Source organism: Gopherus flavomarginatus, chromosome 7 (assembly GCF_025201925.1).
Source record: "Gopherus flavomarginatus isolate rGopFla2 chromosome 7, rGopFla2.mat.asm, whole genome shotgun sequence".
Taxonomy (NCBI): domain Eukaryota; kingdom Metazoa; phylum Chordata; order Testudines; family Testudinidae; genus Gopherus; species Gopherus flavomarginatus.
Genome location: NC_066623.1, coordinates 87,526,537 through 87,577,821, shown reverse-complemented (window position 1 = coordinate 87,577,821; position 51,285 = coordinate 87,526,537). Strand labels below are relative to the sequence as shown.

At 44.2% G+C, this 51,285-nt stretch overlaps 1 protein-coding gene across 2 annotated transcripts; it reads right to left on the bottom strand.

Annotated features, from left to right (window-relative positions):
- Positions 1–14,226: 14,226 nt before the first annotated feature.
- On the bottom strand, positions 14,227–50,876 carry LPAR3 (lysophosphatidic acid receptor 3). Of its 2 annotated transcripts, XM_050962216.1 has the most exons (4): positions 50,803–50,876; positions 34,607–34,652; positions 33,896–34,042; positions 14,227–15,418 (listed from the first exon to the last, which is right to left on the bottom strand). In XM_050962216.1, the coding sequence occupies exons 2-4, from the start codon at positions 34,629–34,631 to the stop codon at positions 15,087–15,089; spliced, it is 504 nt and encodes a 167-aa protein (XP_050818173.1). In that variant the 5' UTR covers positions 34,632–34,652; positions 50,803–50,876; the 3' UTR covers positions 14,227–15,086. The 2 variants fall into 2 exon arrangements, with proteins under 2 accessions (XP_050818173.1, XP_050818172.1); XM_050962215.1 differs by having other exon boundaries at positions 33,896–34,652.
- Between the last annotated feature and the right edge of the window lie 409 nt (positions 50,877–51,285).

Sequence of the window (51,285 nt, the reverse complement as noted above, 5' to 3'; positions counted from 1 at the left end):
GGTTGAATTTAGGTAAATTCCTCTCACCAATAATGTTCATAATGGGTTTAAAGCAGGGGCAGGTAACCTATGGCATGCGTGCCAAAGGCGGCACACGAGCAGATTTTCAGTGACACTCACACTGCCCAGGTCCCGGCCACTGGTCCGGGGGGCTCTGCATTTTAATTTAATTTTAAATGAAGCTTCTTAAACATTTTAAAAACCTTATTTACTTTACATACAACAATAGTTCAGTTATATATTATACACTTATAGAAAGAGACCTTCAAAAACATTAAATGTATTACCGGCACGCGAAACCTTAAATCAGAGTGAATAAATGAAGACTCAGTACACCACTTCTGAAAGGTTGCCGACCCTTGGTTTAAAGGATAATATGTGCCAAGCCTATGCAATCAGCCTGAAACTGAGCTGGAAGGAGTTAGTGAAGTTATATCAATAATATACTCCCTAGAAATGCACAGTACATCTGTGCACTGTATCTCTTCATTTGTTCTGTAATGTCATACTAAACCTAAAATGATCACTAGTGAAATACAATTCATTAAATAACTATCTTTATTAATTAAACATCCAGCCCCAAGAAAAATTTCATAATGACCCAATTAGTATAAACAGGGTTTTATTTAATTTTCTCATTTCAATGTGTAATAGTAGTAGTATAATTAAGAAATGATAGTTTTTGCCATAAAATTACTACAAACAATGCTGTGAGCATTTCCTGGTTCATTAGTTATACTTACCATTTAATTTTTGAAAAAATATACAGTTTCACCAAAGTTCTGAAGGTTTTTATTACATATATATTGTTCGCAGAATCTAAGAAACCAGAAATAACCAATTATGAATATAAGATTATGACATTATACATAAATAATTTATCTGCTATTACTATAAAATGTACGGAGACTGGGTTATATTTGTCCTGGGTGTAATTCTACTAAAGGCAAAGGAGTTATATCAAGGATGGATTTGGCACAATGTGTACTTTTTATTCCTTATGAAACAGGCCCTTCATAGGTGATGCATTTGCTGAGATTTGGACAAAAATCTCAGGCCAGATTTACACAGAGAATATATATATATATATATATTTGGGCTTTGTGCCTAAACAAGAGCTATGCTACTGTTTATATGAGGAGTGAGCAAATCACTGAATTTACAAACACAGAAGTGCATACTGTTTCCTTATTCTCCAGCAGTAAAAATACACAGTTTGGCATGAACAGCAGCATTCTTCTGTTTGTATCCAAAGAAAGTTTTATTGTAACAAAAGCTTTCCTTATCTTTATTGGTATCAGGTTTTATAACTTTGAATGTTTTCTATAGTCAGACGAAGTTAGACTCATTTCACACCTGTTACTGCTATCAGTCAGTGACGTTATTTGTTGCGGGAACCATAGTATTTAGTGGATGGAAAAATGTATTAATCAGCCAGTATAGCTGAATGTAATACAGTATTCACAATTAACATTTTGTAAGTTGCAGTCTTGGTCTTTAAATCAAATTGGACTGACATAAGCACAGTTGTGTCAATCCAACTTACCCAGTTACTAACAGCCACTGCTTTCCCTTGACAACTTCTACAATGCACTTGGACATTGTCAGTACAAAAATCTGAAGCACATTGAAAATAGACAGTGCAAAATAAATTTAATTTTTATAAATAAACAGCACAGGGGCTACTTCACTGATTGCACTATTTATTTTAACATTTTAAACCCCACATTTTGAGATGCAAATGAAGCTGCTGCTGAATTTTCAGTCTGCCATAGATGTATAACAGGGGAGTTGGTACAGTTAGAAATTATATGTGAATAATGATAGAGCACCACTGAAATCTAATCCACCTGAGACCTTCGCAATGCCATTTTTATAATTGTTTTTCACAACAGACCTGAATTTAAGGATTCTTCAATCTATGATATGTACGTGACCCCCATCAATGCAGTATCTGAGCACTGCTGTAATGGATTTAGCCTCGCAACCCCCCTGTAAGATGGGAAGTGCTATTCTCTCTATTCATTTTACAATGGAAAAGGGGGGTTCACAGAGAATGACTTGCCCTAGGTCATGCAGGAAGGCTGGGGTTGAGCATGGAATTGAAGCTGCATCTTCCAAGTTCCTTACTAGCCCCCTAAACCATTGCACTCTCCTTCCTATTTGCTAGTGCAGCTGTACTTAGTCACAGTACGAGTGCACACTCACGATGAAATGAAAAAGATCTCTTCCAACTCGTTTACTGGGATGTATCATTCCATCAGATGAAACATTTTCCTGCAGAAGTCCAATCACATGGCAAAACAATTGAAATATATCCCTCTCGAAGGCATTTTTCTCAATGGCCTGTTGAAAAATCCTTGAGGTTTTCAAGTAACAAGGCATGTGTGACAGAAATTGAATTTAAAAATACTTTTGATGTTGAAGACAATCGTTTGCACCTCCTGAAGTCTGCATCCCCCCATGTGAACTAAGACAACCTGAAAGAAGTTAGTAAGATAAGGTTTACAGCAGTAGGGAGGAAAACAACATACCACAATCCAATAACTTGCCTGCTGCTATATTCCATGAGTACACAAAACTGAAGATCTGGGTGCTTAAATAATGCATAATATAGCCAAAATATACACTTTTAGAAATACTGCGTGTGATCACTAACCACAGCAAAAGCATTTAAAGGAATCAGATAAATAAAGATTGGCCAATATCTATAGTATGTAGTATGGAAAGAAATGTGGAGTGGACATATAGCCCAGGCTTATCTAATAGCCCTGGTAATTTAGTCTTTATATTGCAATATGATAAGTTAACTCATAGTTCAGCAGGTACATTCAGTTGCTCTAGATTCTAGGTCAGATTTTGCAATTTTTAGGCTGACAAATTTCCTGAGATTTCACTGGCATCTCACATATAATGTGTTTGAAGATTACACCATTTTGCTACATTGTTTCACCTCGCCCTCTTCAGGCTAACTGAAGTTGACAGATAAATGCACACCCATGTCCACTTATTCCACCTCTTCTTGTGGGGTGTTTTTTGAGTTTACCATTCAATATTAGCCAGAGAACAAATAACAAGAAAAGTGTTTTCTTCCAGCTAAATGCAAAGATCACATAACCTGAATCACTTATTGAATTAGCATTGCTTGTGTCATTTTTTAGCATGTTGATACAAATGCATGCTGGATCCTGTCTGCCTTTTAAAATAACAGCACATTCAATCTTCTTTGTGAAACTAATGAATCAACAGGCCTTCAGGGCAATTCCTGATTCAGACTACTGCTGCCAATTGTACCAAATCAATGGACAGCAGCCCACACAAAATTATTCTAGCAAATCATAGTAATACTAACCATGAATGCTGAGGAGAATGACTGACTGTTCACATAGAACACAGTGTTGTGTCTTCTGTGACATCCTCTTCTAGTCAAAAAAACAGTTTTCCTCTTCCCCAACCCTTTTTGCTACACTTGTCTTGTTTGCCGGAAATTGCTTTCATGTTAGAATATGAAGTGCAAGTTGACAGGAGGGAAGATGGTCCAGTGGTTAGGGTGCTGGAGATTGGGGTTCAATTTCCTGTTCTGCTACAGACTTTCTGTGTGGCCTTGGCTGAGTCACATAGTCTGTCTGACTCACTTCCCCCATCAGATTAAAAAAATTGAGAGATCACTATTTCCCTACCTCGCAGCAAGGCTTAATTTGTGCCAGGGCTTGCCAGAGCTGAGCCCCAGCACCTCTACGCTTTGCAGTTCATAGCCCTGACACCTCTGGGCTTGCAGTATCAGTTATGAAAGTAAAAAATATTGTTTGATTCCTGGCACCTCTTTCATTACAAATTAAGCACTGCCTCACAGGGGCATTGTGCAGATTGTGAGGCACTCAGATACTGCAATAATAGGGGGTCACAGAAGCATGTTATATAGATGTTCATCTTAATACAGGTATTTATCTAGCTATCTGTCTTAAAGATTTCTATTGCACCCATCACCATAGTATCCAAGCATTTTTATTAAAAAACTTGCATTTAATTGAAGTGGCACTGCTGTTTCTAAGCCCAGCAATTGAAAGCATCCACGACCAAGAGGTTTGAATGCCCAATTCCCATTAAAATTAAGTGGGTTTAAAAATCAAGCCATCATTCATACAATAAACGTAATAGCAAAATGTGCTTGAAAGGCAAATATAGTCAGAATGTAACAAAAGTAACACAATGAATCTAAAACCTGTTCTGTGATTCATTACGTCTTTGAAGAGTTTGTTCATCTTAGCCAAATCACCACCCTCCGCTTATTCAAATCCCTTCTGCTACGTCACATCACCTATAAGTGAGTTAACAGGCATGTGCACGCACACACACGAGTTCCTAGGAACACATACACAACCCCCTTGCCCAAGATGTGCATAAACCTACAAGCCACCACATGAGCTTATTTTCATAACCCTTGTCCTGCTTAACCCATTCTTTCCCCTTTGGTTTTTTGGTTGCACTCAATCATCGTAGCAGAGCTAAACTTAGATCATGAGTTCTGACACTTGCCTTCTGTTTGTTCTGTAAAGAGCCTAATGCCCTTTTAAGCACCACCAAATAATAATAATAATATGATGATGATGATGTTCACATGAAAGCAAACAGAAGTAACTGAAGGATAAAGCTCAACCTCTTGGATTCTTTTTTAAATTCTATTTGCAATAATGTGAGATGAACATGGATGTTACTAAGACACTGGTATTTCTCTTTTCCTCTCCATTCAGGCCATATGCAGAGGGAAAGAGTTAGAGTACAGGGATCGAAGATGACCCAAGCTTGGAGACAGTTTTCTCTCCTTTTCCATGAAGTCCTTGCCTACTCTGGTAGCACTTAAAAAACCAAAACCAAAAACGAAAAAACACCCAACATAAATTATTTATATAGGCTGAACCTGAAACCTTTTTTGAACATTCTGAGGCCCTGGACCTACAGTTTGACTGCACAGATCAATTTGCAGGATCGGAGGCCTATATTTTGAAAAGAACTAAAAAAAATCCCCCGCTCTCAAGGGTGCTGGAAGTATGGCAGCATGCCCTGGCTTGAAGTGCTTTCCATCATTTACAGGGTTTATGGTTTTGTTCACTGGCTTTCTGCACCCCCGCAATACAAACTGTCCAACGCCACTGCCCACTATTATTGTCATTATTCTTACCTTTGGAAAGTCTGAGACTGAAATGTCTGCTTACCCATTTTCATTTCCCTTTGTGGTTTGTAAAATAGTAGGGTTGCTGTCCAGACCTGTACAGCTGACATTTTTTTGTTTAAAGAAAAGCAAAGTTTAAACTGTGTTTTGAAGAGCAAAACAAAACACAAAGAATTACCTGGATTGTACAAAAAGATTATAAAGAGAGGAAGAAACAAAGCAAAGTAGGCCAAAATTTGGGCATTACCGAATCTTGTGAGTTTCCATTTATGGGCCCAATGCTGCTCCTACTAAAGTCAGTGCAAGGGTTCTGAGATAGATTTCAGTGGGAGCAAAATTGAACCCTAAATAATTGTTTCTCTGTGTCCTCAGTTAGTCAACTATTTAAAGTAGATTTCCATGGCCACCTGAAACATTCTGAAACTAACTGATTCCCAAAGCCCTGACCTTACAAACCTTTACACCCATGCAAGTTTATTGACATGAGTAGGCTTACTGAAGTCAATAGGACAACTCACAATAATAAAATTAAGTGTCTAAGCATTCACAAGATGAAAGCCTATGTGCCCTTTACCCTACTGAGGGCAAAAGCAGAATATTTGTGATTAAATTAATTCATTTATATCTTGTGGAATAATGATGAGCTAACATCACAGAGTGCATTGCAAATTACTATTCATAACAACTGATGTGTTAATCAGAATTTGAATAGAATCACTCAGCATTCATTAATGGCGGTCAGTCCCTTCCACTCCTGTATATTCTGATGCCATCCATTCAAATGAATGTACCACGGTTGCAGAGGCTTGTCAAGGGACAAAGCTGACTAAAGCCTACAATCAATAAGACTTTTTTACAAATATAACCAGAAGCTGGAGGTAAAACAAGCTTCACATTACCGTAAGAGTTTATAATATTTTGGAGAATCTTAATGAGTCAGGATACAAGCTAAAAGACTTAATTTTAAGCGGTAAAAATACAACATAAGAATTGCTATATTTGATCAGACCAGTCAGCTACCTCGTCCAATATCCTGTTTCTTACATTTACCAGTACAAGATTCTTCAGAAGGTAAAATAAACCCTGTTATGGACAATTATAGAATAATCAGCCCAGAGAGCCCATGTTTCTTAACCCCAAGCAATCAGTAGCTGTTTTATGCCCCAAAGCATGATGGTTGATCTCCCTTATACATTTTGATAAATATACATATATGAATATAAATGTTACAGAAAAGGCAGACACAGTTAAACAAAGGGCTATTTCAGGGATGACATGATTATTCAGCCAGTCCCATAGATGTGTAGAGAACCTTTGCAGCAATGTAAGACCAAGGCCCAGATCCTCAAAGGAGATTATAAGTTAAATTAGACATAAAAAATAGTGAGTAGCAATGACAGACGATGGCAATAACAAATTAACATGGGTTTATTTTGTTGAGTATGTGTATTATATGTGATGATTTTCCTATCAGGTCATGAGGGAGAGCAGGAGAAAATGCACAATTGTGGAAGTTGGTGGTAGAAAGCTAATTCAAAGAAGCAAGTTCCTTCACATTCTTCTCAGGTAAATATATATCAGATGTTGGGTCTTAGTATTCATTTATGCCAGTACATAAAATCAGCTTCGATATAAGATACACTACTAAAGAATGTACTGCAGTATATAGAGGAGTACAGGACACAATTAAAGGGAGTGGGCAGGAGATTGGGAACTGGAAAGTCTGAGTAAGTTAAAAAAAATAGATGATATTTCACCTGATGCAGTGGGAAAAAATCTCTATATTGTAAAGAACTATAAAAAAAAAAAGCCCAGGAACCATTGTTTCAGAGATAAACAGGATGATTTGAAAAATGGATCAAAGTATAATAGTATTCACATTCATTTTCCAAAAAGATCTTGGGGGGAAAAACTCAGCTTGGCCCAGTTACCTGTCTCAGGAATTATTTTTTCTGAGGGAGGCATGTATTTTCATTGCAAGGTTTCCTAACATTTTCAGGGCTTTTATTTTACAAAAATCCCAGAAAGCAAACCATTTGCATGAATTTTTCCAACTCACAGAAGGCAATAACTCTTCTGTTAGTTTGAGGGAAGCAAAAATTCCTCCCTAGTAATGCAAATAGGACCCCATCTATTCCACCCTCACTACAATATTGTGATCCAGAATCTCAGCTTCTCAGTGAAAGAATCTCAAATAAATAAATAAATGCTAAAAACAGTATTAATTCTACGCTAAATCTGTTCAATATTAAAAAAAATCAGGCAATACAAATAAGGATCATCCAACAATATTAATTTGGCCTCACTGCACATAGATCATATTTTTACTTCTCTTTTATATATAACAGTTATCTCGATATTTTATTGCCTTGTAGTGTAGGCTATAAAACATACAGCCTAGTTAACAGGAGGCAGGATGGCCTAGTGGCTAAGGCACTTGTCTGGGGTTTGGGAGATCTGGATTCACTTCTCTGCTCGCCACAGACTTCTTGTGTGACCTTGGAAAAGGCAGAGTCTCCATGTGCCTCAGTTCTCCCATCTGTTTAAAAAAACAAGTGGAATCCTGACAATGAAAAATGTGTGAGGTGCTCAGCTACTATGGTAATATAGGGAGTGTATAAATCCTTAAGCTAGTAATTGAATTAACAGCTGCAATTCAGGTCTTTCGGCGATTTAAACTTTTTAATCTTAGGGCCCAGTTCAGCAAACACTACCATGAATAGTCTGATTGAAGACATTGACCCTTCATGGTAGTAAGCAGTATTCCTGATAGGCTGTGGTTGTAGGATGAAACCCATAATGTTTTATATACATATATAAAATAAGTAAAGGCACTATATTAGTGCACAGAGTTGTACAGTATGCATTTCAAATCTCAGCTTACACAGTTGAGTGTGTGGGATACAGACACACTAAGGCACGAGCACAAGGTAGTGGTAAGTAAAAGCACTAAGCATCATAGTCATTTAGGTTGAATTCATCTGACTACTCTATTGGCAAGAAAGCCTAGTCAGTGTTAACCCAGGTCACACCAACAATACACAGCCCATTAGGGAGGGGAAAAGACACGAAGTGGCTAGGAACATCAATTACTCTACTTGCTTATGCAAGATCTAGAGCTTAAAATAACAACAGCCCATTGTTCTTCAGAGGTCATCATAATCCTGGATTTTTTAAATGACATTGGTGAAAATCATGGCCATATAGACTTTACATGGGAACTAGCCAGAATATACGGCTCCCGCCCTCTAGCAGGCTGCAGAGCTACAGTGCCAAGATCACACAGGAAGTCTGTGGCAAAGCAGGGAATCAAACCAAGGTCTTCCAAATTTGTCCCCTATCCACTAGCCTATGATGCCTATCCTATCTCTTGCTACGTAGCCTCTATCTTTTATAGCCAACATCTAATGACAAATAAATAGCGAGTGAGAAATTTCATATAGCGTTCTGCTCCTTCTCCTAGCCACTGGGTCTGCGTAAATGGGATTTTATAGCTGCTTCTCCAGTAGTTTCACAGACTGGTCCTCCTGATGCACAGGAAATGTAAAGGGCCACCCATGAATTGTCACTCTGTCTGTGCCTTCCCCAACCCACATTAATGTGTATCATGGGGCTTCCACAGCATGGAGGTTCATCCAAGGGCCTTCCCAAAAAGGGTGAATTTCACCCTGTAAAGAGGTAGAACACTGCTGGCATACAAATTTTGGGGCACACACTTAATGTTGCTAGGACCCCATGGGAAAACATTTGCAGAAGTTATCATTCAAAGGTTCCTCTTACTTGAATACAGAGACTGCTTTAATACATGGTCCTTGAGGCAAATTTTACTGACCTGCTGCAGTATTTGTGGTGCTAAATGGAATAAGGCAGCTTCTGAATGAACAACCTCAATGTTAAATATTAGCATGTAGAAAATATTTACAATTTGTAGAGAGGAAGCCACAAGTAATACCAAGAAATTAGTATTTGATCCCTGACTTCTCTGAATTGCTTTCCTTGCATTTCAACATTAAAAAAAAAAAAAAGATAAAATCAGACTTCAGATCAATTCTCATCTGAAATGCTCAGAAATATCCTTTCCACCAGAGGTCAGCATCTTAGCATACCAGAAACACCACTGTTCGTTTGATTTTGAAAGTAAATGTTTATAGCTATCAATGGTTTGCTGTCAAACTGGGAGTGTATACCCAAGGGGCTCTTTCCTGGGTCCAGTACTAATAAATAGTTTCATTAATGATTTGTACAATGGAGTGCAGGGTATCCTTATAACATCTGTGGATGACACCAAGAGAGGTTGCTAGCACTTTGAAGGACAGGATCATGACAATTTAGAGACTTGGTCTGAAATCAACAAGATGTTTTATCAAATTTCAAGTGCAAAATATATTACTTAGGAAGGAAAACTCAAATACATAACTACAAAATAGGGACTAACTGTCCAGGTGGTAGTACTGCTGAAAAGGATCTGGAGATTATAGTGGCTCACACATTGAATATGAGTCATCAATGTAAAGCAGAGCTCTTCCTCTGTGTAGCTCAAAAGCCTCTCTCTCTCTCTCTCTCTCTCTCACAAACAGAATTTGGTAAATTAAAAGATATTACACCTCAACCATCTTCTCTCTCACCAATGTAATGCAGCTGTGAAAAAGGATAACGTTCCAGGGTGTATTAACAGGAGTGTCATTGTGACACTCTATCTTGAAGGAACACCCTGCACCCCCAAGTTCATCCTTATAATATGATGTCTTCAGAAGGCTCGTGATGCACTGAGCATTGTTGTTATAGTAACATTATAGGTTGTAATTTCACGTATATAGGTATGAAGCTGAAAATGTGTCCTCATGGCTTAAAACAAGCCCAGGCAAAACTCTCCAGGAACAGAGGGGCAGTTCACACCTCATCAAGGCATGTATGGGGCAAACCCAGCCCAGCCTCACAGGAACGAAAGACATTGGCCTAGGCAGCAACAAAGGATCTGGTGGACTCTGGAGTGAGTCTCCTCCTTTCCCTTTGTCAGTTTGGGACGACGATGAGGTAACGCTCTCCTGACTCTGAAGGGGTGGGGGGCCAAAGCCAAGAGAGAAGAACATGGTAAAAGGGAGAGATGTTTGCCATGCTCTTCCTCTCTCTCCCATCTCCATCTACACACACCAGCACCAAGCAACTGAAGCGCTGATCAAAGGGGAGAGCCTGGCTGAAGGGCAACCAGCCAGTCTGTGGGGCGAAGCATCTAAGTTTGTAAGGGCACTGAAAGTGTTAAGATCAGCTTACAATGTGTTTTCCTTTTATTTCATTTGACCAAATCTCATTTGTTGTGCTTTGACTTATAATCACTTAAAATCTCTCTTTGTAGTTGATAAATCTGTTTGTTTATTCTACCTGAAGCAGTGTGTTTGGTTTGAAGCATGTCAGAGGCTCCCCTTGGGATAACAAACCTAGTACGTATCAATTTCTTTGTTAAATTGACAAACTCTCATAAGCTTGCAGCGTCCAGCAGGTATAACTAGACACTGCAAGATGAAGGTTCCTAGGGTTGCGTCTGGGACCAGAGATATGGGCTAGTGTCATTCAGTTGCACAATCCAAGCAGCAGCTGGCCAAAAGTGCTCACTCAAGTAGCTGGGAGCAGCTTACATGCTAGAGGCTGGGCATGAACAACCCGGGCAGTGGGGGCTCTCACAGCGAAGCAGGGTAAGACTGGCTCCCAGAGTCGAGGATTGAAAGTGACCTGGCAGATCACTGGTCCAGATAACACCAGGGGAACATCACAGTCATATGTAAGACATGGGAGGTAATTGTCTCACTCTGCTCAGCAGTGGTGAGGCCTCAGCTGGGACACTGTATCCAATTCTGGGCACCACACTACAGGAAAAATGTAGACAAACTGGACAGCGCCTAACTGGAGAGCAACAAAAATTATAAAAGAAAACCTGACATATAAAACAGGTTAAAAAAAACTTGGCCTGTTTAGGTTTGAGAATAGCCAACTGTGGGGTGGGCCTAATAGTCTTCAAATATCTTAAGGGCTGTCATAACGAGGAGTTATTTAGATGTTTGCCACGTTCCCTGAAGGCAGGACATGAAGTAATCAGATTAATCTGCAACAAGAGAGATTTAGGTTACTTACTAGGAAAAGCTTTCTAACTATAAAGTTAGTTAAGTTCAGGAACAGGCTTCCAAGGGAGGTTGTGGAATCTCCAACATTGGAGGTTTTTAAGAATAGGTTGGAGTTGGACACACCTGTCAATGACCGTCTAGGTGGTTTACTTGGTCCTGCTTCGATGCAGGCGGATAAACTTGATGACCTCTCAAGGTCACCTTCTAGCCCTACATTTCTATGATTCCATGAATATGGAATAACCTCAGAGCTTGGAGTATGGTGAAGCCCAGAAAGAAGGAAAGCAAAAGAGTATGGAGGACAAGTCTTCAAATGGGACTAGAATGTTTGTATAATGTTAGTTTACTGTCCCAGGGAATCTAAAGTAAATATTTTTTAAAGTAAAGAAGAGTAACAGAACAACAGCAGCTCTGTATGGGAAATGTAATGCTAAAATGGAGGGTACACCATCCAACTGAGAGGACTGTTGATATCACAGTTTTCAAGCCACTTTTTTCTTGGTTGGGAGAGTGGAAATACAACCTTTGGACTCCTTCCACTGAGGGTATTATTTATTATTTGCATTATGATAGCTCTCAGAGCTTGATCCTTCTTGGGAGTGCATTTTGCTAGATGCTGTACAAATATAAAATAAGACGGCTCCTTCCCCAAAGAGCTTGCAATCTAGTCCTGCTTACCTAGAAAAGTGTCCAAATATGGAGGTTCTGAGGGCCAACTCCCATGTTCCCAATGGAAGGGAGGGGAAACTCTGCAAGGCTATTTTAGTCACTTACGTGGATTTTTCCTCAAGATGCTTCAAAAGTTGGGTTTGCAAGAAATGAGTCACCCAAAGTTAGCCTATTTTTGAAAATCCTAGCCTAGAGCTTTAAATATGGCCCTGATCAACACACAGGGATTTTCTCGGATTTAAATTGAATCCTTTTTAGGGCTGACCCAGCTATGATTGTAGACACTTCTGTTAATAAATATAATTCCACTGAAATAAAACACAAATATTCCTTATGGTTATTCAGGGGTAGGAATTTCCATTTTCCACTCTTATGTCAAGCTTTGACTAGTCTTCACTCTGAAGACCTACAGGAATATAAAATATCAAGAGTATTCATTTTTGTTGTAATAGGAAAGCTAACCAAACATGAAACAAAATGCATACTTTATTTTAAAGAAGCATTTTATTTTTCGGTAGCTTTGTGTATGAGCTTCAGCCTAGTATTATAAACAGTTTGTAGAAAGTAAGTCTACAGGCGTTAATATTTGCATCTCATGTCTTTATAGTGCCGTCACCTCTAAAAAATCCACAACCACTTTTCAAACCTTCCAAACTACCAAACCACAGAAGTAGTCTTTGCACAAAAACTTTCATTACAATGGCAAAAATACAAGTGTAAACCTTTTCAGCAAGTTATATAAATACAATATTTACTTTGAAATGTTAGGGGCCACACCTACAACCCAGTAATAGGACTACCTAAGTGACTAAGAACTGCTTATACTACATGGGGGTTTTGGAATCTGGTCCTTATTTAAGATAAAGAACTTTAATAGCTTACATAGCATTGTTACTATATCCTCTGATCCAAATTCTAGTCTCACTTCCACCAATGCAACCCACTGATGTCAATACATGGGTGGAATCAAAAGCAGAATCTGACCACATCCTGACCACAGAAGTGCTGTGGAAAGGCATCTGGGGGTCATAGTGGATCACAAGATAAGTATGAGTCAGTGTAATGCTGTTGCAAAAAAAGCAAACATCATTCTGGGATGTATTAGTATGAATACTGTAAGCAAGACACGAGAAGTAATTTTTTCCACTCAACTCCTGCCTGCTTAGGCCTCAACTGGAATACTATGTCCAGTTCTGAGTCCTACGTTTCAGAAAAGATGTGGCCAAATTGGAGAAAGTCCAGAAAAGAGCAACAAAAATGATTAAAGGTCTAGAAAACATGACCTATGAGAGAGGATTTAAAAAATTGGGTTTGTTTAGTCTGGAGAAGAGAAGACTGAGAGGGGACATGATAACCATTTTCAAGTACCTAAAAGGCTGTTACAAGGAGGGGGGAGAAAAAGTGTTCTTAACCTCTGACGATAGGACAAAAAGCAATGGGCTTAAATTGCAGCAAGGGCGGTTTAGGTTGGACATTAGGAAAAACTTCTGAACAGTTAAGCACTGGATTAAATTGCCTAAGGAGGTTGTGGAATCTCCATCACTGGGGATTTTTAAGAGCAGATTGGACAAACACCTGTCAGGGATGGTCTAGATAATACTTAGTCCTATCTTGAGTGCAGGGGACTGGACTAGATGACCTCTCAAGGTCCCTTCCAGTTCTATGATTAATAAGTTACATTATCTTTCAACATTACATTATCTGCTATTGAGTTTGTTCTCTGAAGGCAAAGGCACTCTGATCTTGATTGATCAGCTTAAGATTCTTTGGGCCTGATTTTCTGAAGTGCTGAGCACCCACAGCTCTGTTAACTTTAAAAGGAATTGCAGGGCTCAGTACTTCTGAAACTCAGGCTGAAGGGGCTTCAAAAGTTGGGCTCCCAAACACTGAGACATGCAAAAATTAGGGACCATTTCTGAAATAGTTGCCCTAGAACTTGAAATATGTCCCTGATCTAAACGCAATGCACAGGTAATGCAGCCACTTTTAAAAACACAAAGAATGGAAGTTATTCCACACATTAAATTTGATTAGTCACTAATAACAAATTCTTATTTTTAATGTAAGTCTTCATTGTCTGCAGTCTCATGGCCTCTCCCCCAAGATCCACAGCTCTAAATCAGAGGATTAAATCTGGTCCAGTCTGATTTTTATACAGTGTATGAGAGATCCATTCACATTCTGGCTTGTATCATTCCAACACACTTGGCTTTATATATGTGTGTGTGTGTGTGTGTGTGTGTGTGTGTGTGTGTGTGTGTGTGTATATATATATAGATATAAAAATTCATTCATATTAAACAGGCTTTGTTCATGGTGTTTTTGTTGTAAAAATTTGAATATGAAATCTATTTTCAGCCACGTTTCCCACCCAATAATGTCCAGAATTCACATGTGCATGTGATCTCGCCCATTGGCCAGATGAGGGGGGGAAGGACTTACTACTTCCAGCTAGTGCAATCACTCCTGCTACTCAAGTAGCAGTGGCTTGTGCTTTTGGCAGTGTTCTACCCCTGCCGACAACCTATGGTGGGGGTAGTTGCACATGCACACCATGGGCTGCTATTATAGACTTGCCCCTTCACTGCCAAGTTGCTGGCATTAACTTGTTTTAAGGGAGTATAGAATTATTTGTGCTGAAGTGGGGGGAGGGGTATGTATGAACTAGTATATACATTTTGTAAACAGAGGCAGCAAACAGGGCACACTTCTGGCCTACCAGCCCCAAAAGTGTCCCCTTGAGATACATAAGAAACTGATCAAATACATAAACTTCAGACAGCCACACATGCACTGTTTAGCAATTAGTTCTTCCTGCAGGTGTCTAGCAAGGAGAGTTCCATTATATTGTTTGTATTTTGTTTCCATGCATAGAAAGTCTCTCTCAATAAGTTTATTCCTCTTATAGAGAAAACAATCTCATGTACTTAAAAAAAAAAAAAAAAAAACAGCACAGAAAGTTTTTTTCTTCAATACAATGTATTTTCCCTTTGAGTAATTATTTACAAGGACTTCACGTAACACTGTGGAGTTTGGGCTTTGGAACAGAGTGAACATATTCAATAATCTCCTGTTACAAGCCACTCCCCTCCTACCCCATATCTCTTAGGAAAAGTATATCCCAGGTTAGCTCATGAGTTTCCTTTGCCACTGATAGTCCCTTGAATAATGCTGTCTTCAATATATTGACCGGTAGTATCTGTGCTCCTGCTGAGCACTGTTGAAGGAATTCTTGACGATCGTCTCTCCTGGCTTTTATCATCAGAAGAGCAGCACATGATCCGTCTCATGGTGTTGGACATTTCATCATCTTTGTAAGAGTAAATGACTGGATTCATGACAGAGTTGAGCAAGGCCAGGAGAAGGAACCATCTTTTCACATGCTGAACCCCACAATGAGTGCAGTTCAAACCATCAAGCAGCAGAACCACCAGCCCAGGGGTCCAACAGACAACAAATGCACCTAGAGAAAGAAAAAAAGAAAAAAGCGTTCAGACTTAAATAAATCCTGGCTTTGGGCACACAAGTATTTTCCCCTCCAAGAGCACCAGATTAATTAAGAACAATATACACCATATTGTACAGGGAGAAACAACAACAAAAATTATGTCTATTAATTTCCACGGAAAGCACTTAAAATGTAAGAGCTTAGCATTTGAAAGACTACAGAGAGCATGAACTGGGATGCTAAGAGTCCATTGCCTCTTACAACAGGCAACGAACAGCCCTTATAACACTAATTTGGCCACTCTGACTAGAAGACACAAATAATTCTTTGGCACAAATACAACTGAGCTGATGCAACTGGTGCTTTGGCAGGTAGAAGGAACTCCTCTGTTAATCACATCTCTACTCTGTATGCCGGAGGGAAAGAGACCGCCATGCTACACCCCAAAGAGACAGCAAATCTACTGCCTGTTAGACTACAACTGATTGTGTTTGCAAAGTATGCTGCTAATTTCATTCAATAGGAAAGCACATACTTTAAATATGCACAGAGAAATGGCCCAGCTACCCCAGGCTGCAGTGCTCACTGTGGTATAAGCAATATTGAACCCCAGAACTTTTTTGGTGCTCTGCCACACAGTGGCGTATTATCGCCTAGGCCAACAAATTTGCTCATGCACCCTCCCCAACTCTGCCCCTTCCCCAAATCCCTGGCCCGCCTCCTCCCCCAGGCGCGCCACACTTCCCTCCTTCCTCCCAGGCTTGCTGTGTGAAAGCGCTGGCAGGGAGGGAGAAGCAAGTAGCGGAGCAATCGGAAGAGGTAGAGCAGAGGTGAGCTGGGGCCCAAGGGTATGGGGAGTAAACGGGGGGGTGGGGGCGGGAACTGCTCCCCACCCAGTTCACCTCCACTCCACCACTGCCATCCCCCGAGCATACCACATCTCCCCTTCTCCCCCTTCCCTCCCAGGCTTACCGCGCAAAAGCGCTGGGAGGGAGGGAGAAGCAAGTATTGGCGCGCTCGGGGGATAGCGGAGGTGACCTGGAGCCAGTGGACACAGGGAGTAACTCTTCGGGGGGGTGGGGGGCAGGGAACCGCTTCCTGCCCCTGCTCACCATCACTCCACCTCCACCATCCCCCAAGCATGCCACAACTCCCTTTCTCCCCCCTCCCTTTCAGGCTTGCCGCGAGGGAGCGGAGGTGAGCTGGCATGGGGGGGGGGGCGGAGAGGAGACAATTTTTTGTGGGCCAAGGGGTGGCAAATTTGTTAATCTGCCACTGCTGCCACATCATTCCATACTGGGAACTGTCTCTCCTCAGCCCACTCTATGATCTTGTGCTACGAGTGCCAAGGCTACGGGCATATTTCCCTGCAGGAAGAAGTGCATGCCAAGTACCTCTCTCATTTCCCTACCTATCCTTCTCCACAGGGCTCAGCACACTGAGGTAGAGGGGCCAGGGAGCAACTGAGCCAAGAGGGAGTTAGGGAAGAGATTTTGAGAAAGGGCTCCTGGGGGTAGAGTGGAGAGACAGGGCTGTGAGGGGAGGAATTAAGATCTAAAACCAAGGAAGGGGAATAAAAACAAAAGAGATAGAAGAGATAAAGGGAAGTGAGAAATGGGCTGGCCAGGAGACAAAGGTCACCAGAAAGAGGACAAATCAGGAATAGCAGAGGAAGAAATGCAGATAGACCCCAACATTGGGGAGGGGAGAGAGAGAGGAAGGACAAGAGAACTGGGAACGGGAAACAATATGAGAAAAGGGGAGGAGGATGAGGAGTTATTTTACTGAAGAGAAAAAGGCAACAAAAGGAAGTGAATGACAGAGAGCTCATGCCAGGCATCTCCTCGGCAGCCAAAGTGATGGGACTGAGTGAGGAGTGAAGAAACCACACATCCACACCCAATGCAACAGCCACCCGTCCTCTACACAAATATGCAAAGCCAGTTCAGGGAGGAGACACTACACAGAAAGGAGAAAAGAAGAAAAGTGGAAACATCCATGAAGGATGAAAATGGGAGAGAAAGAGAAATTAAGATGTAAGACTTATTTACATCTCTACATGTTACTGCTATCCTTGTTAGAAGGGGCAGGAAAAAAAATCACACTTCTACAGGAGAAGGTGCAAGAGGAGGAGAATCTTCAGAGCGATCGTGGCATCAAACCAGCGATCTCCCTCCACCCCAACACGTACACTGCCAGCTTGTCATTCTTTGCTTTCAAGCCCAAGAAAAAGCAGCCATGTGTACCATAATACTAACCTACACAAGCCACAATTGCTGCCTGGCTTGCAAAAATAGAAAATTACAACTCTGCACAAGTCACTTTGTGGATGACATAGTAAGGAAACTCTGCTTATGTATATAGATATAATTTCCCTTTTTTGGGCTTTAAAAAATCAGCAAAGAAGAACACTTTTAGCATTTATGCACGTCCCTGTAGAAATGCTCTCCAGATGGTCTTGATATCCATTCACAGCTTTGATATTAAAAAGGAGTCACCTTCATTTTCATAATACTGCTAGGTTTTCCTAGATATAAACTGTGTGTGATGGGGTGGACTAAGGGTTCTGCCACACCCATCCCAGGCAAGGAGCAGTAGAGAGGTCCTCCAAGCAGGCTAGAGTGGCTGCAGGGCAGGAGTCAGCAACATGTCCATACACAAACACAAGTGTCCATGGTTAAAATTTTGAGGTCTGTGGAGGTGCTCACCTCAGGCAGTTCCCTGTCCCTGTTGTTGCTGGCGGAGGCACGGCTAGGCGGCTCTTCAGGCACCTTGCCTCCATCCCCCAGCCCTGAGCGCTGACGCCACGACTCCCAGCCCATTGGCTGGGAACTGCAGCCAATGGGAGCTGCGGGGGTGGCACCTGCAGATGGAGGCAGCATGCCTGTAGAGCTGCCTGGCCACACATGTCTCGGCCAGCAACAGCAGGGACAGGGAGCCGCCCAAGATGAGCCTCCCTGCAAGCGGCTCCCCATCTCTGCTGTTGCTGGTGGAGGCGCGGCCAGGCGACTCTGCACTCTGCCTCCGTCCCCCCTCCCTGAGCACTGACTCCTGAGCTCCCAGCCCGTTGGTCCGAGAACCACAGTCAATGGGAGCTGCGGGGACAGTGCCTGCTGACAGGGCGGTGTGCAGAACCGCCTGGCTGCGCTTCCGCATAGGAGCCAAAACTTGCTGCTGCTTTCCGGAGCTGCTTGAAATAAGCACTGGATGGAGCCTGCACATGCATACACCCTGCATCCCTCCCTCCTGCCCCAGCCTTGATCCCCCTCCTATCCTCCAACTGCTTGGTCCCAGCCCAGAGCAACCTCCTACACCCCAAACCCCTCATCCCCAGCCCCACCTCAGACCCTGCACCCCTAGTTGAAGCCCTCACACCCCCCCACACCCCAATCCCCTGCTCCAGCCTGGAGCCCCCTACCTCACCCAGAAACCTCTCATTTCTGGCTCCACTCCGTAATCCACATCCCCACTCCAGAACCCCAACCACCTCCCACAGCCCAACCTCTGCCTCACCCTAGAGCCCCCTCCTGCTCCACGCCAATGTCTTTCACTAAGTCCAGTAATTTTGCCAAATATCCATCATGCAACATGGTGGTACTGACCCCTGCTGCAGGAAAAGCAGTCAGTCAGGGCCCAGGATGGCCATATAAAAGGAGCTGCAGAACAGAGCAGTAGTTAGTTGCTACTTGGAGCTGGAGAAGAAAAGACTGCATGCCTGGCTGGATGAGCAGGAAGACTATGGGCAGTCTTCTGGCAGGGACCAGGGAGCAAGAGGCTTCTGGCTGGCTGCTAGGACTGAGCCAAAGACAGTTTGCTAGCAGATACCAAGGGAGCAATGAAGTAGCTCTTGGCTGGCTACTAACTGAGAAGGGAGTGAGCCCAGGAAGGGCCACAGGAAGATAGTATCTCCAGGGAGGAAACCCTGGGGATAAGGCCCCATACCAGGGCCAGGACTACTTAAAAAGACTCAGCTCAGAGAGGGCTAGACAACCACCACCAGAAGGGTACCAAGATAAACCCTCGTGGACTGTATACCCCAGAAGGGGTTTGTTCTGGTTAACACACAGATAGTGTGTGTCTCACTCAGTCAGAGGGCTGAGGCACTGAAAACTCGCCTAAGAACCACTGAAAGGGGTCTCCAGATCTAAAGAATGCAGACACACCCAGCCAGCAGGGGGCACTCATGAGAGGTGGGTGCCAATCATGTTACACTGTGTAAATACAACACTGAGGATGCAGTGCACAGTTCATTTCAAATAACTGGGAAATGCAAGAGTTATGATTCTAACAGTAACATCAAAATACTGCATTGTACATACAATACACACACACACCCAACAAGCTACACAAAGAAGTACATGGCCTGATTTCAGAAATGATGAGCAGCCATCGCTCCCATGGTTTTTAAGGGAAACTGAGATTGCTCAGCACCTCTCAAGAGCAGGCCAGAAGAAATTAATTCAAAAGCTTTAATAAGTGTTACAATTTATGAAAAATCATGCACAAGGCAAAAAGGTTATAATAGTTGTTAGGAGACTACAAAATACTTTCTAAACTGTCCTTCCACTAGAAACCACTTCCTAAAGTAAGGAAAGAAAATTCACCCACCAGATTTATATTCCTTTTTGGATAACATACCATGGAATGGAAAAATTAAAGGCTGGAGCTTTCATAAAAGATGCATTTAACTCTACTGTAGCTTGAGTCTGGATTTTTATGGCCCTAAATACCAATTTTATAGGTTAATTTTGAATTAGTGGTCAGTATCAGTTATTTGTGAATTCTGATGCTAGAGGGTTATGAGTAGATCTCTAAGCAGGGTGTTCAGAGCTGCAGCTCAGAACATCAGTTCTGGTAATCAACTTTGCAGCATGGAGGATCGTTCAGAACCAGAACATTGCATAGATAGAGATTTATTGCACTAAGTCTTACCCAAAGCCCACTAATGTCAATGGAAAGCCCCCTTTCACTTCAATGGGCATTAGAATAGGCCTCAATTAGGAAGAGACCACACTCTACATTGACATCAACTGTCACTGAATGTTTCTGGGCCTCTGGAGTCTCAGTGCAACTTTTTATGAAATATCAGGGGCTAAGGGAGGATGCCAAGTCTCCAGCTCCTTGCAAAGAAATAGTTTAGCATGTGAACCATCTCTGTATCCAAGTGAAAAAGGGGGAAGCAGTTTACCACATTATTTTTTCTTTACCATATTGCAGGACCCCATCCTGCTTCCACTGACATCAATGGGAGCAGGAGCAGGCCCCAAATTAGTGTATAAATGTGTTTTTTAAAAAGTGACAGCTAGTAATTTTTTGCAGACTAAACATATGACAAACTCTAGGAAACATATCTACTTGCACAAACAACATTGTAAAGAGTGTAATGGCAACCACTGGGCATAAAAAAAATGTCCTTTGCAGAAATTTCTCTAGTATCTGTGTGATGCACAATATTCCCTCACTTCCCCGATGGAAAGTTGGAACTCCAGACATTTAGGCAAGGTCTACACTGTGAGCTAGTGTGATTACCCTGCCCACAATCATGCTAGCTCTCATAGCATAAGTATAAATAGCAGCATAGCTGCAACAGCAGTGCCAGGTACGTACCCATCAGTTTCAGCCAGGTTCGTACTCGGCATGCCTAAGCCAGTGTCTCTGCTGCTGCTGCCCATACAATCATAGCCACGCTGCTGTTTATACTTGTACTAGCTTGATGACAGCCACGTGCATGCAAGAACGGGAATCACACCCCTAGCTCATAGTGTAAATATAGCTTTACACAGCTAAAGAAATACTGTAGTGCAGTACACGGTAAGGAACACCATTACAATTACTGGGCAGCTCTTTCAAGGGATTGTCTTACTTTGGATCCACTGCCACCAAAATACATTTAATCATGTGTACAAACAGGGTTAGTGTCACACCCTATCCTTAACATTGCACACACAATGGGTTATGGTCCAAACTTGTTTCCTTTCTAGGATCTGCCTCTATTTTTACCTTGTGCAACAAAGCGTTCAGGCAGACTGCACTTAAACTGCAGCCCTGGCTCCCTATTAATTTGTCTGTTCCTAGGATTTTCACCCTGCAGGATCCCTTGTTGTTCACTCTAGGTCTGCCAAGGCAGAATCCTCACTCTGTCACTTTGAGTGCAGAAAGTGGGGGCCCGCAAGGATTTTAAAAATTAATACTTGTCATTCCAGGATTGTATTAAACTCCCAAGGTTACAGCTTCTCTCTGACCTTGCCTTGGCAAACGCTTCCACCACCAAATGCAAAAAAAACCCTTGAACCCAGGAAAGAGCACTTGGGAATTCTTCCCTGTGGAGTACCCTCAAGCCCTTTCACCCACCCTCTGGGGAAGAGCTGAGAAAGAAAACAAAGGAGATTAGCTGTGGCTATCAGCTAATCAAACAACATGCACAAGCTTTTTAGGACACTAAAAATCCAATCCTGTTCTTAAAAAAGGTAAATTTTATTAAAAACAAAAAGGGAAAAAATACATCTGGAACTTAGGCTTTTTACTAGATCTTAAAAGAAACAATTACAGAAATTAAGCACCCAAAATAGCTTTCTTGGGGGTTCAGCTTAAAGGTTACAAAAGCATCTGGGGTAAACAAAGAGGAGATCCACAAGCCAAAATAAGAAATAAATCATAGCGTCTAACTAAACATTCCCTATGCAAATTATTTCTTCTAGGTATGGAAAATACTTACACAGCAAACCTTACACAGTATTTTTGCCTGTAGCATTGCCGCTCCGTGTCCCTGCAGCCCAGAGCACAACAGACAAAGGGAAAGTTTCTTCCCCCTTTTTTAAAGTTCTAGCCTTCCCATTGGCTCTTTTGGTCAGGTGCCCACTTCCTTTTCTTTACCTGGGGGACTTTTAACCCTTTACAGGTAAAGCAAGCAGAGAACAGCTACCAAGAGGGATTTTACAGGTAACTGGCAGGTTGGGTGTCCATAAAAGGGAGCTACCCCCCGCTTCGTTTATCACAAGGTGTAACATGCCTCAGAAAAACTTTCAGTTTTTCATACCTTTGAGTAGGACTTAAGAGAGCCAGCTGATCTGGATGGCAGGGTGAATCAGAAGAATAGCTCTGCATCTCACATAGGATATACAAGACTAGGGATATGTCTACACTTACCAGGAATCAACATTGCTGTGATCGATGCTGTGGGGTCATTTTAGTGGGTCTAGCTCTCCAGTCGACTTTGGAACTACACCAAAACTAGAAGATTAAGGTATGTTGACGAGAGAGTGTCTCCTGTCGATGCAGCACAGTGTAGACACTGCAGTACGTCGACCTAAGTTATATTGACTCCAGATACGTTATTCACATAGCGGGAGTAGCATATCTTAGGTTGACTTACCCCGGAAGTGAAGACAAGGCCAAACACATGGTCACAATGTGCCATTAACTGTGCTCCCAAGTCAATTTGGGGATTTTCCACTAAGCCTACAGTGAGTTTCCTGTATATTGCATCACTTCAGTTGCACTGAATTCCTATACATCTGGAAGAGCTGCATTTTTTATGCTTCCGCTGTGCCCTGCCATAAAGCTCTCCATATACTAGCACTGCCTTTCAGAACCTATGTTTAGAGCAAGGAAAAGGTGATAGCTTTTTAAACAACTGCCTTAACAAGATGTACACTTTTGGTTAAAATGGTAGAAGTTATAAATTTAAATTCTAAATGTATTAGACTAAAAACCCTGAACCTCAGAGTAATGAATGTTTCTGCTGAAATACTGGTAAGCTAGGACGAAGTTCGCCTGAACGAACTGAAAATCATGTATAGACTTGCATGGCAGTCATGTCCTTTCCTTTCAACATATGTATGTTTAGCTGGGATGATGTCACAAAATGAATCAGTGAGAGATTAAGCCTTTTTCAAACCTTCCATCTTCCAGTCTACATAAACCAGACGACACTTTTCAAAGCTCAGTAGGTCTGAGATAGAATCATGTCAGTTGCTGCTATCAAACTCCCTGTACCGTACATCACCACTGAACAGATCGGCCTCCGTCACCTCCAGGGCCGGCTCCAGGCACCAGTGAAGGAAGCAGGTGCCTGGGGCGGGCAATAGAAAGGGAAGGCACTCCGTCCATTGTTGGGGCGGCACGTCCAGGTCGGCGGGGGCAGCACTTCGGCGGCAGCTCAGTCAGCCCACTTCAGTCTTCTGCGGCAATTTGGCGGCGGATCCTTCACTCCCTGTTTTCCTGTTTGGCGGTAGTTCAATCGAGGTTTGGAGAGGGGGGGCGCGTTCCGCCACTTGAGGCGGCAAAAAAGCTGGAGCCTGACCTGGTCACCTCAAATTATACCCAGTAATATTCCTCTTTCACAAGAGACAGGATCAATTGCCAAAAAGAAAAAAAAGAAAAAAAAACTAGCACCTTGAAGGTTAACAAATCTGGGCTCTCATATGAAACCCAAGCACACACACTGAAAACACTCTTACAATGTGTGACTCAGATGAAAAATTAATCTTTAAATTAACCATTAAACAGTGAGCAGCTATAATCAAATGTCATAAAAATACAACCTCTTCACAAGGCCCGAAAAAATACTGTTTCCTCTTAAATGAAAAATGAGAGCCATGTCCTGCTATTGATTTACACCTAGTGGGTGCAATGACCCTCATGGCCAGGACCCAGGCACCGATCTGAGCTGCAGAGTGAAACTGCTCACTGGTGAAAAGAACTGGAGTTCCCTACATGGAGTGCCTGCCTGTGTGGAAGATGTGAATGTAGCCCAACAGTCCTGTCTTTAAAGGACAAATCTGTCTGCCCACATCCATCTGCCTGTGGGGTTTGGTCAGGCTGAGGGACAGCAGCCTGCGCTGAAGTAGGAGTACAAATTAGGTGTCTGAGCTGGGAGAGGAGCAGGAACTGGGATGTGGAGGGAAGCTCTTTTCCCATAAGCAGGGAAAGGGATTTTCACCATAGGATAGGGCCAGTGTCAGAGTGGAGCTACAGGAAAAGATTGCTGAGTAGTGGGAGCAACAGGACCAGAAGGAAACAGGGTGGGAGGGCTTTGGGAAGGGGCAGTTTGATGCCTTGAGGGAGAAGCCAGCAGCCATACAGCCAGTTCAAAGCCCAACCTATTGTAATTTACACTGCAGGATCCATCCCACAGAACTCAACACAAAGAGGACAGCAGACGTCGCCTTATTCCACACCCCAGAGAAGGAGAAGCAGATAACTGAGACCAAGGCAGGAGAGGGAGAGCAGAGTGCCAATCGCACATATGACATTGTTACTCTCGGGGCAATTCTGCGCCACTGCACAATGCAGAATTTTGCAGAAATTAACATTGTGCGCGCAGAATTTCCTTTCCCCCCACAGAAATGGGCTGCAGTGCTTCTGGCTACCACTAGGGGCCTCTGGAGCCAACAGAGCCCAGCTTACATACAGAAAATACCGCCCGGAGGGGGTCGAGGGGTGGAGAGAGGGTAGGAGCTAAAGGGTTCCTGACAGCTGCAGTTCCCAGCATGCCCTGAGGGAAGGAGAAGATGGTGCACAGGAAACTCTGTGCAAGCCTGGGACTGAGCATCAGGCTGTTTCTTCCTTTGGATCCCTGGGCTCCGAGGGATTGAATGTATTAGTTGGTAGGGCCCTGCATGTGGGCTTGGGGGGTTTGGGGTGGAGAGATTGTGAGTGTCTGCCCCCTCCCCCCAGCAGGGCTCAGGGAGAGGGCAGAGAACAGGAACTGGGTTGTCTTTAACTTTCTACTCCTGGGGGACATTTTTGGTGTGTCTGTATTGTTACAGACAGACATACTTGCTGACAGGTATTTTGAAATAAATTACCAAAATAATTGAAACTGGTGTGACTATGCGGTGTTATCTTGACAACTAAAATTTGCAGAATTTTAAAATACTGTGCACAGAATTTTTTATTCTTTGGCACAGAATGCCCCCAGAAATAACACAGCTACAAGCCATCTTCCCTTTGCGTATCTTCTGCTCTCTGGTATTCTTCTACGCAGAAGAGCTGAGCTGACCAGTAGGATTTCACTGCAGCCTCCCAGCTGATACTGACAGCTGCTTAATATGCTTCCTCCTGCAGCAAAGCGTATCTGAGATATCACAGCTAGCAGCATTGTGATTTCACATGTGCAGCACTATGGTTTCGCTGAGAGGTCAAATAGAGCAGGGGACCTGTGAGTGGAAATCAGGGTTTAAAAACACAAGCAGCTTTGTAAATGGCAAGCAGAGTAAGCAACAAAATCAGAAAACATGAACGTTAAGAGTGGTTTTTTTTACTTTAGTCAAATATGCCTGAAGTTTCTCCAGCAGAAGAGTCCTTAATTAATAAGAAATCCAGTCTCCTTATTTTGCCAAACAATCTTGACTTAGAGCTTGATCCTGCTCACCCTCAAATCAATGGCAATTCTGCCATTGGCTTCAGGCTGAGCTGGACCAAGCCATTATACTGCATCTAGTTCAAGTAACTTGTACCAGCAAACACAAAACGCAGCATGCTAGGAATTATCTGTTTTTGTTAGGTAACGCAACACTCTGTAAAGAATGCAAAGACGTGCAGTAGAGCCTTAGCCAGAACAATTAGTTTTATGGAGATGATACATATGATGTAATTATTATAAACAGTGCTTGCTAGAACCACTTCTAGTTAAGGCTGTGTCAGGCACTCTCTATTTCAGAATATCTGCAAGGATTTAAGCACATGGCATTAAAAATAACTCCCCATGGGTTAAAATCAGCACTAAGCATGGTGACGTGTTGGTTCCACAATGTACAAAATAGCAATATTTAAACTATTTGTTGGGTAGATAATTTTGCACCTGAAAAAAAACAGGAAAGAAGTTAGTGATTTAGTTTCCACTACTTTTTGCATAGCATGTTTAAAAAACAGCCTGCCTGGTCATGACTGCATGTTTTAGAGCATCCTAAAAAATTCTTTCCAAAATAGCTTTAAAAGCTATTTGTTGTGAAGTCATATTTTAATTGCTGATTTGAAGGGGTGTTTCACCATGCAGTACGATATGCTCACTACAACATGCTGATGTATATTTCCTGTGACATCGGTTGGGACTCATGGTGCACCCAATGAAGTTAATACTCAACTTCTTGTCCATTTCAATGGGAGCAGGATGTGTTTTACTTAAGCGATTAGTGAAGCAAACTGTGAAATGATACTCTTTATAATTATTGTGTAGCCTTTCTGAAATTTCAGGAATAGTTTTGTGCTGTATCAGAAAAATATGATCCACAGTTGTGTCATTGTTACAGTTCAAATGGACAGCAGTAGGACCATATCTTATGAGAGATCTTAGCTACAGGAAATTAAGGCCATCTACTCACTGTCTTCCCTCCCCCACTCAAATGCTTTTGTGCTAGAAACAGGGCCGACTCCAGGCACCAGCGAAGGAAGCAGGTGCTTGGGCCAACCAATGGAAAGGGATGGCGTCTTCAGCGGCAGGTCCCTCAGTCCCTCTCTTCCTCTTTGAGCTGCTGCCGAAGTGCCGCCGAAGAGGAAGAGAGGGAGCAAAAGACCTGCCGCCAAATTGCCGCCGAAGAATGAAGCAGCACGATTGAGCCACCGCTGAAGTACTGCCGATCGGATTTCTCTTCCACCCCCACCCCACTTTGCCACTTGGGGAGGCAAAAAAGCTGGAGCCGCCCCTGGCTAGAAACACAGTGGCTGGTGCTTTGCCCACTCCCAGAGAGTGCACATTTAAAAGCATCCTAAAAAATTATTTCCAAGCCAGTCCATAAAATTTTAACTTATGAAGTTATTTGTTAATTGCTGATGTGAAAGAGTGTTTCACTGTGCAGTACAATTTGCTGTGTGTTTTAAACAAAAAAGGTGAGATGTTAAAACAATCAATGGGACTAGACAGAAACAGGAGAAGATTCACCCTGACACAAAAAACCAGAAATTTAAACACATTTTATATGTCCCTTTTTTCTGGGCCTTGGGCCTGATCCTACAGGGTGCACTTATGCATGTGTCTACCTAATTACCTATTTTATATGGTTCTCGTCACCATAGTATATGAGCATCTCACAACCGTTAATGGATTTTTATCCTCATAAAACCCCCAGGTTTGTTAACACTACGGAGGTGGAACTGAGTAGATGAAGTGACTTACCCAGTGTCGCACAGAAAGCACATGGTAGAGACAGTTATTGAACCCAATCTCCTGAATCCCAGTCCAGTCCCTTATCCACTTCAAATTATGATCGCCTTTGGCAGTAATCTGTATCAGGACCCCTGCCCAGTGCCAGCTGAGGACTAGTGGTGGGAGGACAACTGTGCCCCTTCTGCCAAGTCTTGTACCAAGCAATCAGTCTGAGCTGTGAAGAATCTGGTCCTATATTTTTTGCTGTGTACTACACAGAAGACAGGAAGCATCAAAACCTAAGAGTCATAATTTCAGGATTAAGCACATGCTGGCGTATTTTGTTTTTGTGATGTCAAGAGAATATTAATATAAATGAGAAGCCTTTTCAGTGAGTGTTTATTTGTGTGTGAACAAAATAAACAGAACAAAAATGTGCAACTATGGCTTGGGCAGAAAGGTTCAGATAATTGCTTATTATGAGTGTTTTTTTAAAAGCAGCACTTATTTACAGTCTACTGCACAGTTAAGCATCTAGTCAAGATCATGTTTGGCACATGTTTGAGAACTCTGCAATGGCAATTTTCTCCTTCCAAATGGGAGGGTTTTCTAAGTTGAGCTTCATTTCATAAACATCCCACAGAAAACAAGAGAGAAAAGACTTCACGCTGCTCCCTCAAAAAGAGTCCCAGAGCAGGACTGGATCCAGCATTGCATGCCATCGCTCCCAACATGTTGTAACATGAAAGAAACATGGGAAAGTAACAGAGGAAAAAATGGTCTAACAATGGATGAGTGAGTCTTTGAAAAAAACACGAACTTTCACATCAATAAACCATTATTCTTTGCTTTAACCACTAGTCCATGCGTGTCCTGACAAAGCCCTATCTTGTTAGGCTGGCTTACAGCACTTTGATGTCCTTTCATTGAAGGTGCTATACACAAAAGTGCTAAATATTATTTTGTCATTTTTGCCATGATCACCAAGTGAACAGGGCGGGTGCAAAGATGTTTCACGCCCTAGGCGAAACTTCCACCTTGCGCCCCCGACTCCTGTGGCAGCTCTCCGCCCCCTCTCTGCCCTGAGGCTCCCCCCGGCCCAGGGACCCATGCGGCAGCTCCCTGCCCCAGCTCACCTCTGCTCCACCTCCTCCATGAGCACACCGTTGCTGCTCCACTTCTCCCGCCTCCCAGGCTTGCGGCGCCAATCAGCTGTTTGGCGCTACAAAGCCTGGGAGGAAGAGAAGCAGAGCGGGGCAGCGTGCTCAGGGGAGGAGGTGGAGCAGAGGTGAGCTGGGGCAGGGAGTGGTTCCTCTGTGTGCCACATACTCCCTTACTTGCTGCAGGCAGCCCTCCCCACGCCCCCCTGCTCCAGGTCCCTCCACCTAAATGCTGATGATGACCGGGGTGGCTGAAGATCCGGCCACCGCGGTCATTGCCTCCGGACCTGAAATGCCACCCCCCAATGCTAGCAGGTGAATTTGCCTAAAAATGCCATGACAAATCAGTAGCCAAGTGAATCCTGCAGGTACTGTGAGCTGCACAGTGTGATCCCTACATCCTTTTGGTTTTTAGTGCTGGATCAGAGAGTTAGGGTGTTACTTTGGGAGTTCAGTGCGTAAAGAAAGAAGCAGCAATCCTGATGGTTTTTACCCCAATATGTATAGAGAAGACTTGGATTACAAGGATGACAAAAGATTACAATGGTTTAGGAATTTTCAGATGGATACAAGGGAAGTTAAACATTTAAATCTTAACTTCTTTTCTAATCTGACATGGTTTTATAGATAAATATTGCTTGATTTTTGGTTAAACATTAAACAGATAAAGTGAGCTGCAGGGCATAAGAATCAGAGGATTCTTTATTTTGCAGTTATTCATTCTCAAATATCTAAATTCTTCCCCTCTATTTATCTCAAAGGCTGGCTAACTCCATCTGCATGCCTATCCCCTAGAAAGGATAGCAGTTTGTATTTGCAGCTTCAAGTGATGCTGTTTTCTACCCAGCCAAGGAGATGATAATAAAAGGAGCCAGCTGCTTGCAACACAGGGCGTTTAAGCTAAATGCAATACCTTCGTGTCGCATGCAATCTCTTGCAGGCCAGAAGGAACTGATGTTACCCATCTGAGTAAGTGGGGAAAATATATTAAAGGTGACTGTGAACAGATGCTGAGTAGTTTCTGTTGAAAAAGATCTCCCTCTGAAGAGTTACTATGGTGTGTGCATAACATTAAGAGGTTAAAAGCTTTGTCGCCATGCCATTTATAGTCCAGTGTTATGATTTTTCAAAGCCCAAACACAAATCATCAACAATTAGGACAGCAACAGTGTATTAATTACTGATTAACCTAAACTAAAAAGGGATGAATTAATTTTAACAACAGGTTTGGAGCAATATAATATTGGCCACAGATGACAAAAGCACTGTATTCTCGAAATTTCCTTGAAGGACTAGTGGTAGATCTGAAAGTCAGGTATTATTTAGGTATATTTCCATATATGTGTAATTCATGATATTTACCACAAATGGTCCTTTAACACTACAACCTTCCACTTGGTGCTTCCACTAGGACCAGAGATGCTAGCATAAATCAGACTGCCAGACTCTGTAAACAATGCCCTTGGGCACAGCCTAGGAAAGATAACTGTTCTTAGTTTGTAAACTTCTTGTGTTGGAGACACATGCCTCCTCCATAGCATTGCTATCTGAGAATTATATAGTACACACAGAAACTGTCTTCTTTACAACAAAGCTATTCCTTCTTAATAGCTGCTACAAGACAAATGCACTAAATACCATTATATGTGCAGGATGGTTATGAAAGAAGCTATTCATTGTTGGACAGATAAGATATATCTCTACCAGCTACTAAAGCAGGATGCTCAGGGTCATCTTGTTTTCCTTAGCATTCTTAAGCGCTTACTGCAAAGCTTGTATCTGCAACTTTTATAATCCTGGGAGCAGATTTATATTTGAAAACTGTGGAGTCCAGTTAAACAAAACATAAATTTGGCTTTTGCACTGCTACAGCCACCGAAGAATCATGAAACAGCCTCCCACACCCCTCAAGCCTCAAAACCAAATGTTCCTGTGCTGTCTTTTATGGCATCAGAGCTGGACAAAGCCTTTACTAAGTCAGCCCCAAAGAAATGGAAAGCCTAATTCATAGATTTTTAAGTCTAGAAGAGACCATTAGATCACCTACTCCAACCTCCTGTATAATACAGGCCACAGAATTTCCTTCAGTTACTCTTGCACTGATTTCCATAACTTTCAATTGACTAAAGCATATCTTCCAGGAGGCATCCAGCCTGAATCTGAAGTCTTCAAGGAAATAATCTACCACATCCCTCCATTAGTTTCTTCTAATGGTTAATCACCCTCACTGTTAAAAAAAAAATTGTGCCTTATTTCTCATTTGAATTTATCTGGCTTTAACTGACAGCTTCTTATCAGCTGGTTATGATTTAATTACTGGTGAATATAAGATGACTGAGTTATTAAAACAGAATGGATATTTTCAATATCCTTTTAGAAAAAACAATTGTTGATTAAGTGACACAGAAACTGAATGATACAGGGGATTCATAATGAAATTCTGAGGCTTTTTGTTTCTGGGTCACTAGATAAAATCTAGCCCCAGTCTGTAGGAACTAAAAGTTGTTAAAATTGATGGGATTAGTGAAGTATTTGAAACGAGTTAGAGATCTCAGACTGGATTCCCCACTCTGCAAAGGCCACTTTGCATTGTGTAAGGAGATAACTGGCAATCTCAGCCAGTGGAAAGCTGCAGAAAGTGATTCCATCTTCCTTCCCCAGTGGAAAAAGAGTTGCATTGGGGTGGGAGAGCTGAGCTGTATCCTCCATGGAGTACAAGATCACCTCAGCACAGCACCTGTGCAGCCCAGACTGTGATGGGATGGGCAGCCCTGACTCAGAGAACTGCAACTCGCTCCCTACAATGCCCCCAGACCTCTTCACTCCCTCCATATGCAGCTTCTCCTACCACTTCCTAATTACATTGCGAAAGCACCATCATCACTGAAGCTGTTTGGACCCTGAACAGTGAATTACAGAGGCAGAGATCCCAATTGGCAGAGTATCTTTTTCTCATTCCCAGAAACAGAACAGGGCCCAGGTACATTGGTGGGATAGGGGAGGCTAATACCACCGGCACCCTCTGTCAGTCCCTTGTGGCCAAGTGGATGCAGTATCACCAACTCTCCTGATTTCTCCATATGTCCAGCTAGAGCTGGAGTCGTCTCGCCAGGATGCCAGCAGGTCTAGCACTCCTGTGAATTTCAACCCTGCCTACGGGGAGAAACCCACTCTGATTGGCTGCCTTCACCACTTGCCCAGGGACAAGCAACCAAGGAGGGCTGCTGTTGGAGGTAGGCAGAGTTCTCCTCTCCTACCACTCAAGAACTGAATGGAGTTCTGGGATAGAAGAAGGGAGACACCAGTCTCACAGGAGGGGAAGGGGAAGCAGAAAGAGCCGAGCAGCTCAGGGCAGCCCTGCTCCATCCTCCCTCCCTGTGAACAGAGGGTCAGTCAGCTCTGTTCCTCCCTCCCCGCAGCACCCAGCTTGGGAAGGGGGAGAAGGGGGTGCAGCACTTCCATCTCCTTCAGAAGCTTCCAACCCCAGAAGCTTCAGGAGAAGAACTGGTGTGGGAACTGGGCAAATGTGGGGCGGACTGGCAGATGTAGGGGGTGAAAGCACCTGCAGCAGAAGCTAAAATCACCTGACCCAGCAAGATTTGGCAACCCTAACTGTCACGCACACTGGGGATGGGCAAGTGGAGTTCAAAAAATCAGATGACAGGTGAACACACAATACAGTAGAACCTTAAAGATATGAACCCAGAGTTATGGACTTACCGGTTAACTAGACACCCTGTGAAACCAGAAGTCCTCAATCAGGCAGCAGCGCAACCACCAAAAAATTAAAAAAAGCAAATACTGTATTGCCTCAGGGCTTCAGCCACAGGGTAGGCAGGGGTGGGAGTCAGGGCTCCGGGCGGAAGGGCAGCTCAGGTCTTCTGACCCTCAGGAGTACCAGGGCTCAGGGATTTAGACTGGGGGGGCAGCACTGGAGCTTGGGGTTTCAGCCCTGTGGCTCTGTTCCCGGCTTCAGCCCGACAGGGGGTGCCAGGGCTTGGGGCTTTAGCTACAAGGGGAGCACTGGTTTCAGCCCCAGCGCTCTCTCCGTAACTGAAGCCCCAAGCCCCGCCCCCAGTTGAAACCAAAGCTCCAATCCCTGGTGCCCTACATGGGGCAGTAGCTGGGAGTGGAGCTGCAGGGTTGAAGCCTCAGTGTTCCCCCACAGGTCTAAATGCCGAGCCCCAGTTCTCCCATAGGGCTAACCCTGGCGGCCTCGAGGATCAGTAGCCCCCCGCCCAGAGTCCTACAGCCCCAACTCCTCCATAGCTGAAGTCCGTAACGTCTTATTCAGAGTTCCAGACCATTTCAGAGTTACAGACAACAGAACAATATACCCATAATAGGAGTATTGTAATATTTGGTGCCCTGTTCAATGTTGCAAACTTTCATTATCTATTTAAAAAGTGTTAAGAGAAAGAAAATAAAGTGCCCATCCAGGGCTCTAGATGACTATAACGGTAACATTAAAATACAACATAAAACCCAGCAGTTTTCCCAAAAACAGAACAACCAATACACAAACATTCCCTTAACATGCACTCCACTACAAGCCCTTATCACAACTCCCCCTCTCCAAAACTTGGGCAAGAAGACGGGCCAACCTGTGTGTCCGGAAAGTCAACAAAACTGAGCTTTTACAGATTAACAGTGGAGAAATTAACCTAAGGTTGAGCGTTCCCCATTGACAGCTCTCTCTCTGATACGGAGGGAAGTTCCAGTTGAAACACCTCTGTGGGCTACAGCTATATGGCACAGTGAAATAGGCAGGTCTCAAGCAATTTTAGAGTTTCATTGGTTAAGTCCTACACCTACAGGTTAAATACCCACAAAAAACTTACTCTCTGGCTGGGATTTTCAAATTCAATGTGATTTAGGCACCTAACTCCCTTAGACTCCTTTGCAACTCCCAGTTTTTATTATTTTAATCCAGACAAATATGTTAGTAATGTTGCTGTGAATTTTGTCAAACCTTCTCCTTCCAGAGACCTTTCTGAATTTTTTTAACTACAGAAAAAACCCATTTTGTAGCATTCTGCCTACAACCAAACTGTCTAACCAACTACCAGATGAGGAGACATTTGGTCTACAACTTGATTGGCCCTATGCTTCGTAATTTTTCATGGTGTGACATCTTGTATCGCCTAAGTGGGCAAGCAAGCACTGGCACGTCAATATCCAAGAGATTTTAAGTTAAATTTTGACAGGCACACAGATCCTTTTACATAATTTTCAATATTGTCTTACCTAAGACGGTCATGACTGTCTTCATAAGCTTCATTGGTGTCCTCCTACGGCTGATGGATCCACTAGTGTGTGGAGATAAGACATTAGTTTTCCTCTGGACGTACATGTAGATTCTTAGGTAAACCACCACCATAATGAAGAAAACAACTAGATTGGAGACAGTCCAGAATATCAGATAACTTCTGCTATAAATAGGAGCCAGGGAAGAACAGGTTGAGATATTGCAAAGGCAGTTCCAACCCAAAGTAGGCACAGCCCCCATAAAAATAGCAACGGCCCAGATCAATAAAATTAAAAAAGTGACTCTTTTCTTTGTGAGGTTACTGTGAACCCTCATCCGCACTACTGACATGTGTCGCTCAACAGCTATCACAAATAAATTAGCCAGAGAAGCTGTCAGGCTGGTGTCCAGAAGCCCCTGGCGCAAAAACCATCGGTTAACAGTTAGCGTTTTGGACACAGGGCCAGTGTTGAACATCAAGTATACATAGGCAATGCCAGCGAAAAAGTCTGCAGCAGCTAGATTGGCCAGCAGATAGTAGAAGGGGAAATGAAATCTTTTGTTTTTGACCACAGCTGCTATGACCAGTGAATTTGAAATAAAAATAAACAGGCAGAAGAAGGTCCCAAAACATAAAACAACAACAAGGTTTGTCCCTGACCACTCATCTACTGTGTCAGTGTTGCTCATGTTATAAAAAAAGTCCATACGTTTATCATAGTGGCATTCGTTCATCCTGGATCAGGGCCTTACATCCTAGGGGGGGAAAAAAAAACATGAATTAAATTTCATACCTTGTCTTTGCTTGAAGCACTGTGCTACAAACACTTTGAGTGTAAACGTTCCCAGAGAATAATTTTCATATCAGGTAGAACTAGAGCAAAAGGAAATGCAGCCTGAAGGAAAAACTGCTCTAATATAGTCACTCTGATTAGGCCCCAATTAAATTAAATCACATGCTTAACTTGATCTTGATGTCAAATGGGACTTAAGCAGAAGCTTAAAGTTAAGCAAGTGCTAAACTGCTTTGCTGAATCAGGGACTTAAACATTAAGTAGTTAACTTTTTTGCAGATGATGAAGCTGAAGCTCAGAGTTTTAATGATATGCTTGAAAATACATGGAGAGCCAGAAACAGAACCCTGATCTTACTCCCAGTCCTATGTTTGAACCACAAGCCCATCATTTCTCCCAATACCCAGCTAAGACAGCAAAACACAGAAATCCTACATCTTTTCCAGTTTACTAACCTAGCAACATCAAACTTTTACTTGTGAAGTATTTTCCTGTTTCTGAAGCATGTTAATAGATATAATATGTAAACATACACTATTTAAGGCACATTCTCAATGCATGAACAAAACTCCTATCAGTAGTAAATTAGTTTATATGAATGGATTAAAGGTGAAAATACGTTGTATTACATTTTAGAATAAACTAGGTCCAAGGGTGCAGAGGACAGAAAAGTGGTGGGGGAGGGGGCTTTGGTTTGTGAAAATAAAAGTGAAGTGTGGGCCATGGGTTCTGGATTGACAGCCCTGTAGAATAAAGTCTCCTATTCACCCACAAGGAAGATGAAGCATAGGTAGCAGCAGTGGCATGAGCTTTCATATATTGTGTCAACACTGTTTTGGACAGATCGCTACTAAAGATGAAGAGAGGGATAGTTCATTCTCCCTATTACGTCTCACTCTGGCCTGTCTGGGTTGACTATCAACATCAGCCAGGATACTGTTATTGTGATGTGTTCACTAGGAGCTGTACCGAGCGCCAACGGATTTAATGCAGAAGATTAAACAGCCATCAGATGGTACTGACTTTCAATAATCTTGGCACAAAAAGTGGAAGTGTGCTAGTAAAATTCAGAGGACGCAGAGTTAGAAGGTATTGCCAATACAGAGGACGAGTGGAATTTCATAAGATTTGGATGACCTTAAAAACTAGAACAACAGAAATGGGATGAAATTTAATAGTGCAAAGTGTAAGGTCATGCACCTAGGGCAGGGGTGGGCAAACTATGGCCCATGGGCTGCGTCAGACTTTTTAATCCAGCCCTCGAGCTGTCACTGGGGAGCAGGGTCTTGTCCTGTTCCTCACGTGCCGTGGCTCCACACAGCTCCTGGGAAGCAGCCGGCATGTACCCCCTTCAGCTCCTACGCGTTGGGGCAGCTAGGGAGCTCCACACGCTGCCCCTGCCCCAACTGCCAGCTATACAGCTCCCATTGGCCAGGAACCACAGCCAATGGGAGCTGCAGGGGTGGCATGGTGCGCAGAGCCGCCTGGCCACATCTCTGCATAGAAGCCAGAGGGGGACAAGCCATGGCTTCCGGGAGCTGCCTGAGGTAAGCACCAGCCAAAGCCTGCACACTCCTGACCTCCTCCCATGCCCCAACCCCCTGCCCCAGCCCTGATCTCCCTCCCACCCTCTGAACCCCTCGATCCCAGCCCAGAGCACCCTCTTGCACCCCAAACCCCTCATCCCCAGCCCCACACCAGAGCCTGAAACTCCATCCAGAGCCCTCACCCCCCAACCCAACCCCCTGCCCCAGACCAGACCAGAGCCCCTCCTCTGCATCCCAACCCCTACCCTCAGCCCTCTCCTGCACCCATCCTGAACCCCTCATTTCTGGCCCCACCCTGGAACCAGCATCCCCAGTCCAGAGGCCATACCCCTTAGCCTGGAGCCCCCTCTCATACGCCAAACCCCTCTGCTCCACCTCAAGCCCGCAGCCCCCTCTTGCACTCCAAACCCATCATCCCTGGCCCCACCCCCACCCGCACCTCCAATCAGAGCCCTCACCCTCTCCGGCATCCCAACCCCCAATTTTGTGAACATTCATGGCCCACCATATAATTTAAATACCCTCAGGCCAAAAAGTTTGTCCACCCCAGACCTAGGGTCTAACAACAAGAATTTATGCTATACATTGGAAACGTATCAGTTGGAAGTGACAGAGAAGGAAAATGACCAATACACCCAGGTCTATCACAGGGTGACTACGAGTCACCAACATGATGCTCATAGTTATGAAAAAAGTTAATGCACTCCTAGGATACATCAGGTGTGGTATTTCCAGTAGGGATAGGGAACTGGTATTTCCATTACACAAGGCACTGGAGAGATCTCATCTGGAATACTGTGTTCCATTCTGGTCTCCCATATTTAAGAAAGATTAATTCAAACTGGAACAGGTGCAGAGGAGGACTACTAGGATGAACAGAGGAATGGAGAGCCTCCTTTCTGAGAGGAGACTCACAGACCTTTGCTTGCTTAGCCTAACAAAAAAAAACAGAGACTGAAGGAAGATATGATTATCTCTATAAATATATCAGAGAGATAAATACTGGGGAGGGATGGGAGTTATTTAAGTTAAGGGCCAATGTTGGCCTAAGAAAGAACAGTTACTCACCTTCTCATAACTGTTGTTCTTCGAGATTTGTTGCTCACATTGACTCCAATTAGGTGTGCGCACGCCACGTGCACAGTCGTCAGAAAGTTTTCCCCCTAGCAGCACCCATTGAGTCGGCTGTGGAGCCCCCTGGAGTGGCGTCTCCATAGTGCACAATATATGACCCTGCAGACCCGGGGCCTCCTTAGCTCCTTCTTGCCAGCTACTCCGACAGAGGGGAAGGCAAGTGGGTATTGGAATGGATATGAGCAACACATCTTGAAGAACAACAGTTACAAGAAGGTGAGTAACCGTTCTCTCTTCTTCGAGTGATTGCTCATATCGATTCCAATTAGGTGACTCCCAAGCCTTACCTAGGAGGTGGAGTCAGAATTACAAAATCGCTGATTGGAGCGCGGCTCTGCCGAAAGTTGCATCATCTCTAGCATGCTGGATGATGGCGTAATGAGAGGTGAACGTATGCACTGAGGACCAAGTTGCTGCCCTGCAGATTTCTTGGATTGGGACTTGGGCCAGGAATGCTGCTGATGAGACCTGTGCCCGTGTGGAGTGTGCCGTTAATGCAGACACTGGGATTTTGGCTAACTCGAAGCACGTGCAGATGAAGGACGTGATCCAGGAAGATATTCTTTGCGATGATACCGGGAACCCTTTCATCCGGTCTGCCACCGCTATGAATATCTAGTTCAACTTTCTGAATGGCTTAGTGCATTCGATGTAGAAGGCTAGTGCCTGCTTAACATCCAGAGACTGCAATCTGTGCTCACAGTTACTGGCATAAGGCTTATGGAAGAAAACAGGCAGGTATATGCCTTGACTAGTGTGAAAATGTGACACAACCTTAGGAAGAAAGGCCATGTGAGGCCTAAATTGCACCTTATCCTTGTGGAAGACCGTGTAAGGTGGGTCAGAGGTGAGGGTCTTCAACTCAGACCTGCGCGTTGAGGTCACAGCGACCAGAAAAGCTACCTTGTATGATAGATAGAGGAGGGAGCAAGTAACTAGCAGTTCAAACGGAGGCCCCATTAGTTTGGAGAGGACCAAGTTAAGATTCCATGTAGGGACTGGCTGTCTAATCTGGGGGTGGAGACGTTCCAGGCCCTTGAGAAAACGTCCCACCATGGGATTGGCAAATACTCCTGGGTGGAAGGCCGAGATGCAGCGAAGTGTATCTTGATGGATGACATTCCCAGGCCTTGTTGTTTCAGGTGCAGAAGGTACTCTAGGATGAATGGTATAGGCACCTGGATTGGAGGTCTGTGATCCTGGGCACACCAGCAAGTGAACCTGTTCCACTTAGCTAGATAAGTGGCCCTGATGGATGATTTTCTCCTGCCAAGTAGGACCTCCCTTACAGGTTCCAAGCACAGATGTTCCATGGAGTTTAACTATGAAGCTTCCAAGCCATGAGATGGAGAGACTTGAGGTCTGGGTGGAGCAGGCGACCGTGGTTCTGAGTGAGCAGGTCGGGGTGGAGGGCAACACAATTGGGGCGTCCAGTGACAGTTCCAAGAGAGTGGCGTACCAGCGTTGTCGAGGCCACCAGGATTACCTCTGTTCTGTCCCTGCGGACCTTGACAAGAATGTTGTGCGCCAGAGGAAACGGTGGAAAGGCGTACAACAGGCAGCCTCCCCAGGGTAGCAGAAACGCATCCGTGACCGAGAAGCAGAACATCGGGCACTTCCTGGTGGCAAACAGGTCGACCTGGGGAAACCCCCACCTTTGGAAGATAGAGTGTATGATGTCTGAACAGACGGACGACTCGTGATTGCGGAACGATCTGCTGAGATGGTCTGCCAGGTTGTTCTGAGCCCCTGGGAGCTACGATGCTTCCAGGTGAATGGAGTGGGCTATGCAGAACTCACAAAGCCTGCGGACTTCAACTCAGGAGGAGGAACGGGCTCCACCCTGCTTGTTGATGTAAAACAGGGCAGTGGTGTTGTCTGTCCTCACTGCCACACACTGGCCTTGCAGCCAGGCCCAAAAATCTTGGCATGCTAGATGTACCGCCCTGAGCTCCTTGATGTTGATATGAAGGGAGAGCTCGTCCCAAGACCATATGTCCTGCATTTGAAGATTTCCCAAATGTGCACCCCAACCCAGAGCTGATGCACCCATTACCAGGGACAAGAAGGGCTGGGGGCTGTTGAAGGGGACTCCTTCACACACTATCCAAGGGTCGAGCCACCATTGGAGGGACTCAAGTACGTGCTCTGGTACTGTCATTACTAAGTCCAGGTTGTCATGTCCTGGGCGATAGGACAATGCAAGCCACGCTTGCAGTGGTCTGAGCCTCAGCTGGGCATGCTGGACCACATAAGTGCAGACTGCCATGTGGCCGAGGAGATGTAGGCAACCCCTTGTAGTACTGGTCGGGAATCGCCTGAGGCCACGAATGATGTTTGACATGGCTTGGAATCGTGTCTCCGGCAGAAATGCTTGTGCCTGCACAGAGTCCAGCACTGCTCTCATGAACTCTGTTCTCTGGGTTGGAGACAAGGTTGACTTGTTCATGTTGAGGAGGAGGCCCAGTCTCTCAACAGCAGATCTGACAAACCGGACCTGAGATTCCACCTGCTCCCTGATGCACCCCCTGAGCAGCCAGTCATCAAGATAGGGGTACACCTGTCTCTTGCGAAGGAAGGCTACTATGACTGACATCCCCTTGGTAAAAACTCAGGGGGCTGTCAACAAACCAAATGGGAGGACCGTGAACTGATAGTGTTTGACCATGAACCTCAGAAATCGCCTGTGCGTGGGGCGAATGGCTATGTGAAAGTAAGTGTCTTTCATGTCGAGGGTGGCATACCAGTCTCCTGGATCCAGAGAAGGGATAATCGTGCTCAGGGAGACCATATGGAACTTCAGCTTCACCAGGAATTTGTTGAGTCCTCACGAGTCTAGAATGGTTGGAGACCCTCCTTTGCCTTGGGGATTAGGAAATAGCAGGAGTAGATCCCTTTCCCCTTAGCTCCTGAGGAATCTCATCTGCTGCCCCTTTGGCAAGGAGAGATTACATCCCGGGTAAGGAGCTGCTCATGAGAGGGGTCCCTGAAGAGGGACAGGGAAGGGGGGTAGGAGGGAAGGGAGGGGAAGAGCAAATTTGGAGAGAATATCCCACTTCGGACCGCTGGGTTCTTCGCATGGTAGATGTTATTTGGGACCAAGCACGGTAGAAGAGGGATAGATTATTCAGAAAACAAAGGGAAGGATCCGGTGCTGAGATTGGTGCTCCATCCTCGGGTGCACCTTGAAAATGACTGCTTTGAGTTCGATGAAAGTAAAGTCAGGCCTTGGTGCCCAGACTGAGGATGGGAGGGCTTGCACGTGCCTTTCCTGTCCCTGCGTCTGTAGGGATCCTGCCATGGCCGAGGAGGTTATGACCACTGTTGCTGCGGTTAGGGCTTAAAGGGCTTTCTTTGGGTTGCTAGGGTATGCATATCCAAGGATTTCATTGTAGCCCTGGAATCCTTTAGGCCAGGGGTAGGTAACCTATGGCACGTGCGCTGAAGGTGGCATGCAAGCTGATTTTCAGTGGCACTCACACCGCCCAGGTCCTGGCCACCGGTCTGGCGGGCTCTACATTTTAATTTAATTTTAAATGAAGCTTCTTAAACATTTTAAAAACCTTACTTACTTTACATGCAATAGTTCAGTTATATAAAAAAGTTAAAATGTACTACTGGCACACGAAACCTTAAATTAGAGTGATTAAATGAAGACTCGGCACACCACTTCTGAAAGGTTGCCAAACCCTGCTTTAGGCTAAGCAGTCTGGAGTCTGTCTGTTCAGCAAACAGACCCACCCCATTGAAAGGCAGGTCCTGCATAGTTTGTTGAACATTGGGCGGAAGCCCCGAGGCCTGCAGCGATGAGCTATGCCTCATGGCAATGCCTGAGGACAAGATGTGCGCCGCCAAGTCCACAGCACCCAGTGAGGCCTGTAAAGAGGTCTGTGCAATTGCCTTGCCCTCCTTGACAATAGCCCCAAACTCCTCTTTGGACTCTACTGATATGAATTTCTTAAACTTCAGCACAGAGTTCCAGGAGTTGAAGTTGTACCTACTCAGGACTGCCTGCTGATTGGCAATCCTGAGTTGCAAGCCCCCTGTGGAGTATACTTTGCGCCCGAATAAATCCAGGTGCTTGGCATCCTTGGATTCAGGCGCTGGGGTTTGCTGCCCCTGCCTCTCCTTCTCATTCACTGTAGTCACCAAACAGGGAACAGGGCTGCGGGTGTGTGCACAGGTATTGGTACCCTTTAGAGGGAATGAAATATTTCCTCTCCAGCCACTTGGCGGTGGGAGGGATGGAGGCCGGTGTCTGATAAATGGTCTTTGCATTTGCCTGGATAGTTTTGATGAGCGGTAGAGCAATCCTAGATGGTCCCTCTGGTGCCAGGATATCCACCATAGGATCCTCGGACTCTACCACCTCCTCAGCCTGCAGGTTCATAGTCCGTGCCACCCTCCATAGGAGTTCCCAGTAGCACAGCTATCTATAGGGGGAGGCCCAGAGGTCGAGGTGCCCGCCACAGCCTCATCCAGGGAGGAAGACTAGGAGGCCAGAGAGGGAACTGGGTCCTTCTGACCTTCCCGGTCCTCTGCTACCTCCTGTCCTGCCTCTAATCCAGGGTCAGCCACCCCAGGGTCAGGGTGAGGAACAGAGATAGGTTCCAGGGGACGTGGTAGGGCTGGTAGCTCCTCTGCATCCCTCAAGGTGGGATGGCTGGCTGCTGCCTCCAGGACCCTTGCCTCAGATGCCGCCGAATGGGAGCCCCTGGACTGAGTGCCCTGGGCCTGGTGGTACACTTATGGGGGTCAAAATGGCCACTCTGCTGTCCCCTGACATAGCATGGGCCATGGTGCCACACGCCTGTCTGGTCTGCCCTTTGCCAGCTTGCATCGGGCCTGCTCCAAGACTTTAGATCCCGTCTCTGAACATGAAGATGTGGACTGAGACCATGAGGGCCAGGGCGATGCTGAGTGCTGTTGGCCAGGGAGCGGTGCGCGATGACCTGGAACGGTCCCGAGACAGACTGTGTCAGGACCAGGAACTACTGCATGACAGCGATCGACACCACAAATGGGAGCACTGATGGGACCTGGAGCAGTGCCGCGAGTCACATTGGCACCATGAGTGCAAACAGTGCCACGAGTCTGATCGGCGCCGTGAGTCCAAGCAGTATCTTGTCCCCGATGGCGCTGAGGGGAAGAGCACTGCAGGCTTTCTGCAGGATGATGCCGCTTGCTGTGGCATCGGGATCTTGGCGCAAAGGGCAGGGAACCGTCGTGCTGTCATGTCTACGAGGTCTCTCATAGCCTCAAATGTGTCTGGGATGGAAGGCAGTTGTACCTTCTCCACCACCTAACACAGGGAGTCCAATTGCACCGGACTCAATGGCCCCCCTTACGGGACCAAAGTCGACGGTGCTGGCTCCAAAGTTTTCTGCACTGGGGGCTCTTCCCTGGCACATGCCCCACTGGCCAGTTCTGAGGGGTTGGGTCCTGAAGTTGGGGAACCACTCCTCACTTGTTTCCAGTACTGTTTCTGACAGGGGAATGGGACCAGTGCTGAGTCGTCTCCAATTGCTTCTGCACCAGAGAGTGGAGGTGCTGCGGGTCTCGTCCAGAGTGTTTCTGTGGTGCCGTCTCTGCTACTGCCAGGGCACTACGCACTGATGCACTCGGTGCTGGGCCCTGCCGCACCAATGCTGGTTGCAGTCTAAGTGCCACCTCCATGTGGAGCTGCTTCAGTCTAAAGTCCTGCTCCTCCTTTGTTCTTGGGTGAAACCCTTTGCAAATCCTGCACTTATCCACCTGATGGGTTCCCCCCCAGACATTTCAAACAAGCATTGTGGGGGTCACCCATTGGCATAGGCTTGTTGCAAGACTTGCAGGGCTTGAACCCCTAGGACTTAGGCGTGCCAAGTCCCCAGGGAGAGTGTGGTTGGAGTGAAAGGGAACTCCCCCCAAACTCCCAACAGTGAGCTATTAACACTACACTAACTAATAACTTACTAAAATAACTAAGGAAACAAACACTAAAGTAAATAGAGCTAGAGAAACATGGAGAACTTGCTGAGCAAGACGCCAAAGTTCCAACAACTGTCACTGGAGGTAAGAAGGAACTGAGGAGGCACCGGGTCAGCAGGGTAATATATACAGCACTACGGAGGCGCCCCTCCAGAGGGCTCCACAGCTGATCCAACGGGTGCTGCTAGGGGAAAAGCCTCCGACGACTGTGCACACAGTGCACGCAAACCTAAATGGAATCGATATGAGGAATCACTCGAAGAAGAATAAATGGATATAAGCTGGCCATCAATAAGTTTAGGTATGAAATTTGACAAAGATATCTAACTATCAGAGGAGTGAAATCTGGAACATGCTTCCCATGGGAGTAGTGGGGACAAAAAAATTGAACTTCTTTCAAGATTGAGTTTGGAAAATTTATGGAGGGGATGGTATGATGAGATTGCCTACAATTGCCTATGGCTCCTCTGTGACTGCTATTGACAAATATTGCTAATGGTCGGAGATGGGACACTAGAGGGGAGGGGTCAGATTTACTATAGAGAATTCTTTCCCAGGTGTCTGGCTAGTGGATCTCGCCCATGTGGTCAGGACCTAACTGATTATCACATTTGGAGTTGGGAAAGAATTCCCCCCCCAAAATATTCAAACTAAGGCCTGCCCTTGCCCCTTTCACCAAAGCACACCTTTATGCTTTTATACCTCCTCTTACCCCCCTTCCTTGCTGCCTATTATTGCCATGATCACAGGAGCCATATGCATGCTACTATAACACTGCCAGTCTGTTCCTGTCCTCCCTACACCTTACTTCTCCCCGCACACACACAAATCACAAGCAGGAACCAGGAGAAAAAAAACTCAGTGTGAGGGAGAGGCTGAAGAATTGAAAAGCAAGGAACCTTGTTAACCAGAGGAAACTGAGAATGAACAAAAGGATGAGTTAGGGGAAACATCTCAACTGTCCTTCCAGGCTGAATAACATGGCAAGATGGCCAACTGGGAAGAATGGGTGGAGAAAAGGAACACCCAGCCCGGGAGCTGGGTGAATACAAAGAAAATTCAATCCTTTGACTCCCGCTGGCTGATTCCCCACTAGGGTTTACTCTCACCAGCTAACAACAGAACAACGTAATTGTCTTCATAGGATTTAATACATATTCAACACGTTAGTTAACATGTTTAAAATGCACCTTTTTACCTAGTGTAGATGTGACCTTTAATTTACTTGCTTAGCACTGTTACCAGATAAGATTGGAAGATATTTAGGTGGTGGGAGGCCAAAGCTATGGCTTGTCTAGTTGGAATTTTTGACAAGGCTGGTTTAACATGACAACAATGCTTTAAGAAGTTATTGCACATTTATGCCCTTTGAGCATTTGATATTTTACGGCTTTTTAAAAGAAAAAATCTCAAGAAGGATGGAGCATTTTCTTTCCACCATAACACAAAAAAAAAGTGCAAAAGGTCATGTTTTTGTGCCCAGCAATCTGCCTTCTTATGCTAGTTCTGAATCAGTCTCTCTCTCATAACTTCTCAAAATAAAGGGTCTCCTTCCTACAGCTCTTAATTTGAAGATGTTCTCAAATTCTGGCAAGAGGAAACCTGCACTAGGTCTACACTGCAGTCATGAGTTGAAAATTATGTCATCCCTATTCCCTCGTTCCATGGCAGCTAGCTCAGAAAAAAGTTGGAAACAGGAAGATCATTACAGAATATCATATTTTAAGGTCAAACCACCAATTTCTAGAGCTCAATACCTTTAGTGTTTTTTTTTCCGGATTTAGCATTACCTTCAGCAGTAGTACATGTTGCTCAATAGGATTTTTTTCCATATTGGAGGGACCATAACACAGCAAGACAAAAAAGAACTATGCACTTTCAATTATCTAACAGGAACACAGGAATTGCTATACCAGATTAAGGCTGAGGAATCCTGTTTCTGATGGAGACTAATACCAGATGCTTCGGAGGAAAGTGCAAGAAACCTCACAGGACACAGTCATGTAATAACCAGCCCCTCGAGAAGGTTTCTTCCTAACCCCTCCATCTGCTGGATCTTGGTTTATGAGCAGAAGCATGAGGGTTTTCTAGTCCTTTTCTTTTACCTATGTAATGTAACTCTAGATAATCTCATTGCAATAATAGTTTGGATAAACACGGAGTGCCCAAATCAGCTTCTCACGCACATTTAGCCAAATTCTCATTCCATTTACACCAGCGCAATCCCATTTAAAATCACTAGAACATATGTGGGGGGAAATTGTCCCAGTATATTTAAGAGCTGTTGTAAGGCTTCAGTGTGGTTAAGTGGTTAGAACACCAGAGTAGGAGCTGGGACACAGTGTTTTATTTCCAATTGTGACAGACTCCCTCTGTGTCCTCCATCAAATCCTTAACCTCTCTGTGCCTCTGTTTCACCACCAGTGAAATGGGGATATCTATATAAAATAGAGACATATATAAAGCACCTTGAAATCCAATAAAGAAATGTGCTTCACAAATAGAAACTATTATTTATGGCATCAGTTGCCTCTCTATTTTGGTCCAATAGCTGAGATAAGTCTCCTGAACTCTCATACCTCATGGTTCTTCTAATTAAGCTGTCATTGGAGCTTGCAAAGCAGTGCTGAGCACCAGTGATATCCAGCCACATATGTAGGTAAAGGTAAAACTGAGAAAAATGTTAATGTGAGCTCCATCTGCATCACCCTGTTATTACTGAAGAGATTGCCTAGGCAATCATTGCCCAAACTGTTGTCAGAACTTCAGGTTATGCCTTAGGGAATGCTTCCTCAATGGAGAGATCTTACTTGCATAGTCATTCCCAGAAAAAGGAGCTTTCTGCCTCTTCTACTTCACAAAGATATAATGTGCTTTCAGTCTGTAAGCTGCCCTTCATTTTTCTGGTTAGAAAATTGATGTCATAACTCCTTTACTTTCCAATGTTGTAAATACATTATAGAATGCCCCCCTCCTTAGATTAGTTTCAAAAACTGAAGTTTGGAAAAGTGAGGACTGGTAGGAACCACACTGTTCAATCTACATATAAAAACAATATCCATTTACCGAAGTAAGTGTGAGCTAATGCATTTTCTAAACTCCACCTGCACACATCTGAAATTGCATATGAAATAACCCAGCGGTATCATTGCACCAATAACCCAAGAAATGCATTCAGCTCAAAAAGAACAAGAAAGGGTGTGTAATGCAGCAGAAGCCAAAAATGTTAATATGTAACCATGACAGGGAATTTAAAGAGGTAAACACTTTGGTGTTTGTTTGGTTATTTTTAAAAGATCAAGTTAATTTTAAAAAGAAATCGATAGATTACAAGTACAACAGAGAGAAAGTCTCGAAACACAAGTTTCAATTTACAAAAATCATGACCTATCTATTTTGAACTAAAAAAAACACGTAAGCTTGTCCAGGAATGTCTCAGAAGCTTCGATAACGGCTTCTCTATGTTACTATCCTTGGGAGTTGACAAAACCTTTGTACGGAAGAATCTAGAGAGAAGCACAGGATCTCAGAAGATTCATTTTTAGCACTTAAGTTGATGCCCTTAGAATTCCCTGTGGTTGAGATTTTGTGAGACTTAGTCCATTTTTCATGCAACTGGGAATATACATTTTAAAAGCATTATTTTAAAAACCCAGCTTGCACAAATTAGAAAACAAAAGGGCTGTAAAAAGTGTAACCAGATAATATTTTAAGCTCTTACTGCATGAGCAGCCAACCTTTTTATGTCCAATTTTAAATAGCTTTATTGCTGTTTCCATTAAAATGTTTCACCTATGTAATATTCATTTGGAATTATTCTCTAATTAGAGAGCCCTAGATTCTTGTGACAGCCCTATGCATTTCTGGGGTAATGCAGTTTTTTTAAAGGATACTCTTTTTTTAGTTCAAATTGTGATGCCATATGGATTTGTATGTATGAGCAGCATAAGTCACTTGTCCTTGAGTTATTGCCTTTGGTGCCTAACATCTGAGGTTTTATTATTTACCAAACAGCCTTGTATTGTACCCAAGATATGTCGAGTCAACAAAGGGCCTTAAGAAAAGACTACTCGGTTTCTATACCCTATTCTCTCCCAAGAGAGATTTGAGACCTAAAACTAAATATGCAATTGCATGGGCTGTCTGAGCAATGCTACCAGCCACCCACAGAAACTTGTACAGAAGACTGATGGATATAAATCTTTTAATTCAGGTAGAAACATTATTGGGACTCAAGTGGAAAGTCTATTCTGTGTGAATGATACCTCTGTTCCTTTATAGGAAGTTGCAGACAATGGAAGGTCTAGAGCTGCAAGACACATTTAAAATAGTGTTACCAAGGCACAGCTAGTCTGAAGTTTAGGCTCTTTGAGCCTTTAAACTTTATTACTGTCTAGTTTGAAGCTACCTTATCAGAGTCATTTGCAATGCCCTGATCCACTACGGAAAGCTGTTAAGGGCAGATACCCAGTAACTCACTAGTTACCACAAGATTAGGTTCCAGGCTTTGGTAATTTAAGATCTTCTGAAATTATGGTTTAGGAAGTCTTCATATGGAGTCCAAAATAAAAACTTCATAGCAAAGCTTTCATTTAAAGTCTTCCTGAATAGGACTTTGAAAGGAGCTGGCAGACTATCCTTTAAATGTGGAAACAATCACAGCATTTTAAATATTTAAAAGCCAGACAGACAGACAGCTTTTGTATTTTGTTACATTTCTTCAGGCATGTTTTACAAATACCTGTCCTCTAGCTTTCAAGCTGAAGAGCCCACATACCATTCTGTTCTTCAGAACTTTCTGCCTAGCTTACTGATGATCAACAGTTCTACTTTTTAAATTAATTATTTACTGTTTTGTGCATAACTAATGTACAATGAACACCCACCTCAGCCAGAAACAAAGCCTCCCTTAAAACAAAATGTAATCAGTACAATTAAGAGAACATGATTCTTTGGATAGGGTTGCTTTTTGTCATCCCTCAAGGAGTTGACTCTGATCTATGGTAGGTACATAATTGTAGGTGACATAACGTGCATGTCTCCTCAGCTCTGGCTTTTGCTCAGAATCATGTCATTTGAAATCAGAAGATATATGGCCATGAATCTGACTTATTATGAGAATAACTATAACTCATGGAGGAATAGATAACTTTTCCTTACATGCCAAAAGACAAACAAAAAAACCCAAAAAGGAGGATAAAATATGCAAATCATTTTCCAAAACAACTCCCAGTAGATTTTGTCTTACTGTGTCTATCTTCTGCTACATCATATACATGCAAGGGAAAACACTGTCTCGATTTGTGTCCTGCGCAGCACTGATCTATCAAACTCATAAGCTGTATTTGTATAGCTGATAATGAACAATTGTGTGCACGTAGGGGCACAGAAGTGACTGGACTTCACAATAGCATCAAGAGGGCAGGCATGCACAGTCTGGTTTTTAAACACAGGTCTCTCACATTCATAGATGGTAGAATAGGGGTGCTACTGCACCCCCTAGCTTGAAGTGGTTTCCATCAGATACAGTGTTTACAGTTTGGTTCAGTGGCTCTCAGCACCCCCACTGCACAAATTTTCCAACACCCCTTCTCACATTACTGGGGGGAGAGGAACAATAAATATGATCCCTTCATGCTGATAGCAACTGCCTCATTGTTGCTGAATGCTCCTGATTAAATTGCACTGAAATTAAAATAAAAAACATTGAGGATGACGTAGCCAACTCTCATTTTTGCACCACACCACAGGGTTTGTTTTGCTGTATTTTCTGTCATACTTTTGAGAACTGCACAAAGGAGGACAAAAACCAAAATGCAGGCCAGTTTTCTCAGCGCTACAGCACAAAAGTTACACATCTGGCTACAAATGGCCATTCTGGATTAAACAGCGCTCCAAGTGTAAGGAGCAATGTATTACAGCCCATACAATGTTCTCTTCTAAATTTTCATTGCGGCAGGATGGATATTATGCCTACCTGCCTGACCCTCCATTGCAGGGAAAAATAAAATACGAAGAAGCAATGTTTTCTCAAGCACACCCTTGACAAACACATATAGTAAATTAATGTCATTGCTTTTTATTTGTGGAAACTTGCCACATTTTTTTATGAAGCCCAAACCTGAAGCAGCAATTTATCTAAAACAGCTAAAACATTTTATCTGGAGTAAAATAACATTTTTAATTAACATAATATTGTAGTGACTAGTCTGTTGATGCATGAGTTGTGGAAATGTGATACCTGTAAATTCAAATATTTGCATAATAGACAACCGAAAAATATATGGTCATATTTACGTTACGTTGTGGAAACTAATCACTGTCACCAGCAATGGGAAGAGTGTTGCAACAGTTATTTGTGAAAAATCATGCAATAACTTGTAAACAAAGAACTGTAATTTCACACTGATGCTAGTGAGTGTAAGTCTTTAAAACAATGAGTCCCATGAGTGATTTGCCCTTCCATTCACCAGTAAGTGGTATAGATTTCACAATACATTAGTTCACAGCATCTTTTTAAATTATTCATTTATTCTTAACAATAGGTCAACACAGGAAGCATACATTTTGCTAATATGGCTTAATCGAGTGCTTACACTAAGTAGTTTATTTCATAGTCATAGCATTAATAAGTTTATCACAAAGGTCCTCTTGTAATGTGCCACCCCTGCTGCCAGTATCAGGACAGGCTTTTCAGAAAGATTGGTTTGAAATAAGGTGCAAAATACTTGCTCCTCCTAGTGAGATAATGTTTATCTACCCTGACAATAGGCAAAACAATGCAGAACAATGTGTCTAGAATTACAGGTGATTAGATATCTGAGCACAGATGTTAAAGTGATCTGAGAGCAGGTATTGATTAGGCATTGCATTGCTTGAGCTATTTGTTCTAGCTATCCAGATTCTTATACTGCACCCATCACTGTGGTATCACAACTAGACTGCAATAACTAATAACAAACAGCATTCTGCAGCACAGAGATTTTGGTGGTCAATTTTCCGCGGACAGATCAGCCACTACCTGTGTTTGACAGCCAAGGGACAATAGTCAAAGGTTGGGCTTTTCAAAGCAGTGCCAGGGGATCTAGGTTCACAGCTCCGTTCCAAGGTAGCCCCCCTGCCTGGATTTGAAAGTTTCAGCCACGTGCATAGAGAAATTGGGTGAAATGCTGGCCCCACTGACGCCAATGGGTGTTCTGCCAGTGACTTCCCTGGGGGCACGACCCCCACCCCTTTCTACACGGCGCGCGGTGACCCGCCCCGCAGAGGTGCATAGCGCATCCCACTCCCCGAGACCCACGGTGGGGCAGGTCCCCGCGGAGCAGCGCCCTCCGGCCGGCTGCGGCCCCGGGGCCAGGCAACGCCCCAGCGGGACTCCGCGCGGCCCCTGCCCAAAGGGACTTTCCGCCGCTGGGCTCGCGGGTAGCGGATCCCCGGCAGCCCGGCACGGCCGCTACTCACCGCCGGCCACCTGCTGGGTTCAGTCGCCGTCCCGCGTGCCCCGCTGGTGGGAGCCCGCCCGGCATCTGCCCGCCCCTTGCCGGCCCGGGCATCCCGCGAAGGGGGCGGGGGCAGGACGGGCGGGGGCCGCCTGCCTTCGCAGAGCCAGGCGCGTTTGACAGCGGCGCTCGGCTCCGGCCGGGGGCGTGAGCTGGCGGCGCTCACCCCTCGCAGCCCGGCAGGCGGGGAGTTAACCCTCGCGGCGCCGCCCACGCCTGCTCTCGGGGAGCTGGGGCTGCCTGCAGGAGCCCGTGGGAGCGCTGGGCGTTCGACACCGCTCGGAGAGGGCGGGAAACGCTGCACCGTCTCTAGCGGCCAAGGGCATTGCACGGGGCAGATGCCCTCGCCAGGGTGTTCCAAGCCCAGCCTGGCGCCCCTAGGTTGAAGGGGCCGCCCCCAGCTCCTTTCCCAGCCGCAGGGTCCCTGACACCTCCACAGCCCCCT

Bases quoted from the DNA above. Each gene is read 5' to 3' on its own strand.
- LPAR3 (XM_050962215.1), bottom strand. From the start codon at position 34,631: ATGAACGAATGCCACTATGATAAACGTATGGACTTTTTTTATAACATG. The intron at 15,419-33,895 runs GTAAGACAATAT...TTCTTTCTCTAG, and splicing joins GACAGTCATGACCGTCTTAG to GTGCATTTGTTGTCTGTTGG.